This window comes from Chenopodium album, chromosome 5, assembly GCF_948465745.1.
Source record: "Chenopodium album chromosome 5, dcCheAlbu1.1, whole genome shotgun sequence".
In the NCBI taxonomy this organism is placed as follows: domain Eukaryota; kingdom Viridiplantae; phylum Streptophyta; class Magnoliopsida; order Caryophyllales; family Amaranthaceae; genus Chenopodium; species Chenopodium album.
This window is the reverse complement of record NC_137838.1, coordinates 37,287,509-37,359,597: the sequence shown is the minus strand read 5'-3', so window position 1 is coordinate 37,359,597 and position 72,089 is coordinate 37,287,509. Positions and strand designations below refer to the sequence as shown.

The following is a 72,089-nucleotide window of genomic DNA, read 5'->3' as shown; positions in this document are numbered from 1 at the left end:
ACCGTGTCACGGTGAAAAATCTCGTGACACGGTACAAATTCCCGCGCCACGGCAATTCCTTCTTTTTTTTTATTTTTTTTTACGCTCAGGGCTACCGTGCCACGATGAACAGTACCGTGACACGGTGGGATATCCCGTGTCGCGGCAATTTCACCTTTTTTTTTTTTTTAGTGACGCAATGCTGCCGACGCGCATATTTGATCAACAGAGGGAGGATTTTTTTTTTTTAAAGTGGTCGGGCCCCCTTGAGGGGTTGCCTACGTATCCTAAAAAGGAATCAGGCCAAACGTAGCTCTATTGGGTCATGAACCCATGCGACTAGGCATAGAATTTCTTGAGTTGATCCAAGTTGGTTAAGTTATGGAAGCCGTTACCGACCATGTCTACCAATTGTGCTGCTCCACCAGACAGGATGGCTTTAACAATGTACGGGCCTGACCAGTTCGGTCTGAATTTTCCTCTTGGATCTAACACATTTTTTCGAAGTGCCTTAAGCACTAGGTCACCCTCTTTGATATTCCTGGTCTTGACTTTTTTATTAAAATGTCGCGCCATACGCTGTTGGTAGGTTTGGACATGATGCAAAGCTGCCAAGCGTTTTTCATCAAGTAAGACCAGTTCATCGTATCTTACTCTAATCCAGTCGACTTCATCTAGTTGGCTTTCCAATGCGATTCAAAGAGAAAGGATTTCGAGCTCGATTGGTTGTACAGCTTCAACTCCATAGACCAAAGAGAAAGGGGTAGCCCCCGTTGATATACGAACAGAGGTTCGATAACCCCAAAGGGTGAAATATAGCTTATTTGGCCAATCCTTGTAATTTTCTGTCATCTTTTCGATGATAGTTTTCACATTTTACTTGGCTGATTCGACTGCACCATTTGTTTGTGGTCTGTAAGGTGATGATCGGTGATGCTTGATATGATATTTCTGTAATAATTCCGCCCGTTCGTCTTGGAAATGTGTTCAATTGTCACTGATCATCTCATGTGGTATCCCATAACGGCACATGATATTTCTCTCAATGAATTGAGCCACGTGTTTCGCTGTCAGCTTTGCATATGAGGCTGCTTCGACCCATTTGGTGAAATAGTCGATTGCTACTAAAATGAATTCATGCCCCCCTTGTCTTGGTGGTGTTATTTTTCCAATGATGTCAATGCCCCAAGTGGAGAAAGGCCATGGAGAAGTATACGTGTAGAGAAGCGAAGGTGGAACATGATGTAAGTTTGCGTAGACTTGACACTTCATACATTTCTTGACGTATTCGTGACAATCTCTCTCCATAGTAGTCCAATAGTAACCTTGTCGTTGAATCTTTTGGACTAACATCTTTGCATTCATGTGCGTTCCACATATACCGGCATGAAGGTTTTCCATGGTTTTATGTGCTTCTTTCTTGGCTATACATAAGAGATTTCTTCCCATTGCAGTTCTCTTGTGGAGTTCTCCCCTGATGAGCACATACTGTGAGGCCAGGAGCCTCAAAGCACGGCGTGTCCTTTTATCAGTATTATGAGGGTATTCTCCTCTTGTCACATAATTAAGGATGTATGTATACCATGGCTCTTCATCTTCTTGTGGTTCTTGTTCATCGTCCAGTGCGTGAACATAAGCCGGCTCATATCTTCTTTCTATGGTCAGTGGCATTCTGATTGTATCGGTTGGAATGCGCACCATTGATGCTAATTTAGCTAGTGCGTCGGCGAATTGGTTTTCCTCTCTTGGCAAATACGTATATTCCACCTCATCTAGTTGCTCCGTGAGAGTTTCTAAATGAGCTTGATACGTAGCGAGACTTTCACTTCTCACTTTCCATCTCTTGGAGATCTGGTTAATGATTAGTGAAGAATCACCATAGATTCTGAGTTTCTTAATTCCCAAGGCGACAGCTGTTTCTAACCCCAAAATGCATGCTTCATATTCTGCGGCGTTGAAGGTGACATCAAAGTCGAGCTTCATGGAAATTGGGATGTACTCTTCATTGGGTGATACGAGCAAGACTCCTACACCACATCCCTTTTGGTTTGAAGCTCCATCGAAATAGAGCGTCCAGCTATCATCTTCGGTCATGAGTAAATCTTCATTAGGGAAATCTTACTCATCTTCTTCTTTTTCAGCTTCTTTTAGCGGAAAGTCTGCTAAGAGGTCAGAAACTGCAGAACCTTTGATGGCTTTTTGTGGCACAAATCTCAGGTCAAACTGAGCAAGATTGACTATCCACCTTGATAATCTGTCGTTGAGTGTTTCTTTTTCGAACAAGTATTTGAGAGGATCCATCTTGGACACGACATGCACTGTATGAGTGAGCATGTAATGTCTTAGTTTCTGTGCGGCCCATACAAGTGCGAGACACAACTTCTCAAGTGGTGTGTATCGCGTCTCATATCCTTGAAGTTTCTTGCTCAAGTAATAGATTGCATTCTCCTTGCTTTCGATCTCTTGTGCTAGCATTGCCCCCATCGTTTCTCTTGTGACCGTAAGGTAGAGTCGAAGAGGAAAGTCAGGTATTGCTGGCGCTAGCACGGGTGGGTTTTCCAAATACTCTTTGATTTTGTCGAAAGCCTTTTGGCAATCGTCATCCCATGTGACTGGGACATTTTTCTTGAGCTTCTTGAATATAGGTTCACATATCGCTGTGAGCTTTGATATGAACCTACTTATATACTGCAACCTTCCAATGAAACCTCGAATTTCCTTCACATTTTCGGGTGGTGGCATGGCCATGATCGCCTTTACTTTTGTAGGATCTATTTCAATCCCTCGAGAACTGATCACGTATCCAAGTAATTTGCTTGACGTTACTCCGAATGCACATTTTGCTGGATTTAATCTCATGTTGTACATACGGAGTCTTTCAAAGAACTTGCGAAGTGCAATAATATGGCCCGGGCGATCTTTAGACTTAACGATCATATCATCGACATAGACGTCCACCTCTTTGTGCATCATGTCGTGTAACAATGCTGTAGCTGCTCTTTGGTAGGTGGCACCCGCGTTTTTCAACCCGAATGGCATTACCGTATAGCAATATGTACCCCATTGCGTGATGAATGTGGTTTTCAGCATGTCTTCTTCGGCCATCAATACCTGATTATATCCGGCGTAACCATCCATGAATGACAGCAGTGCATGGTTTGCTGTATTATCGACCAGAATGTCAATGTGAGGTAGAGGGAACCCATCTTTTGGGCTTTCTTTATTGAGATCCCTGTAATCAACACACATTCTGACCCTTCCATCCTTCTTTGGAACTGAAACCACATTTGCTATCCATTTCGGACATTTGGATACTCTTATGAAACCTGCGGCCAACTGCTTCCTGATTTCTTCCTTGATTTTGAGAGCCACATCCGGTTTCATACGGCGCAGCTTTTGTTTGACAGGCTTCATACCTGAAATGAGTGGTATCGTATGCTGAGCTATATCCTTGTCAATTCTTGGCATATCTTGGTATGACCAAGCAAATACATCAACAAATTCACTAAGCAAGTTAATTAGCTCTTTGCGTTCATCTTGACTTAGTGTTAATCCAATTTTTACTTCTTTAACAGTCGTATCATTGGAAATGTTAACTGTTTCTGTATCTTCAATAACTGCTGTTTTATTTTTGTGTTCTTCCATTGCTTTAATTATTTCTTTGTCGTTTTTATCATAAGCAAAGAAATATTGATCAGGGCTAGGGGAATGGCACGCATCGTAAGCAAAGGTACTCATTTTATTGAATTCATTGGCTAATACATCAAGAGAGGCAAGGTCGGCTGCGACCTCACCAGAATTATTAGGACTAGAAAGAAAGGACTCAATAAGAGACTCAGGGTTGAACTCTATAGCAGAACTTAGACTCAGACTCGGACTCGGACACAGACGGCTCAGACTCATCAAATATAGGACCCTCGCCAGCGGTTATTTCCAACTTATCTCCACTCGGCGTAGTGATCCTCAATGTTTTGCGCCATCCCCTTGAAATGTTGTCAGCTTGGACGATTAACTCGGAGGGGTCAAAATCCTTGTTCGCTATGACAGCTTGAACGAGCTCGGAGTTATCATTGCGGACCGGCTTGGACTCATTTTTCTCCATTCCAAAAAGAAGGTTGATTCCTAGATCATCAGAGTTCAGGCTAGCTGGCTTCTCGGTTGTGAAGAGCTCTTCATCTTCATCCACAAAGTCACAATCGAGGAACACCTCGAATCCTGGTTCACGGATCCCATCATGGACGAATGGCTCAGGGAATTCATAGCATGGGAAGTCTTCCCCTTATTTGATGTACTGGCCATTGAGGGTGAACGGATATGGATCCATGGCCATTTCTGTCTTCGTGATTCGAGCATTATTGTGAGCCTTCATCTTCAATGAAGCTTGTTTCAGATCTTCTTTTGTTGGCTTGAATCCCAAGCCAAAAGTATCCTTCATGAGTGCACCAGGATGGCCCCAAGATTCAGCCATTTTCTTCTTGAGTACAAGGGTCATTCCAGGGAAATGACCTTGCTTCTTCAGAATGGCATTGATACTGGTGTTTGAATAGTGATCGAAGTCGAGATTGCACTTTTCCTCCTCTTCAATCACGAGAACATCATCTAGTGAAAACCCCCAAAGATCTTCATCTTCTTCGTCATGTTCAACATGGACGATAGGAGTATCAATAACTTGAATGCGCGTAGGAGAAGCATCGATAGTAATCGGAACCCCTCCAACTATGGCTTTCACTTTCTGGTGAAGCGATGATAGAATCGCCTTTAGCTCATGAAGCCAAGGGCGTCCTAACAACAGATTGAAAGAGGCCTTAATGTCCACCACCTGAAATTTGGTGCGACGTTCAATGGCCCTAGTAGTTATATTCAGTATGATAGTACCCACGGCTTGACGACGAGTATTATCATAAGCGCGAATCCCTTGAGTGGAGGGAGTCAATTCTTCATTCTTTATGCCCAACTTCTTTGCAGTACGGAGTGGGCACACATTGATTGCGGAGCCATTATCAACCAGGCTCATAGGAACATTCATTTGCCTACACACCACAGTGAGGTGTAAGGCCTTATTATGTTGGTCCCCTTCCGGGGGCAAATCCTTATCAGAAAACGAAATCAGATTGCTAGTACTTGGCAATTCAGTAGTGAGAAAGTTGACCAGTCCTTGAGGAGTCATGTCATCATCAACTCCTATCTTCACCAGAGCATTCATCACAGCCTTTCGATGCTCGTGGAAAGTGGCCAAAAGCTTCCATACATTCATCTCCACCTTGGTCTTTTGCAGTTGTTTGACCACATCGCTGTTCACAGGGTCGATGGGATCAACTATCGGATGTGATTGTGGTGGAGGTGGAGGTGGATTAGGTTGTTGCAACCATCCACTTCTGGTGAGAACCTTGACCTCAAAGTCCCCCCAAACATCTTCACTGGTGCCAAGAGATGAACATGTTATATCCTTGAGATAGACATCTTCATCATCACTATCCCAGATCCCATTCACTTCTTCAGTACTTGAGATAAATACAACTTCCGGCAGAGGTTCATTCACAGGTTGAATGAGTATTGGCGGATCAAAGGAGACTTCATCTCCCATGATAGCCAAAGCATCAGAAAGAGGACCTGTTTGAATGTTAGGCTTCTTGCCCCCTGGAGGGACAAGAAGTTGATTAGCATCGATCAGGTCTTGGATTGCATCTTTCAGCCTCCAACACTTCTCAGTGTTATTACCCTTGCCTTGATGAAACTTGAAATAAGCATTGGGGTCATAGCTAGCGGTCCTATTCTCAGGTCGAGGTTCTGGAAATGGTCTGATTGGCATAATCAGTCCCTGACCATGCAAACGGTCATAAGTAGCATCATAAGTCATTCCCAAAGGCGTGTAAACCCTCCTTTGCCTTTGGAATCTTTGAGGAGGAGCATTAAGGGCCAGCACATCATTGATATTGATATTGTTGGTAGCATTATTGGGCTTAGAAGACGAAGAAGAAAGAGTGTCGTTCTTCTTGTTTTTCCAAGTATTGTTATTATTGTTGCTACCAACAGACTTCATTAGTTCATCCTCGATATTGATTCCAATATCGTATACAGCTTCAAAGGTACTCAGAGGCAGAAACTTCAAGTGTTTCTTGTACTTATGAGTCAGATTGGCAATGAACAAGCGAACCATTTCTTTCTCCTTGGGGGGATCCACCAAGAGCGCAGCTGTTTCCCTCCACCTGCTTAAGTAAGTGATGAAGCCTTCATTCTCTTTCTGTTTGAGAATGGAGAGTTCACGTTCAGAAGTCTTGGCCTGGATGTTACACTTGTAACGATTCATAAAGATTTCAGCAACATCCTCCCAGGTCGCCACATGTTTGGATTCCAATGAATAAAACCACTGTTGACAGGCATGCTCTAAGGAAAGACGGAACACCGTAGGGAAGAGTGTCACATCTACTCCCTTAAGAGCCATAGTTGCAGAAAAAGCCTTCAAATGGAAAAGTGGATTATCAGTAGGCTTGAATTTGGGAATATCTGCAGTGGAAAACTTCTCAGGGAGCTTGTCTCTTATGGACGAAGAGGTGACAAGCTGTTCCACTTAAGTGAACTCTTCAGAAATCTTGCTCATCTGTTCCTTAATCTTGTCCATTGCAGCAGTAGTGACATTGTTTTGATTGTCTCGTTCTACCGTGCTGACTCTAGTGGTGAGTGTCTGCATCATGTCAGACAATCTTTCGATTGTCCTGTTGAGGTTCTCGATGTCTTCCTTAGTGGTCATTGGTTGAAAGTAGACTGGAGATGGATCTTGTGGAGATTATTGAGGTGGTTTCCTTGTACGCCTCTTTGGTATAAGAGGTTGTTGAGGTATGGACTCGAACCGTAACAATCTACCCCTGCTTCTTGACCAAGTGCTGTGACACTGAAACAAACACACCTTTAATGACCAAACTTAACCTTAACCCATCCGGATTAAAAAGAAAAAAAAATTATTTTTATTAAAAAAAAAATCTATAGTTTTTAAATTCTACTTTATTATTATTTTTTTAAAAAAAAAAAAAACATATGGGAGGATACCATCCGACTTACTCCGAAAACAAAATGACACAAAAACAAGACTTCCCTAAAATACGGTCAAAAAAGGTGGTGCACGACTTAAAGAAAAAAGTGTGTGAACACGATATGTGAGTGATTAAGTGAGGTTATAGACGCGTGTTTTGACCGTATAGCTAGACACGACACAAAACTGGACACAGCATTTGCACAAAAATCGAAAAAAGGACTGATAGGACACTTTCCTGGGCACCGTGTCACGGTGCAGACTCTCGAGTGGTGCGGCAGAAAATGCCGTGACACGGTGCGCAGTTCCAGGTCAGTTTTGTGAATTTTTCCAAATTTTAACCGATTTTAGGTCCGTACTAATTACTATGTGAAAATAAAAACTCTCGGTCATGGTTTAAACAAAAGAGCAAACACATGAAGGTTAGCACCAAACAACCACATGGCATTTAGGCACGATGATGTAAAAAAAAAGTTCGCAACCTAGAGTCAAGATCTATGTTCAACTATTGGTCAAACTTTGGGTGTCAATGGGGTACCATGGTTAAGAGTTTGGACGCGTTAGCAAGGCAGCTGACAGGGTAAAGTCGTATCCCTTAATAAAAAATAATTACCTAAATCACTAACTAAGGTAGATAGGGAAGTAGGGTCGATCTCCACAGGGAAACAAGTCTTTTTATTCCTTATTAATTATTATAATCTAAATTATTTAAGTAACCAATATTTATAATTGAGAAGAAACTAAACTACTAAGGTTGAGAATAGGAATAAAACAATATATAAAAGGATCTAGGGGATAGGTTCACCAATAAATAATACTCCATGGTAAAACATAGTAATCAATCATTGACATGGCATAAATAACATGATTAACAGGCTCTCGCAATTTATTAATCAACATAGATCTAACAGGCTCTCGCAATTTACTAGATCTAAGTTCTTATTGAAAATAGCCTTTAATATCAAATTAACATCTGCTCGATTCATCAATTTAATATTGCTATACTTTTACAAGCCGCAATTGTAAAACATTAAAACAATCCAATAAGAAATTATCATGCAATACCAATAATCAATAATAGTCAATCATCAATGCATCAATTAACCAGATTGTAAAGGGCTCTCGCTACTTATTACAATCACATAATTAATTTATCGGTATTAAATCTCATCTCTCGAATCTTGACTTAACCATTTATAAATTAACTTGCCTATTGAAACTAGACCTAAACATTAATTCTCATCTCTCGATTCTTGAATCAATATTGTCAAACTCATGCATAAAAGATTGGCCTAATCTAGTCATAGAGCATTAAATCAATCAATAGGAAATTAAACTAGCATTGATAATCAACAACAATATTTTACCCCTTCATATTATTTATTAAATCCCCATAAACCCTAGAAATTAAACTACTCACACATATTAAAAACTAAGCTAATCAAAGTAATAAAATAAATCATGATGAAAGGAATAAAATAAATAAGATCAAAGGAAGAGAAATCGTTACCAAAAAAATCTGGAATTAATGAAAGAATTAAGAACAAAAGTTTAGAGAGAGATTAAGAGAGAGAAAACTAAGTAGAGAGAGAAATTCTAAAGGAAAGAGATAAGTCCCATTAATCGTCCTCAAAAACGTACTTAAAAACTAACTAAAACAACTCCTAATTAGAAACTAATTGCTCGTCTAAAGAGCCTTTCCAGAAACACGCGCCCGATCGGGCTAGAGGCCGCCCGATCGGGCGCGCCTTTTTTCTCGCACTGCTCTTCTCACTGCACCGCCCGATCGTGCTAAGCCTCGCACGATCGGGCGCCCCTTGGCTTGTTGCGCATCTTGCCCTTGCATGCATCTGCCCGATCGGGCATATTCTTGCCCGATCGGGCCCGGTCTTCTTCTTCGAGTCTTGGACTTCGATTGGGCTAGATTTCTCGGCCCAATCCGGATCTCCTCTTCGGGTCTTGAATACTCGGTCCAAACCTCAGTATTCCAAATACCGAGCCCTTAATCACCGGCTCGATGGCTCTAGCCGGCCTTGGGCTTCAACGACGGTCGTGCTCCTCCAATGCTCGTAGTTGCTTCATAAAAATCCCGGGAAAAATGCTCCAAAGGTGCAATTCCCTGCAAAACTCAACCAAAACTACGAAAACACTAGAAAACACATATTAGTAATAAAAGTGGCCCTAAAGAGCCAAAAACACTACTAATTATGACCAAGTGACGAGGGTAAAATACTATATAAAATAGACATATCAAACTCTCCCAAGCCAAACCTTTGCTTGTCCCTAAGCAAAGAGCTCATCAATGAACATATAAAACATGCCTCACCCCAATATAAAACCAAGCTCAAACGATTCAAGGTAAATCAAACAAACATGCTTCAACATCAATCAATCTTATTCATCTAATCACCCTTCCTCCCCAACAATTGTCAAATAGAGCAAACCACAAGCGCATATAGAATTCAAGACAAGTGCTCACACACTCGACTCTCATTTATGTGGCGAGTAAAATATGTACTCGATCTCTCTCCAACCAACCCCTTTATGTGAACAATGCCCTCCCAAACTCACACTCTCGTGTGTATAAAAACATTGAACGCTCATCCTACTAGTCGACTCGAAATATGCCAAGTCATAACTTGCATTGATAAACAACACTTTCACAATTACATAACTTCTACGCACAAGGTCGGAAGGTCTTTTAAGCTTGTAATGTAAGGCTAGGGTAAAGATAGGATAAATTTGGGATCATGTGAGAGAAAGCTATGCTAAAAGGGAGCCAAATCCTAATAAACCCATGATAAAAAATAATGATCATACACATCTCCAACATAACCAACTCCAAACAACAATCCACCAAATATAGTCCAAACGATATAAACAATCCCAACACTTACAATTTCACTCATAAAAATATGACAATATGGAACAAGAGTGAATAGCAAACCTTGAACTCATAACTTGAAATATTTACATTGAAACTCAACCTTTTTTTTTTCTTTTCTTTTGATTAACCTTCACTTAGAACATTTGAACATCAAACATTTTATTCTTTTTTTTCTTAGAAGTTCGCTTTTTTTTTTTCAAATTTCTAACTTTTATTTTTCTCAAATATATACAACTTTCGAACTCATAAAAACAAAAATATGATTAAGAACAAATTACTTCTCAAAACCCACCCAAATTGTGCAAATAGTGTGCACACTACAAACTCCCTCACCTCACTCACTAATAGCTCCCCCAAGCCAAGCTTGGGACTAGTAACCAATGGGGCAATTAAGGCATGTAATGTGGCTATAAACAATAAAAGGGCACAAGCAACAACATGGGTAGCAAGAAGGGAACAAATGTATCTAAATACTCTGAAGGCTACCTAAAAGAATGAACGCCTTCGTCCTCCTCATGTGCATAATAAAAAGTAACGAAACACTACTCATAGTTGCAAATCAATACTCAAATTCATTGACATACCAGGAATTATGGAACTATCACACATTTCCTAACCAAATCAACTAGTCAAGCACTATATTCACAAGTAGTTGGACAAAATTGACGCATGTTAAGGAATCCAAACAATCAAACTTCAAATCATGACCAACAAATCATAATATTCATCCTCAAATACCAAGAATCAAAACAAATTTTCTCAAGTATGGGGCACAGGGAAGCATGATTTACAATTCATTGGAACGTATTTTTGAATTTTTTATTTTTTCAAATTTTTTTGTATTTTTGTATATAAAGAAAGCAATAAAAACTACACTAGGAAAGCAAGAAATCTAACTTAGAAAGCAAGAAAATCTATACTATGAAAGCAAATAAAGAGAGAAAAGGAAGTGAATTTTCAAGTGAAAGAACACCCCCCCAAGCCAAATCAAGCAATGCCCTTATTGACTTGGGAGAGGAGCCTACTCCTCATCCTCATCCATCCTGGTATAGCCCCCGCCATGGCTAGAACCGGCTCCTCCATGGCTAGAGCCACCACCACCATACCCCGAACCACCCGCAAAATAGTTAGGGTCTACATTCCCCCCAAGCCCACCAAAAGGAGCATCGGTCCCATATCCGTGGACCGATGAATAGTCCACATAGGTACCGTAGGCACTTGGGTCCGTATATCCCCCTTGGGGGTATTGGAACCAATCGGGGACAAGTGATTCGGGGGGAATAGCCCCCTGACGGGCATAATCATCATACATGGGGTATAAACCCCGCCCTATGTTCCTCTCCACAACCCCAACCCTAGCATCTAGGGCTCCTACCTTAGTGTCCAAATTCCTAACCATACCCTCCATCCTCCGTTGCCCACTCTCTATCCGATCCAATTGGCTTCTAAAAGCCGAAAAGTCATATGGGGCGTTAGGGTCGATGTTGTAGTTGGTTGAGGAAGTGGTAATGTTATGTGTGTAGTGTTGGGGTGATGGTTGGTGGAAATGTTGGGGTGGTGAGAGAGGTGCTTGGGCCTCCCCTTGGTCTCCTAATTCAAAGGTATAAGAGGGAAGACCCTTCGCAAATTTGGTCAAGGCCGGGTTAGGCAAGGTGAAAGCGTTGTCTTTCCTACCCGACTCCCTATGAATCACCCACCAAGTCTCACCCCCTATCACATTTATCCAATTAAGGCCTCCTAAGTAGGGTGCGTCCATTAAGGTTGGTCCGGCTACCTTACCATCATCGCTAGGGGTCCAACTAAGGTATTTGACTGCAATGTGGGTTACTAACCCACCAAAGTAAATTGGGACCCTAGACCTACCCGATTCGGCCGCATTGGCCACCCTCTGAAAGTGTTGGGCCATCCTATGAACTATGTTAAGCTTGTAACTCTTAAGAATCATGTATGATCCTAATAGCTCTAGTTCATCTCTCGTCACATTAGCCGGTTCATGCCTCCCAAAGATGGTAAGGCCAACAAACCGTTGCCAAAGTTTTGGCACGGGATGTTGAATCCAAGTGCCCTTGGCATGTTGGAGGTTCAAGTTAGGATTCCCTGTTAGAGCACGGTAGACAAAAGTAATGTTGTCTTGGGGTGGTTCAATTGGTCTATCGGCTTTCAATTCAAACAATTTTCCAAAATCTTTCAAGGACAATCTAATATCATTATTAAACAATCGAAATTGAACATGAGAGATTAGAGCATTTGATTTTATGACATTAAAACTAGAAATGAATTCTAAAGTCAAATAATCATAAGTATCATAGTGTAAATTGAACAAACCACTCATGCCAATTCCTTTGAATAGTTTTTCAACATGTTTATCAATTCCTAGTCTAGAAAGCGTCGGATGATGAATAAAACGGGTAGGAATTAACTGCCGTGTGATGAGGTTGAGCATCCTTTGCTTTTGCTCTTGGGTGGTGATGACCACCCTCTCCCACCCCGGAATTTGCAACTCCGGGTTAATGCTAGGTGCTTGTTGCCTCGATCCTTCACCCCTAACAATTCTAGACCTCTTGAAAGCCATTTTAATGTGAAAATAGTAGGAATTGAAGCTTTCTCTCTCTTAGGGTTTGAGAAGAAATTGAGAGAAAGTGTTGAAAATTTAGTGTAGATTGTAGAGGAAGATGAGAGGAGTTGGAAAATGTAAGAATTTTTAAGTTTGGATGGAAGAATTGGAGGAGATCTTGGAATGAAGTGTGAGTTGAAGGTTTGAAAATTGAGGTTTTAGAGAGAGAAAGTGAAATGAAGAAGATGAAATAAGGAGAAAGTGGGGAAAGAGAGAAGAGAAAAGAAAATAAAGGGGGGACGGCTGTAGGCGCGCACGATCGGGCGAATGAGAAGATTTCCAGAATACAAGTTGCGCGCCCGATCGGGCGAGCTCCGCCCGATCGGGCGCGAACGCGAAGAGAATTTTTGCCAATTTCTCGCCCGATCGGGCGAGCTTCGCCCGAGAAATCTTTCCTTCTCACTCGATTTGCGCCCGATCAGGCGAAAAGAGAACTCGTTTCCAGGTCTCCTCTCGCGCCCGATCGGGTAGCCTCGCCCGATCGGGCGAAATTAGCCAAGAAATCAGCTCTGCTTGCACGCCCGATCGGGCAGATTCGCCCGATCGGGCGAATTTTTTCCCGATTTTTGCCTCACTTGCGCGCCCGATCGGGCCCGTACCAAGCCCTGGAGTTTCTCCAATTTCATTTCTTCTTCAAATTTTCTAAGTCTTTTTACCTGTCAAATTCATACCTGTACAACAACACTTAAAAATGGTAAAATATCACTCTCCTCACCACTCTAAAATAAAAATAAAAATAAGAGAAAAGGAAAACTAATCTAGAAAGCATGAAATACGGGTTGCCTCCCGCAAAGCGCTGGTTTATCTAGGTCCCGCACGACCTTCTTACCAAGTACAATTCCTAGGACCCTTGACCTAACGCTTGATCGGGTGGTTTCTCACCCGGTCTAGCGATGTTTAGGCTGCGATGCGGCTTCCTGACATAGCCTGTGGGACGCCAAGTCGCCTTATCTAGTGGATCCTCCTTGACTTGGACTGGGGGATCTTCAATGCTACGCACTAAAAACCCTCCTTTGATCGAATGTTTCTTCAAATTGTCATTGTGTTCAACACTTGCAACTCGATCTGGCGGAACACTTACCGTAGGCTCGATTCGCACAACTTGCTCGATCGGTTCCACTTGTTCATCCTCGAAACCAAGACCAACATTGTAGAGTGCTCTTTCTATTGCATCGACTTCCTTCTGCCATTTGTCTATCTCATCTGAAAAGGATGCAACACAAGATACCGCCTCCAAGGGATCTTTTTCAAGAGCTTGGGGCTTGTTAGAATAATTTACAACCACATTAACACTGAAACATTTCTCCTCAATCATGGAGCTTTTGGGGGCATTATTCAGATTAAAAACCACTTTATCGTCCCCTACTAATAGTGTTAGCTAACCACTTCTTACATCTATGACTGCTCCTGCAGTGTTAAGGAATGGTCTACCAAAAATAATTGGGGTTTGCATATCCTCAGCCATATCAAGAACAACAAAATCCACAGGTATATAAAATTTACCTACTCTAACGGGGACATCCTCTAAAACACCTAAGGGGTATTTGAAAGAACAGTCGGGCATTTGTAGAGTTATATTGGTAGCTTTTAATTTACCCATATTCAACTTAGAACACACAGATAATGGCATGACGCTAACACTAGCACCCAAATCACATAATGCATTATCAATCAAGAGATTGCCAATATGACAAGGGATAGAAAAACTACCCGGATCTTTTAATTTAGGTGGAGACTTATTTTGAAGTACGGCACTACACTCTACAGTGAAAGCTACTGTCTCTACCTCACTAATAGACCTTTTTCTCGTCAAAATTTCTTTCATAAATTTTGCATATGAGGGGATTTGTGTGATCAATTCAGTAAAGGGAACTGTTACCTTCAGATCTTTAACCACCTCCAGGAACTTACCAAACTGCTTATCCAAGTTTGTCTTCAATTGACGATTGGGGAAAGGAAGTTTGATGATTGGCTTTTGAGCATTCTTATCTTTGTCTGGAGTAGCCACCTTCTCTGGAGTTTTACCCTGCAATGTAGAATTAGATATGTTAGTATTATCCTCTAGCCCTGCAGGGCTATCAACTACATTGTTTTGTTTAATGGAATCAAGATTAGCATTATTTAATAAAATAGGTTCATCAACTCTGGGCATAGAGGGCCCTTCATAGTTTAAACCACTCTTTAGAGTAATTGCAAATGCTTGATCCGTAGGCCTAGTCGGCTGTGCCGGCAGGGCTCCCTGTTGGCGTGCTTGTAGAGTAGCGGAGAGTTGCGCAATTTGATTATCTACAATTTTATTATGCGCTAGAATTGGATAAATTGTCGCATCCCTGCTCTCCATGTGCTTTTGCATATTGACCAACATTGCTCTAATTTCCCCCAAGGAAGGGTCGGAAGATGAGGGGGGTTGTTGTGGTTGATTCTTCTGGTTAGCGTTGGGATGATAGTATTTATGCTGATGTTGCTGTGGCAGCTGTGGTTCTTGTGGTGGTGGATTTTGAACATTAGTGCTCCGGTAGGAAAGGTATGGATGATTCCGATATCCAGGATTGTAAGTGTTGGAGTATGGGTTATTCTGCCTATAAGCTTGGAAGGCATTAACTTGCTCCACGGAACTCCTGCAATCCTGCTCCCAATGACCTACAATACCACAATTTTCACAGAAAGCCTCATTAGAATTATTATTAATTGCAGCAACATTAGCTACATTAGCAGTGCTCAGATTATCTAGTTTTTGGCAAATAGAGGTCAGTTGAGCTTGCAAAAAGGATACAGAGTCGACACTATGTTTCCCCTTGTTAGCAAATCCTCTGGGATTCCCATATTGGGAATTGTGTATCGCCATATCTTCAATAACCTGACCTGCATCATCAACATTAAGATTCATAAATCTCCCACTAGATGCAGAGTCTAAAATTATTCTCGAAGAATTTCTAATGCCGTTATAAAGGCTTGGATTAACTGCCATTGTGCTAAATTATGGTGAGGGCATTCTCTTTGTAAGTCCTTAAACCTCTCCCAAGCCTCATATAAAGACTCATCGGCTTCTTGGGCAAAGTTCAGAATCGCACTTCGTAGTACTATTGTTCTCTCTGCAGGATAATACTTGTTATAAAAATTCAAAACAAGAGTTTCCCAGTCAGTTATACCAAGTGTAGTTCTATTTAAGCCATTAAACCACAATTTAGCTTTTCCAGTTAAAGAGAAGGGAAAGAGAATCTCCCTGATTTGGTCTTGAGTGACCCCGGCTTGCCTGATGGTGTTGCAATATTGACAATAGTCGGCAATGTGATGATTCGGGTCTTCACCCTTGGCTCCACTGAATTGCTTCCTCTCTATCATCGTTATAAATTGCGGCTTGATCTCAAATTGAACCCCATCAAGAGCCGGAGTAGGGGTGAGATGTGGAAAATCCGTAAGCTTTGGTTGTGAATAATCACTAAGCTTCTTTGGAGCCGCCATCTCTGATTCTGTGTCTGATGATGTCTCTGAATTGCTAGAATCAGTTGGAGGATCGCGGTGATTATTGTTATTATCACCAGAATCCGCCAGGATTTTCTTATAGAAGTTTTTCTGTCTATGGAAGGAACGTTCGATCTCAGGATCGAATGGGATGTAACCTGATCTGGAACACCTAGGCATAAACAAATAACTAGAAGCAAATATGAGATTTGTCTCAGAGAAATAACGCTCTCTTAGACAAAAGAGAAATAATCTAGACTACAAAAACAATCAGAAATAAAAATAAAACCGTTTCCCCGGCAACGGCGCCAAATTTTGACAGGGTAAAGTCGTATCCCTTAATAAAAAATAATTACCTAAATCACTAACTAAGGTAGATAGGGAAGTAGGGTCGATCTCCACAGGGAAACAAGTCTTTTTATTCCTAATTAATTATTATAATCTAAATTATTTAAGTAACCAATATTTATAATTGAGAAGAAACTAAACTACTAAGGTTGAGAATAGGAATAAAACAATATATAAAAGGATCTAGGGGATAGGTTCACCAATAAATAATACTCCAGGGTAAAACATAGTAATCAATCATTGACATGGCATAAATAACATGATTAACAGGCTCTCGCAATTTATTAATCAACAAAGATCTAACAGGCTCTCGCAATTTACTAGATCTAAGTTCTTATTGAAAATAGCCTTTAATATCAAATTAACATCTGCTCGATTCATCAATTTAATATTGCTATACTTTTACAAGCCGCAATTGTAAAACATTAAAACAATCCAATAAGAAATTATCATGCAATAACAATAATCAATAATAGTCAATCATCAATGCATCAATTAACCAGATTGTAAAGGGCTCTCGCTACTTATTACAATCACACAATTAATTTATCGGTATTAAATCTCATCTCTCGAATCTTGACTTAACCATTTATAAATTAACTTGCCTATTGAAACTAGACCTAAACATTAATTCTCATCTCTCGATTCTTGAATCAATATTGTCAAACTCATACATAAAAGATAGGCCTAATCTAGTCACAGAGCATTAAATCAATCAATAGGAAATTAAACTAGCATTGATAATCCACAACAATAATTTACCCCTTCATATTATTTATTAGATCCCCATAACCCTAGAAATTAAACTACTTACACATATTAAAAACTAAACTAATTAAAGTAATAAAATAAATCATGATGAAAGGAATAAAATAAATAAGATCAAAGGAAGAGAAATCGTTACCAAAAAAATCTGGAATTAATGAAAGAATTAAGAACAAAAGTTTAGAGAGAGATTAAGAGAGAGAAAACTAAGTAGAGAGAGAAAGTCTAAAGGAAAGAGATAAGTTCCATTAATCGTCCTCAAAAACGTACTTAAAAACTAACTAAAACAACTCCTAATTAGAAACTAATTGCTCGTCAAAAGAGCCTTTCCAGAAACACGCGCCCGATCGGGCTAGAGGCCGCCCGATCGGGCGCGCCTTTTTTCTCGCACTGCTCTTCTCACTGCACTGCCCGATCGTCCTAAGCCTCGAACGATCGGGCGCACCTTGGCTTGCTGCGCATCTTGCCCTTGCATGCATCTGCCCGATCGGGCATATTCTTGCCCGATCGGGCCCGGTCTTCTTCTTCGAGTCTTGGACTTCGATTGGGCTAGATTTCTCGGCCCAATCCGGATCTCCTCTTCGGGTCTTGAATACTCGGTCCAAACCTCGGTATTCCAAATACCGAGCCCTTAATCGCCGGCTCGATGGCTCTAGCCGGCCTTGGGCTTCAACGACGGTCGTGCTCCTCCAATGCTCGTAGTTGCTTCATAAAAATCCCGGGAAAAATGCTCCAAAGGTGCAATTCCCTGCAAAACTCAACCAAAACTACGAAAACACTAGAAAACACATATTAGTAATAAAAGTGGCCCTAAAGAGCTAAAAACACTACTAATTATGACCAAGGGACGGGGGTAAAATACTATATAAAATAGACATATCAGCAGCCTCCCTTGAGGGTGTATGCCAACGGGCGGCTCCGCGAGTTCGTGATGAAATCGAACTCGACTCCATGGTTTGGGTGGATTTAATAACTCGGATGAACCCTTATTGCCATGAGCTTTTTTGGGTCGATAGAGCTTAAATTCCCCGGGGCTAAGACGCATGTAGAACACATTCGTTTTTTCAGAAAAATCGAAGGAAGTCGACTGTGAGGAAAGAAAATAAGCCACCGGACTGATTTTAGGACTGCCGTGACACGGCAGATTCTGTCGTGGCACGGCAGTCAGAAGATCTGACTGGTGCCCTGTTTTCCTTCGCCTGCAACCAAGTTATCTGTAGACACCCATTTGTGTCTCCCCAAAACCAAACCCAGTGATGAGTACCTTTCACGTCGAATCATAATCGAATGAAACAAAAGTGTGGAAAGGTCTAGTGATGCAGAAAGTTTTAATTTCTTTTCTCTTCTCTCTGTTTTTGAAAACTTTATTTTAAGAAAATAGTCAATCCAGTTTGGTTGGTCCATGGTATGGGTCCAATAGTAGTGTAGTTGGATGGGGCTTGCAAAGACCTTTCCAACGATATATTATAAGCCCAATTCCGGTGAATATTGAGGAAGTTGTAGCCAATTTACCAAACTGGGCCCCGTTTGAGCTTTATGTGCGGCCCAATGATCTAGAGGAGGGCCTAATATGATTTATCATTCCTAATGCAATTAGGAATGGTTTTAGTCTTCTAGAATCTTCTAGAAGGTTCTTTTCATTCCTAATTCAATTAGCATTGATAAGTTGACTTTGTTGACTTTTCAGAGTTTTAATCAAAATCAAATAGCATTTTCGAAGAAATTATATTATTTTATCCTCCAGTACGGTAAACTTATCGGATTTTCGAAAACGCGTTAGAATCAAGACTGGCGTCCAACCCTAGGCCTTGGCGCCTGGAACCAGGCTTGGCGCCTGGAACCAGGCTTGGCGCCAAGCGCTAGCCATTGGCGCCTGGCGCTAGCCACTGGTGCCTGGCGCCAGCTAGCCAGGGTTGGCGCCAACCTTGTTTCCTGAGCGTCAGACTCTGTTTTGTTAAATTATCTTTTTTGGCTGATTTTCTCTATAAATATCGTATCAAAAACTCCGTTTTCATTCACCAATTCATCATCTACATTTACCAATTCTCCTCACTCACAAGTTTTAATTACCATTCTCTCTTTCATTCAATTCTTTCTTACTTGTTTTCATACAAAATTCCGCATTCACAAGATCTAGAAACACCTAGCCATATTCGAAGTTGCCTTCGCCCTAGACGTGAAAGGTTTAATTTATGAGGGTTTGGTCCCAAATCTCTCTTTCAATTATTTAATTTAATTGTTTGATTATTATTTTACTTGAAGTTACTAACGTGTGTATTTTGATATTAGAAAGAGGTACGAGGCATCGAAGTAAGTTCTTTAATGGTTTTAATTGATATTATGATGTAGAAATCATCTTTATATTGTTATTATAATATTCCTAGTATCATGTTTAAGGAAAAGGTTATAATATCAAATATGCTTATTATGATTCCTGCGATGCTTCCTATTTTCTTCCTAATATTAATTCTTGTTAGTATCATGTTAGGGTTAAAGATTTGATTTTTATTGCTTAGTGACATGCTAGGGTTTGTTATTAATCTTGTTAGTATCATGCCTAGGATCTTACTTTTATATTTCTTTAACATGAATATTATTATAATTATGATTATTATGATTATTATTAATTATGATTGCTATGATTATGATATTCGTTATTGTTCATGATTATTTTAATTATGATATTTGTTATAATAATTGTTCATGATTCTTATTTATGATTATTATTGTTGCTTGATATTTATTTTTATTGCTTGATCACACCTTTTATTGCATGTTTAAAGAGAACTTGTACTTGTAATCACGCTTAATAAGATAATTAATAATCTTGTTAGGGTTAATTGATTATAATTCAAGTGTGATCGTCAATAATAGTTTATTTGTGCATTAAATTCAACCAACATAGATAAACAGGTTTACGGTTAATCCTAATGATTGCATGTTAATCAAAAAGCGCACATGAATACGATCAGAATAAAGTAGAGGCCTATTATTAGGGCAGATTCAATCTCTTTTAGGTTGGATTTGTACCATCATCCCCGAACCCTTATTTGGTTCATGACCTTATGGAGTTGACGATCTCTTGGATCGTTAAGGGGTGTAACCTTCACCTCGTGAACGGTTTACAAGTTCCTTAAAAACTTGTTGGCGACTCTTTTGCTCTATCTTCTTCCCTTTTGGACGCCACCGTACTTTAGTGTATGATCACAGTGGGGTTCAAGCTAGTGGGATTTTAAAAGCTTGAAATTATTCCCTACAGTTTTTGGCGACTCCACTGGGGAGGATTTCTATTTTAATTCCTGAATTTGTTTCGGCAATGATTTGGAATGAGTGGATGAGACTCGAAAAGTTCTAAGTATTTCATGTGCGTAATTTTGATTAACATTATTGTCATATTCATAAAAAGGTTCTCATTGGAAAGACCATCCGTAATGAGTCAAAAACATAGGATTTTACACGTAGGAAATTTGAGAAATATCTTTCACAACTAGGACTGGAATAACACCGCGCGAAACTGGAAGATTTTATCGAGCACAGAAAGCTGCTGAGGCATGTGGGAAGTAGCGTCAGGGGCCAGAGCTTGGCGCCAGACTTTTAGCCGTAGCGCCAGACGCCAGGCGCCAGGCGCTACAGTTAAAATCTGGCGCCAGTCTCTGTTTGCTGGCGCCAATTTCCCCCTATACCGAGCCAGAAATATGCGTTCTAATTTCGACCGGTTTTTCGTATTGTTTGCTCGATCCTACTTCCTGATTGAATTTTTTCTCACTTTTCTGAAACCCATATGTGTTCTACATATGGACATAACCCTCTGGGAATTCATGCTCCATCTACCCGAATTGAACGCTCCGTGCAACAAAGGGTACATCCGAGATTGTTGAATTCACCAAACCATGGAAGCGAGTTTTTTCTAAAACTCGCGGTGTCCCATCCACTCGCGCCAACCCTTCACGGTTAGGCTTCCGCGCGGTGCATCCGGAAAATTAACCATGGACCCTCTTTGACTAAACCATATCCCGAACTTTAGAGAACTAGAGCCATGGTTAGGTTGCAAACTCATTGCATCATATTGTGCCCACTTGACTAATTGTGCATTATTTGTTGTGCATATATATTCTATGTTTCTCTTAACCATTTGTTTGACTTGTGTTAAGACTAAATAAACTGATTAATGACTAAAGGACTTTGTTTAATTAATTAATTAATTAATTTGAGCTAATAAATAAATATAAAATCGAGTCATAGTTCCTTTAAGTCAACCCGGATTTTTATTCCCGTATACTGCACAAACGTCAACTTGTTTTGGTCATAGCTGGAGTTCTAAAAAGAACTACAAGTCGTACAATCTATGGATCTGTAGCCCCGAGTTTTTTCTTTAATTTGACGTTGGTTTCAACCCAATAAGAGGCGCAGATCAAAAGTTATGACTAAAATACCACAGTCTGTCCAGTTTAATGCATATACGTGAAGTCTTAACTTAGTCTTTGCTTGAGTCTAGTTACATAGTCTAGCCACATGGTCATGACACGAGTCTTAACATGTCACCTACACTCACTAGTCTTAGCACACACTTTGAGTATACATCACCATGGCCATGTCTTAGGTTCATGCATGAGTCGGTCTTTTCCGTCATTTGAGTTGGGGGGTACATTCTATTCCTAATTCTTCATATCCCTCCATCTAAATCTTCTTTCAAATTCTATTCCAATTTTTCTTCACTTCCTCCATCCATTGCATGTTGAATAAAGTTTGAGTCAAATAATTATCAATAAATATCCCCAATTTCCTTTTCCACAGTACTTCGTCGAGGAGAGAAGGGCGATTAACCAAGGACAACCTCTTTATTCAAGTCTCACTTTTTGATAAACCGATTCGTCAAAAGAGGAAGGCTAAAAAGATAATGGCAACTCAAGAAGAAGTCAATGAGCTTAGGAACCAACTGGTTACCATGACTGAAACACTGAATCTTCTCACACTTAAGGTCGACGATCCCGTGAAGCAACAACAAATGAACCTCGTGCAAGAAAGTTTGAGGAAGCTATCTAGCGACTATAAATTTCAGGGCATGAGTTCACAAGGGGTCTCGCTGGACAAGGAACTTCTTCCGCATAAGTTCAACGCCATTGACATCCCTAAATTCAAGGCAACAGATAACCCTTACTTTCATCTAAGAGCTTTTGAAACCATAATGAGTATTAAGGGTATCGATAAGAAGGTTTTCCCCTCTCTGTTCCCACTATCTCTTGAAACCGTTTGCCAACAGTGGTTCTTCTCCCTTGACAAGGAGAAAACCTCTACCTGGGAATCGATAGTAAACGCTTTCGTTGATAGGTACAAGTGCAATATTCAAGTTGAAACTGACCATAGACAACTTGAGATGCTAAGACAAAAAGAAAATGAAGGCTTTACTTCTTTCTTTAATAAATGGAGGGAAACTTCCGCCAAGATGATTGAGGTCCCCACCGAAAAGGAGTCTGTAAGGATGTTTGTCAAGAATCTCCAAGAAAAGTATTTAAAGCACTTAAAATATCAACACAACTTGAATACTTTCAAGGCCGTTTATGACATCGGAATTGAAATCGAAGACGACCTCGCAAAGCAAAAAGCTACTAACAATAGTAACCACGGTGGCTGGAAAGGAAAGAAGAACGACAATCCTTCTTCTTCATAAAACGCCCACTCTAGTAATAATGTTAGTACCTTTGACCATAATGGTGTCTTAGCCATAGATAATCAAGGATCTAAAAGGAAACCCAGGCGAGAGTTCACATCCATTGGAATGACCTACGATGCTTCTTTCGATCGTCTCTATGATCGAGGATTAATCAAACCTATTGGCCCTACCGAGGATCCAACATCAGAAAATCGATCTTCGAGATGGAATCCAAATTCCTATTGCAAGTACCATCGAGGAAACGGTCATACCACTGATGAATGATACAGGTTTCAAAATCTCATTCAAGACCTCATAGAACCAAACAAGGTCCCATTGCCTCTAGCTAGCGAGAAGACTGGGTGATGATGAAGCGAATGACACAAGACAAGAGGCGAGCTGCAACGACAAGATTTCATGGCCTCTTTTTCTATTTCTTTTTCATCTTTTCTTTCCCCAATAAGTCTAGCATAGGCACCTTTTCCTTTCCTTAGATTAACTTTGTAGATTCTTTATTTTCTTCTAATAAAATGAGCATCTATTTCCTTGCACATGATCATCACATTGCATTTCATCAAAAAAAAAAAAAAAAAAAAAATTAAAAAAAAAATAAAAAAGAAAAAAAATCCATGTCGAGCTAAACACAAGGTATATCAATGATTTGAGGCACCCCTTGTAGCCACATCATATCTCCTTTCACCTTTAAAATATGCAATCCTTTCTTCATAAGCCACTTTGAGCCTCGTCTAACGATAGACCCTTCATTTTTTCAACCTACATCTACCTAACCTTGGGATGGGATGGTGTCTAACTTATGCAATTCTAAAAAGCTTGAGTGATTTCAAAAGATCAAAATAAATAGCAAAAATAAATAAAAGTGTACAAAAGGGCAAGTGTTCCAATGTCTTTGATATGAAAATATCTTCGATAAGAACACGTCTCAGATTGCGTCTCTTATCGAGTGCTCGGTACCGTGCCTGAGAAACATGAATGCCAAGTGAGTGATAGACCGCATGATCGGGATTGCCCACACTTATAAAAATAAAATAGATGCTAAAACAAAAGAAAGGGCTAAAAAAGAATAGAAATTCAAGCATAAAAATATAAAGATTCAAAAGCGAGGTTGCACACCTTGGGGGCTAATCGAGGGTCTTGAGCCTTTTATCCTCTTCTTCTATAACCTTTAGCCTAACCACGTCACAACCCTTAAAAAGACCTTTTTGAGGTATACACACACTTGTGCGAGGTTCGGCTAGAGCTACGTTCGGCCTGATTCCTAACGGATACGTAGGCAACCTCACATCGAGGTGCGGCCGTAATAAACATGCATTCATATTCACATTCACACACTCACACCATGATCATATCAAGGGATTCCCTATGCTCATCCCTATTCATTTAGAGCTAGACTTGGGGGCTTGATCCCTATATCATTAGCTTACCTAGCCTAAGAGTCACCATCATTTGACTCTTCTAAAAATAATATTTTCCCACACACTTAGCTCTTGCGGCCTAACTTTAGTGTCACTTTCACACACATCACAGACACATGACCAAATACTTCCCTTAGGAACCCTTTGTCATGAAATCTTAACGTTGAAGCATGCCTTGTCATATCAACATCACTCATCAATCATAATTGTCATAGCATCGAAGTATGAAGTGCTTAGCCTCCGTGCCTACGTTACCTAAATACTTTCATCATTGAGTTAACCATTGAGATAGCCTAGGATGGATTAATCCTTGCACCTTGAGAGATAGTATCAAATGACATTTGACTAAGCTCATTCAACATGCACCTTCAAAAACTTCAATTCTTTTTTCGCGTCTTTCTTTTTCGGGAGAAAGTCGGTACCCTCCACAAAAATGAAGGAAAATTTTTACTTTTTTGCATTTTTGGGTCGCACAAATCGTAATACAATGCACACACGGGTCACGAGTCACACGTGTCGTTTCACTTTGAGTCGAGTCAACCTCGAGTCGGTCAATCACATCGAGTCAAGTTTATACCTTGAGTTGTGTCAAGTCAATGAGTCAAGCAATGCTAAACCTTAGGTCAACCCTAAGATGATTAAAAATATTGGCAAAGTTCTATAGTAAAAAATAAACACAGGTGCAGCAGAATAGGGAAGACCGTACTCTAGAGATATCTCAGCAACGACAGAGCTCGAAGCCTCTCAGAAAGGTGATTTCGACTTCATACAGCAATTTTAGGTTCCTTCCAATTTTTCCTACGAGACAGACCTGAATGCGACGTTAAAACGTCTATGCAGATGCAAAAAATGCCAAATTAATCACAGGAATATTTTTTCAAGAATCTTTCAAGTCTCATCCACTCATCTTAATTAAATACCGATCACTCAAATCGATAAATAATTAAGAATCCTCCCCAGTGGAGTCGCCAAATTGTAGGCGTCGTTCGAAGTGCGCCTACGTTAAAAGCATGTGTTAATATGCTTGACAATCATAGGAAGTGGGAATTGACATTACGATTAGGGACAAATAAAGTAGGGAGCCGCCAACAAGTTTTTAAGGAACTTGTAAACCGTTCACGGATAGGCAACAACGATTGACCCGTGAAGGTTACACCCCATTCATAATCCATGAGATTACTATCTCCATATGGTTCGGAACCACGAAAGGAGGATCGGGGATGATGGTACGAAGTGAGTCATGGAGTCACATTTGCCCGTATTGGCCTCTACTCGATTCTTATATTGAAAAGCATTCCTGTGATCTCAAAGGCATACAAACATAATATTCGATTCGCTCCAAACTATTATTTAACTAAATTGGTTGAATATTAATGCACACATAATTCTAAAATATTGGTGATCACTTCAATTAATAATAAGATTAAAAGGGATCCTAAACCGGTTGTCCAAATTATCTTATTAGGCGTGATTTTCAATTACATATTCCCTTTAAACATGCAATATGGTGATCAATAAAAATAATAGAATAACATTAATATTAAAACCAATTTAATCACAATTCCAACAACATAAAATCGTTAGAAGAATAATAAAAATAAAAGCAGCATGACTCTTACTTTGATTCTGTTTATTTGCAACTACAAAATAATAAATGATTTAGTAACTTCAAGGAAATAAATAAACAATAATTAAATTAAATTAAATAAAGTAAAGTTGATTTTGGGGCCAAACCCTCAAACAATTCTACCTTTCACGCCTTGGCTTAAGGACAGAACCACGAGTAAAATATGGACTCCTTTAAGTGCTTGAAGAAGGAATTTTGAAGTGAAAAGGGTAGGCTAGTGTTCAGGCTAAAGCATAGAAGAGAGAAAATAAAATAAGAGAATTACTCGGTGCCCCGTTCATCAGAAATGAGGGGGTATTTATAGGGAAAATGTGCTGAGGGAGCACACGGAACCCTAAAATGATAAAAACCCTAAAAAAGTATCCCATGACACGGTCAAACTGTACCGTGACACGGAAAGCTCCACCGTCAAACGGTACACTTTCCCGTGACACGGTACATTTTTGGTGTGATGCGGGAAATTTTCAGAAAACGGGATAAAAAACGCGTTAAGGGTTTACGCGGAAAAGACACGGAAAGTCCTGTGTCACGGCAGACCTCCCATGTCATGTGAAATCCCACCGTCAGACGGGAAGGATTCCCGTGACACGGTAGGTACCTGCCGTGGCGCGGGAAATTTCAGCCTGTTTTTCCGTCTAAATACATTTTTTACCCTAATTTCCTTCGGCATTTTAAGTGCCGATTGATAATTTCGGGCCTTTTCTGACTTTTTATTATTCGGGCTAAAATAAGAAAATAATTAAATAAAAATAAATAAAGGGTTTGGGCCAAAAATAAATAATAAAACAATAAAATAAAAAAGGTTTGGGCTAAAAATTAATTAATAAGTTTGGGCTGAAATTAAAATTATGCTTTTACCAAACATCAAGACTAATCCATGGACTGTTCAAAAATATAAATTTAATAAAATACGATTTTTTAAGCACTCTCGGGATTAAATACTAAACCCGACCAATAGTGGCGGTGAAAGGTCGTTCATCATCGGGTTTGGTTTTGGGGAGACATTTTTAGGTGTCTACAGCTCCCCAAATGCTCGTAGTGTTGTTTCATAAAATCCTAGGAAAATGCTCCAATTGTGCAATTCCCTACAAAACTCAACCAAACTACGAAAACAATAGAAAACACCAATTATTAATAAAAGTTACTCTAAAGAGCCAAAAACATTACCAATTATGACCAAGGGACGGGGGTAAAACATGCCTCACCCTAAATAATAAAATCAAGAACAACCAATTCAAGGCAAATATAACAAGCATGCATCAACATCAACCAATCTCATCCATCCAATCACTCATCCTCCCTAACAATTGTCAAATCGAGCAAACCACAAGAGCATATAGAATTCAAGACTAGTGCTCACACATTCAACTCTTATTTATGTGGCGAGTAAAAGATGTACTCAATCTCTCTCCATCCCAACCCCTTTATGTGAACAATGCCCTCCCAACTCACATTCTCGTGTGTTTAAAAAACAAGCACTCAACCTAATAGTCGACTCATAATATATCAAATCATTCTTTGCATTGATAAACAACTGATTTCACATTCACATAACTCTATGCACAAACGTCGGAAGGTCTTTAAAACATGTAATGTAAGGCTAGGGTAAAAGGTAGGATAAATTTGGGAAAATGTGAAAGTAAAGTCGTGCTTAAGGGAGCCAAATCCTAATAAAACCCAAGGTCAAAAACAAGTAATGACCAACCAACTCTAACATACTCAACTCACCAAAAGTGCACCAAATACAACTCCATTCATAACAATACTTCCCAACACTTACAATTTCACTCCTAAAAATATAACAATGTAAAACATGAGTGAATAACAAATTTTTTCATTTGATCAACCTCCACTTAGAACACTTGAACATACAACATTTTTTTTCTTTTTTGCTCTTTTTATTTCTTTTGAAATTCACTTTTTTTCTTCTATTTTTTTTTTCTTTGAACTTCATTTTTTTTTCATATCATCACACTTTATTTTTTCAAGATCATTAAAAATAAAACACTATCAAGAACAAAAAAAACTCCTCATATCTACCCAAATTGTGCAAATAAAAAGCACACCACAAAACTCCCTCACCTCACTCACTAATATATAGCTCCCCCAAGCCAAGATTGGAAGTAGTAACCAATGGGGAAAATCGTCTTGTAATGTGGCTAATAAACAAAAAAAAGTCAAGGCAACAACATGGGTAGCAAGAAGGGAACAAATGTATCTAATTTCATCTTAAGGCTACGTAAAGAACATATGCCTCCGTCCTCCTCAATGTGCTTAATAGTGAGTCATACAAACATTACTCAAAGTAAAAACCAATACTCAAATTCATTGACATACCAGGAACTAACACACATTCCTTACCAAATCAACTAGTCAAGCACTATATTCAGAAGTAGTTGGACAAAATTGACGCATGTATTGTTAAGTCGTTAAGGCATCCAAGCAATCAAATATCAAATCATGGCTAACCTATCCACAATGCTCATCATCATATACCAAGAATCAAAACAGTTTTTGAGTATGGGGCACAGGGAAGCATTATTTACAATTCATTGGAACGTGTTTTTGTATGTTTTTTTTAAAAAAAATTTGTATTTTTTAAATTTTTTTTCAAAGCAATAACACTACACTAGAAAGCAATAAATCTATACTAAAGCACACCAAATATAAGAGAAAGATAATTAGAAAGATACCAAAATCCAAAAATCTCCCCCAAGCCAAGATCAGGCAATGTCCTCATTGGCTCGGGAACTAGCCCGACATGGCTAATCATCCGCCTCATCATCCATGAAGCCAAATCAACCGCTACCACCTGCACCACCAGAAGAACTACCGCCAAAATAGTTAGGGTTATAAGTTTCCCCCTGAGGCCTCCCAAAAGGAATGTCCTGTCCATATCCGTGGAAGGCCGAGTAATCAGTGTAAATACTATGGGAGGTGGGATCGACGTATCCCTGGGGTGGTGCCTGAAACCATTCAGGGTAGAGAGCATCGTCAGGGATGTCACCCCGACGAGCATAATCATCAAACATAGGGTATAAAGCCCTACCCTGGTTCCTCTCAATGTAGCCCAAAAGTTGGTCTATAGAACCAACCATTTGTGTAATCTCCCCATAGTTCCCCTCAATACGGCCTAAGGCCTGCCCTTTCCTTTGTTGATCCCATACGATCTCTGTGTCTTGCCTAGGAAGAGGTGGAGGCATATGAGGTGGAGAAGGTGCTACCATAGGCTTAGGCTGGGGTGGGGGTGGTGGAGGTGCTCGCCCTTGGGAATGGGAAACTAAAGCAGCATATGTATAAGACTCTTGCCCACGGGGAAAGGCAGTCAAATCGGGGTTAGGAAAAGGAAAAATAGACAATGGTTGCTCTGTTCCTTCCCTAACACACCAATAGGGGATTAATATATCCATCCGTACCCAACCCAAGTCCTCTAGATGCCTATTGGTTATATAGGTATCCCCCCCACATTTAGTGAGACCTTGGGCCCTAGCCTCACTAAAACCGGCCTTCTTAACCGCTATCCTAGTAATTAAGCCTCCTAACCAGATAGGGGTACTAGCTGTGGTACTAGCAGTGGCATGTTTACTCAAATGGTGGATGATGTACCTACCCATGTTCAATTTACCATTACCAAACACATAATGTCCAATAACAGCTAGCTCGTTAGTGTCTCGTACCCGCCTGTAAAAATTCTAAAAAAATCGTTCGTTTTAGGATTAAATGGAATGTAACCTGATCTAGAACCCTTAGGCATAAACACAGAACTAAACAAACAAATATGAGAAAATTGTCTCAAATAACTTGCGTTCTATGAGACGAGAGAAAATAATTTAGACTACAAAAACAACCAGAAATAAAAATAAAACCGTTTCCCTGGCAACGGCGCCAAATTTTGACAAGCTAAAGTCGTATCACCTAATCAAAGATAATTCATAAGTTCCTCTAACTATGCAGATAGGGAAGAAGGGTCGAACCATAGGGAAAAAAATACTTTCTATTTCTAATTAATTAAAATATTCTAAATTATGAGCGGGGCGAAGCTCTTGGGCGGCTCTTGGACACTTGATTAGGCTTTGATTCTTCGACCCAATCCTAATTTCCTCTTTTGGGGATTTAATACTCGGCCTAATGCCTCGGTATCTCATATGTCGAGCCGTTAATCACCAGTTCGAAGACTCTAACCGGCCTTGGGCTACGAAAAGTGGTCGTGCTCCTCCAATGCTTGTAGTTTTGCTTCATGAAATCCCGGGAAAATGCTCCAAATGTGCAATTTCCTACAAAACTCAACCAAAACTAAGAAAACACTAGAAAACACCAATTAGTAATAAAAGTAGCTCTAAAGAGAAAAAAAAACTACCAATTATGACCAAGGGACGGGGGTAAAACACTATATAAAATAGACATATCAGCGGTCAAGAAAGCGGACCGCCTAAAGGGGCAGGTGGATAAACTCAAGGGACGGCTGCAAAACCAAGAGACCCAGTTAGGGTCTATATACAAGTTTCCTACTGAGGAAAAGATAATGGACCTAGTTAAACAAATGATGCATGACTATGACTCCATAATGCGGATGGGTTGGGAATCATTGCAGCTAGACTCTGACTACCTGTAGGCATCGCTCGAAGTGCGCCTACGTTAAAGCATGTGTGAATATGATTGGCACTCATAGGAAGTGGGAATTGACATATACGATTAGGAACAAGGAAAGTAGGGAGCCGCCAACAAGTTTTTAAGGAACTTGTAAACCGATCACGGATCATAAAAAGCAACCACGATAAAGGGACAACGATTGACCCGTGAAGATTACACCCCATTCATAATCCATGAGATTACTAACTCCATATGTTTCGGAACCACGAAAGGAGGATCGGGGATGATGGTACGAAGTGAGTCATGGAGTCACATTCGCCCGTATTGGCCTTTACTCGATTCTTATTGTGAAAAGTGATTCCTGCGATCTCAAAGGCATGCAAACAAAATATTCAATTTGCTTCAAACTATTATTAGGCTAAATTGGTTGAATATTAATGCAACATATATTTCTAAAATATTAGTGATCACTTTAATTAATAACAATATTAAAAAGCAACCTAAACCGGTCGTCCAAATTATCATATTAGGCGTGATTTTCAATTACATATTCCCTTCAAACATGCAATATGGTGATCATAAATAATAAATAGAATAAACATTAATATTAGAAGCAATTAACAGTAAATCCAACAATATAAAATCGTTAGAAAAATAATAGAAATAAAAGGAACATAATTCTTACTTTTATTCTGTTTGCTCGCAACTATAAAATAATAAACGAGTTAGTAACTTCAAGGAAATAATAATAAAACAATAATTAAATTAAATTAAATTAAGTAGTGTTGATTTGGGGCCAAACCCTCAAATAGTTCTACCTTTCACGCCTTGGCTTAAGGACAGAACCACGAGTAAAGAATGGACCTTATAGAGTGCTTGAAGAAGGAATTTTGAAAGAAGAAGGGTAGGCTAGTGTTTAGGCTAGAGCATAGAAGAGAGTAAAATAGAGAATTAATTGATGCCCCGTACATCAGAAATGAGGAGGTATTTATAGAAAAAAAATGTACTGAGGGAACACACGGAACCCTAAAAAGATAAAAACCCTAAAAAAGTATACCGCGACACGGCAATGTGTACCGTGACATGGGAAATCCCACCGTTAGACGGGAAACATTTCCCGTGACATAGTGTACTATTGTGTAACGCGGGAAATATTCAGTGAACGGGGGAGAAAATGCGTTAAGGGTTTATGCGGAAAGGACACGGAAACCACCGTGTCACAGCAGGTGCCCCGTGTCACGGGGAACCCCACCGTCAGACGGGACAGTTTCCCGTGACACAGTGGACTATTACCATGACGCGGGAGTTTTCAGTCTGTTTTTCCGTCTAAATTCATTGTTAACCCTAATTTCGTTCAGCATTTTAAGTGCCGATTGATAATTTCGGACCATTTGTGATTTATTATTATTGTTTGGGCTAAAATAAGAAAATAAGTAAATAAAATAAATAAAAGGTTTGGGCCAAAATAAATAATAAAACAATAAAATAAAAAGGGTTTGGGCTGAAATTAAAAAAACTATGCTTTGACTAAACATCAAGACTGATCCATGGACTATTCAAAAATTAATTATAATTAAATACGATTTTTTAAGCACTCTCGGGATTAAATACTGAACCCGACCAATAGTGGCGGTGAAAGGTTGTTCATCATCGGGTTTGGTTTTGGGGAGACATTTTTAGGTGTCTACAGAAGCCCCCACTTTGACTGAGTTTGTAGAAACATTAGTTTCAAAAACGATAATCAAAGTAGCTGATATGGACGGAGAATGATTTAAGAAGTTCTGCGATCCTAAATCACTCTGTATACGCCGATACCTGCAGAAAAATGTTAATTCCACAGATAAAAGAGTAAAAGGATAGAATACGTATCTGGCACCAGTGTATCGGTGACAAATGAGTTCGGCAGCTTCCTATGCTTGAAGGAATCCACCGGATGACGTTCGTTGAAATGCTTTCCATGCCTGAGGAAAGCCGACTGAGGAATATGGTATCTTTCTAAGCCTAAAGAAACCTACCGGATGATGCTTTCTATGCCTGAGGAAAGTCGACGTATGAATTTGGTGTCATTCTATGTTTGAAGAATTCCACCGATAATGCCTTCCATGCTTGAGGAAAGCCGACTTGGCCGTTTTCTATACTTGAAGAAAAATCCACCGATAACGCTTTCCATGCTTGAGGAAAACCGACAACTAATGTAATCGCTGAAATTTGCAAGTGTATGATGGTTCGATTATCCCTGAACGTGGGCCGCAGATGATTCACGCCTTCAAGTCGACTATCCGACCATATTAGATGTTTAAAACGTCGACAAATTGGCTTTGACACTAGCTAGGGGCATAAGAGTAATTTGATACCCTTTAAATGTCAGTTAGAATTTTCCGAATAATTTTACTATAAAACTAACTGTCCAATTTGTGCGGAAAATCGTGCAATTTTGGTCAAAATGCCCAGAATATTCGCTGACAGCTTCAAGTAGTGTGCAGGACAGCAGACAGAGCTCCGCGCCACGTGGACAAGTCCCGCGACACGGTGCACAACTCCCGTCAGACGTTAAAATTCCCGTGTCGCGAGATTTTACTTTTTTACTCAAAATTCCCACGCGCCACGTGTACCACTCCGTATCACACGCCTAAACACTGTTACTTAGTAACGGACAACGTGGAACGGGAACGGGGTCGTGTAACTGTCACTTTTTGTCTTTACATTCGAGATGTTTTTCACCATTTTCGCCATTTTCTTGCTTTTTCTGCTCTTTCTCTTCTCCATTTTTTTTCATTTTAAGTTTCTCAGATTACCAAGCCACGGCGAGGCTGCACCGGCGTACGGCCGTCTTCACCGTGTCACGATTAGGTTTACCGTGACATGGCGATTTTGCTACTTTTTTTGTTTTTTTTGTTTTTTTTTTCCGCTACTGCTCGTCGCTGCTGTCTGGGTGCTTTCTGCTACTTTCGGAGTGTCGTTGCTGCCGTTGGGGGTCACCGTGACACGGAAGTTGTTACCGTGCCGCGGGATTTAACCACCGTGCCGCGGTGGTTGCGGTGGTCGCACTACACAAAATCCAGCAGTTTTTCGGGCTTTTGGAGCTCAATTCTCCACCAAATTCGCTCCAATTTTGTGTTGTCCTCTTCATTTCCGATTTCTTACAATAATCCATGTAAGTTTCCCTTGCTCTTTGTCTCGAATTTTTCTTCAAGTGAGTAATTTCATGTGAAAACCCTTGAAAAATCAATTTGGAGATTTTTTATTTTGAAGTTTTATGTTGAAATTCTTGCCATGAATTAGCTTGTATATGTATGTATGTGTGTTTGTGAGCGATTTGAGACAAAAAATTGCAGGATTTGGTGAAGAATTGAGCAAATCACCATTTTTTGGGACTACTTATGTGAAATGGTGTTCTTGTTGTTCATGTTGTTCTTTTGCACTTGAAATGATGATATATTAGTTGTAGATCTTGTAAAATATGCCATGATGTGCCGATCTATTGTTTTCGTGCAATTTTAAAACATGTTTTGTTTTGTGCATGTACTACATTGTCATGGAGAACATAGTATCATGCAATTAGGAGAACATAGTATTAGTTCGTCATGGAGAAACTAAATACTAGAAATAATTCCATTATTTTGCTAATATTTAGCCTTGAGGTAAAAGCGTATAATAGAAAATGCAACTTGAAATAACCGTTAAGCTGTTTGGAATAAATAACTAAATAACTTAGGAAATTATTCTAAGCATTTAGATTTTTATTTTTGTAATAGCATGCCTAGACGACAGGATCGCGATCTTTCCACTCATGGCCGGCGTCAGGCTTCTCGGGAGGACACGCCCACGATTCCCGAGGGTATGGATGACGACGTCTTAGAGTCCGAGCCTCGACCCTCTACAGGTAGGGGTAGGTGGGCTCCACCTCCATGGACACCAGACCAGTTGGTTTTTTGTCGTGAGAACCACGTTTCTCATCGTCCACTTGTCGGCATAGTCGATGGCACGCTTCGCCATCACGGTTCTGGAGCCGGAGATTTGATTCCTCGACTTCATGGGGTTATCACGAGGGATCCTGTTACGAACGTCTTGTGGGAATATGCTGGTCTAGTAGACTTTTATTCGGCGATAGTAGGGTTTCGCAACCCCCGAGGTTGTGGCGCGACAGTCGTTCGCGCGTTGTTGGAGTATTTTTGGGTTACTACCAACACATTTCACTTTGCTTTGGGGGAGATGACAGTGACCCCTCTGGATTTTAGCATGATAAGTGGTCTACGCTTCACTAACCGGCCGTAGCACATATGTCTGATCTTTCTAGGGGGCGGCTGAGGCAGCCGATTTGTTAGGTCCGATCGTTCAGCATATCAGGACTCAGCCGGTGTCTCAAGGTGGTCCTAGGAGCGGGCGATCAGAGTTGGCTTCTGTTCTGGCCCGTGGTTTTGACATGGAGGAGACATCACCTGAGTAGCGAGTGCAGATCTTCATTATGATTCTCATTTCCATGACTCTTTCTCCTGATAGGAGTTCACGTGCGCTCGTATGCTACCTTCCTTCTTTGCTTAGGATCAGTGAGATAGGATCCTTTAGCTGGGCCAGCCTTGGATAGGTCGATCTTCTCTTGTCGTTACGTCATGGCTGTAGGCAGCTGAACGACCAATACCCTGTCACTGTCTACGGTTTATGGAGAGTCGTAGAGGTGACGATCTTTTCCTCTTCTTGTTTTGTTTTAATTTGTTCGACTCATGTGCTTAAAGATTACTTTTCATTGTAGCTATGGTTCTATGAGTACTTTCCGGGATTGGCCCCTCGACGGCGTCGTGGAGCGGTTCATGAGTTCCCTGTCGGGGCCAGCTGGTGTGACCGAGGCGAGTGACGAGTGGACTCTGTCTCTGCGCTACGCGGGCTGCTACGCCGAGGCACCTCTTCTGTTGGTGTAAGAATTACTTTTGTAGCCCGTTGTTTTCTACCTTGACGTTATTTTCGTCTTTTCATTGCAACTTTTTGTGATTTTCAGGTTCCTATTGATGTTCAGTATTGGCCTTGGGCTGGGAGTCGATGCTAGACTCACGCTTGCTTAGGGAGTTGATAAACAGGGGAGAGCACTACACTTTTCCTTGGCAGGAGCTTGTGCGTATAGAGAGAGATTATGCGCAGGACTTGATTCTCTCCTTGGCTCCTCCACCCCGTCTTCCTGAGGTATGATTTCTTTTGAGGATTTTGTTGCTAGTCTCTGTTTAAATCGTCGAATAACTTGATTATTCGATCGTACTTTCAGACGACTATTCGGCGTGTGGGGAGGATTGAGATTCCGCTTCAATATGTCCGCTACCCAGGGCCGATTGGTATTCCTGAGGACCATATTGCTGACGCGCCAGAGGGTTTCAGACAGGCGCAGGAGTCTTTGCCTGATGTTTTTGAGCCGGTAAGCTTTTGATACATTATTCATCCTTTTTAATACCGCTTATTACTGATTTTTCTCTCTGCTTTGTTTTCAGCTTACTCACTCGAAGATGATGGGCTTCATGAAGCTGGTTGACGCTTTGAAGTACTGCATCATCAAGCTTCGGCGTGGTGCGAGTTGTTGAGGCGGTTCTGGCGATGTTCTTGAGGTATGTTCACTTGTTTCATTTTTACCATTTGTTCTGTCTTTCGCCACTGACATCTTTTGATTTTGTGTCTTTCAGGAGCGACGGAGGTCCCGCTCGCGCTCGAGGCATAGAGGCTCGGACGAGGGGGAGCCTAGTCATGGCAGACGATCTCCTGAGGTTCATCGGCATTCTCAGTCTCAGCGGGAGCCTCAAATTTCTCAGTCGTTTCAAGAGGCTCAATGACAGTAGCCTTAGTCTTCCCAGCTGTTCCATCACTTTCAGGGTCAGGGTCAGTGGCAGCGACAGTCGTTTTCATAGTCTTCACAGCCCGAGTTCAGGCTAGTTATCACTCCCGTGGATCAGGGCCTATACTCAGCTCCATCGTCTGGGGCGCTTCCTCCCCCGATGACAGGCTTGTTTTCAGTTCCAGTGTATGGGACGATGCCTCCACCAACGCTTCCTATTTCTTGGAGTCAGTCTACACTATTTGCTAGTTGGACGGGTCCTGCTTTAAGTTTGACTGCTACTAGAGTTACAGGGACTAGTAGGGATACTACTCCTTGTACCCGGATGATGGCGGGACTCTTTGGCTCACCGCTCCCGTATTCACGGGCTGGAGATGACACTGATCCTCACTCTTCTAGTTCTACATATTTTTGACCGAGGGTCTTTATTTGTACATACGGTGATGACACTTGACGCTGCTTATTTATTATGACTCATTTTGTACATTATTCACAGTTTATGTATTTATTAGTGTGTATTAGTGTGTGCTTGAGACTCATTGTGTGTGATTGTGTATGACGCGAAAAGAGAAAAAAAACGAAAGTGGATGGTACTGACCTTCCCCAAAAGAAAAAAGAAATAAAAAGAAAAGAAAAAATGAATAAGTTTTACAACTCCTCCAAAATAAATAAGTATGGAAATGGGACAAGGTTTACAACTTCCCCAAAGAAAGAAAAAAAATAATAATAATAATAGAAATAAGTGTAAATAATAAAATAAAATAATAAATAATAAAAATGAATAGAAACAATAATAAAGTAATAAAAAATAAAATAAAATGATAAAAATAAAAATAAAAATATTAATTAAAAAAAGTTGAGAATTTTATTAGGAATGAAACTCTCGAAAAACAGAATTAAAAAAAAATAAATGGTGAAGATAAAACAATAAAAATCCGGATAGATATAGGAAAAGGATAAAAAAAAATAAAAAAAAACGCATGGACATCGCGACACGGCACTGTACACCGTGTCACGGCAAAATCTGTCGTGTTACGGCATAAATTCCCGTGACACAGTGGGGATTCCCGTGTCACGGTGCGCGTATTCTACAACGGTGTGGTAAACGCGTATAGAAAGATAGATTCTGAGTATTTTCGAGCGTTTTTGCTATAAAATAGGACCAGTATATTCGTGATATGCATAATTACGAAACACAAAATAATTAGAATTTCATATTTCAATAATAATGTCTCAGAATTTTGATAATACATTGCGCGACTGGTCTTATTCTTTGACCAATGCTGACAAAAGAGAGTTGGAATTGTTTCATGTCAGGGGTTTATTAGCCCTGAGACATGTAGCGATTGAATATGATTTTCTTAGGGAAGCATTAGACTATTGGAGTCAAGAAACACATTGTTTTAAATTTGATTACGATGAAATATGTCCCCTGCCAACTTTGGGTTTCCTGCCAGAAATCTTATTGCCATGCCTACTGTAGGGAATAATTTCAAGCTTTAATCTCACTAGCTTGAACCCCACTGTGATCATACACTAAAGTACGGTGGCGTCCAAAAGGGAAGAAGATAGAGCAAAAAGAGTCGCCTACAAGTTTTTTAGGAACTTGTAAACCGTTCATAGGATGAAGGTTACACCCCTTAACGATCCAAGAGATCGTCAACTCCATAAGGTCATGAACCAAATAAGGGTTCGGGGATGATGGTACAAATTCAACCTAAAAGAGATTGAACCTGCCCTAATAATAGGCCTCTACTTTATTCTGCTCGTATTCATGTGCGCTTTCTGATTAACATGCAATCAATAGGATTAACCCTAAACCTGTTTATCTATGTTGATTGAATATTAATGCACAAATAAATCTATTATTGGCGATCACTTGAGTTTTTAATAATAATTAACCCTAACAAGATTATTAATTATCTTATTAAGCGTGATTACGAGTACCAAATTCCCTTTAAACATGCATAAAAGGTCTGATCAAGCAATAAATAACGCATCAAGCAACATAATAATCATAATAATAATAATAATCATAAATAAAATAATCATCATTAAAATAATAATATTCATAATCATAGCAATCATAAATTAATAATAATTATAATAATCATAATTATAATATAATATTCATGTTAAAGCATAATAAAAATAGCAAGATCCTAGGCATGATACTAACAAGATTAATAATAAACCCTAGCATGTCACTAAGCAATAAAAATCAAATCTTTAGCCCTAACATGATACTAACATGAATAAATATTAGGAAGAACATAGGAAACATCACAAGAATCATATTTAATATTAAAAATACCCTAGACATGATACTAGGAATATCAATGTAACAATATAAACATGAATTCTACATCATAATATCAATAAATCAATTAAAGCACTTACTTTGATGCCTCGTACCTCTTTCTAATAACAAAATACACACGTTAGTTACTTCAAGGAAAATAATAATAAAAAAAATTAAATTAACTAATTGAAAGAGAGATTTGGGACCAAACCCTCAGAAATTAAAACCTTTCACGTCTAGGGCGAAGGCAACTTCGAATATGGCTAGGTGTTTCTAGATCTTGCGAATGCGGAATTTTGTATTAAAACAAAGTAAGAAAGAATGAAAGAAAGAGATGAATGAATTAGAGAATGCTAAAGAATTAATGATTGTTGATGATAACTTGCGAATGAGGAGAATTGGTGAATGAAAACGGAGTTTTTAATACGATATTTATAGAGAAAATTAGCCAAAAAAGATAAATTAACAAAACAGAGTCTGACGCTAAGAAAACAGAGCTGGCGCGAACCCTGGCTAGCTGGCGCCAGGCACCAACACTAGCGCCAGGCGCCAATGGCTAGCGCCAGGCGCCAGGCCTGGTTCCAGGCGCCAAGGCCTGGGGTTAGGCGCCAAGCCTGATACCAACCCGTTTTCGAAAATCCGATAAGTTTACCGTACTGGAGGATAAAATAATATAATTTCTTCGAAAATGCTATTTGATTTTGATTAAAACTCTGAAAAGTCAACAAAAGTCAATTTATCAATGCTAATTGAATTAGGAATGAAAAGAACCTTCTAGAAGAATCTAGAAGACTAAAACCATTGCTAATTGCATTAGGAATGATAAATCATATTAGGCCCTCCCCTAGATCATTGGGCCGCATATAAAGCTTAAACCGGGCCCAGTTTGGTAAATTGGCCATAACTTCCTCAATATTCATCGGAATTGGGCTTATAATATATCGTTGGAAAGGTCTTTGCAAGCCCCATCCAACTACACTACTATTAGACCCATATCATGGACCAACCAAACTGGATTGGTTGTTTTCTCAAAAATAAGTTTTCAAAAACAGAGAGAAGAGAAAAGAAATAAAAACTTTCCACAACACTAGACTTTCCACACTTTCTCTTCATTCGATTATGATTCGACGTGAAAGGTACTCATCACTAGGTTTAGTTTTGGGGAGACACAAATGGGTGTCTACACCTACCCTACGTGAGTATTATTACCAAGACTTTGAACGTCATCTGAATCTGACAGATCCAGATTTAAATAGAATTGTGTGTGGTAATGAGGTAGACTTAGAAAAACTTGCAAATTTATATTTCAATCGCCCTGTCTCTGAGTCTTATCATGTATACCGTAGAAGGGATTATATTTTTTTCATGTTTAGCAAGCTTTTCTTTGCAAACGGTAGGGTAGGACATGCTTGTCTAGCATCTGTGCTTGAACATGTCGAATCTGGGAGATCTCCTATGCCCACGTGCCTTGGAGAAACTTTACGCGGCCTTGACGAAGCAAAAGCTGACCGGAAAGCCGTCAGGAAGGGCTCTCTGGTACTGATGTAGGTAAAAACGCGCTCTGAGTATCCCCCGTGACACAAAACAAGTATCGTGTCACGGTGCACTTCTGCCGTGACACGGTGCATTCTACCGTGTCACGGTGAAATCTGCAATTTTTTTTTTTATTTTTTTTTCGACTGATTTTTTGTTTTGCAGATTTGGTTAATGGAGCATTTAGAAGTTTTTGAATCCCCCGACGATATTGAAAAATATAGTCCCAACGATCTAGTCCGCAGGAAGAAGAATTACTCTGTGAACATGTCGTATGAAGATTGGAAGAATTTCTTTGCAAAGAGAGAATTTTCCATTCGTTGGGTGGTGCCTTGGTGGAGGCTTACTAGGATGGTTGGTACGAATGATACTCCGTATTGCCGTGTTCTTAGTATCTCAAGGCTGACTTTTTATTGTCCTTCTCGATTGACGCGACAGTATGGACTTGAACAAGTAGTTCCACGCTATAACGATAGTCCTCATGAAGTATCGTTGCATGAAAGTAACGTTTACAAGTACGAGACTTATTGGATTGGAAGACCTTTGTGGACCGTTTCTGCAAGTAACCAAGCTCCTCCTCCCTTATCTAGTGCATACAAGGCATGGTTAAATCCTAGAAGTAGAAGGGATCGAGTCGGATCACGCAACTTTGTTGTGAAGAGCCGTCTTGGAAGTAAGAAAGCGCCCCCTAAAGATCGTCTATGTCCGAGAACACAAGGGATTGAGTTTAAGACTACTATAATGCCTAAAAGGAAGAATTATGTGAAAGGGAAGGGTAAGGAGAAGATGGTTTGTAGAGAGAAGCAACCAAAGAATTTTAAGAAAGTTGAAAGGGGTGAAAGTTCGACTAGGGGTGTGATGGTTCGGGCTATAAAAGACAAATTAATGGTGAAGGCCAACCTAGTTGAAAAAGAGAAGGAGGTTCCTAAAGTGAAGAGGGATTAGATCAGTATTGCTTTGCTTATATGATTTACAATTTTTAAAATAAGGCGCACGATGCTAATAATTGTAGTCACCTTTATTTCAATAATAACAGCATATTCATTTTCGCCTTATATAAAAATTACAATGACTTTTTTTTAAATCCGAGTCAAGAAGTCGGATGCAATAGAAGAATGAAGATAAAAAATATCGAACAAATAACTGAATTTGCAAAGACTGCGTCACTAAAAAAAATCGGAAAATATGAGATTCCACCGTGCCACGGTGGAGACTGCCGTGACATGGTGGAAATTCCCGTGGCGCGGCAAACATTTTTTTAATTTTTTTTTTGCTGCAGTTCCACCGTGCCACGGTGGAGGTTCCCGTGGCGCGGCAAATATATATATACATACATATATATATATATATATATATATATATACATATATATATATATATATACATATATATATATATGAGTGTTGTTGTTCCACCGTGCCACGGTGGTAGCAGCCGTGACACGGTGGAAATTCTCGTGCTACGGTGGACTCCAGATGCTGATCGAGCAATTTTTTTTTATTTTTTTATTTTAGCTCCATTTTGTCATGACGCAATGCTGAACTGGCGCGTATACCTGATCGACGGAGGAAGGATTTCATTTTTTTAAAGTGGTCAGGCCCCCTTGAGGGGTTGCATACGTATCCTTATAAAGGAATCAGGCCAAACGTAGCTCTATTGGGTCATGAACCCATGCAACTAGGCATAGAATTTCTTGAGTTGATCCAAGTTGGTTAAATTGTGGAAACCGTTACCGTCCATGTCTACCAATGGTGCTGCTACGCCAGACAAGATGGCTTTAACAATGTACGGGTCTGACCAATTTGGTCTGAATTTTCCTCTTGGATCCAACACATTTTTGCGAAGTGCCTTAAGCACACCAGGTCACCTTCTTTGATGTTCCTAGTCTTGACTTTTTTATTGAAATGTCGCGTCATACGCTGTTGGTAGGTTTGGACATGATGCAAAGCTGCCAAGCGTTTTTCGTCAAGTAAGACTAATTCATCATATCTTGCTCTAAACCAGTCGACTTCATCTAGTTGGCTTTCCAACGCGATTCTGAGAGAAGGGATTTCGAGCTCTATTGGTTGTACAGCTTCAACTCCATAGACCAAAGAGAAAGGGGTAGCCCCCGTTGATGTACGAACAGAGGTTCGATAACCCCAAACGGCAAAATGTAGCTTACTTGGCCAATCTTTGTAATTTTCCGTCATCTTTTCAATAATAGTTTTCACATTTTTGTTGGCTGATTCGACCGCACCATTTGTTTGTGGTCTGTAGGGTGATGATATGTGATGCTTGATATGATATTTCTGTAATAATTCCGCGCATTCAGCTTGGAAATGTGTTCCATTATCACTGATCATCTCATGAGGTACCCCATAGCGGCATATGATATTTTTCTCAATGAATTGAGCTACGTGTTTTGCTGTTAACTTAGCATATGAGGCAGCTTCGACCCATTTGGTGAAATAGTCGATTGCTACGAGGATGAATTCATGCCCCCCTTGTCCTGGTGGCATTATCTTTCCAATGATGTCGATACCCTAAGTAGAGAAAGCCATGGAGAGGTATATGTGTAGAGAAGCGAAGGTAGAACGTGCTGTAAATTTGCATAGAATTGACATTTCATACATTTCTTGACGTATTCGTGACAATCTCTCTCCATGGTAGTCCAATAATAACCTTGTCGTTGAATCTTCTGGACTAACATCTTAGCATTAATATGCGTTCCACATATACCAGCATGAAGATTTTCCATGGTTTTGTGTGCTTCTTTCTTAGCTATGCATAAGAGATTTCTCCCTAGTGCAGTCCTTTTGTGGAGTTCTCCCCTGATGAGCACATACTGTGAGGCCAGGAGCCTCAAAGCACGGCGTGCCCTTTTATCAGTATTAGGAGGGTATTCTCCTTTTGTCACGTAGTTAAGGATATCTGTATACCATGGCTCTTCATCTTCTTCTTGTGATTCTTGTTCATCATCAAGTGCGTGAACATAAGCCGGCTCATATATTCTTTCTATGGTCAATGGCATTCTGATTGTATCTGTTGGTATTCGCACCATTGATGCTAATTTAGCCAGTGCGTTGGCAAACTGGTTTTCTTCTCTAGGAAAGTACGTATATTCCACTTCATCTAGTTGCTCCGTGAGAGTTTCCAGATGAGCTTGATACGTAGCAAGACTTTCACTTCTCACCTTCCATCTCTTGGAGATTTTGTTAATGATTAGTAATGAATCACCGTAGATTCTGAGCTTCTTAATTCCCAAGGTCACAGGTGTTTCTAATCCCAAAATGCATGCCACATACTCTGCGGCATTGTTGGTGACATCAAAGTCGAGCTTCATGGAAATTGGGATATGCTCTTCATTGGGTGATACGAGCAAGACTCCTACACCACATCCTTTTTGGTTTGAAGCTCCGTCAAAATAGAGCATCCAACTATCAGCTTCGGTCATGAGTAGATTTTCATCAGGGAAATCGTATTTGTCTTCTTCCTTCTCTACTTCTTCTAGCGGAAAATCTACTAAGAAGTCAGAAACCGCAGAACCTTTGATGGCTTTTTATTGTACAAAGTTCAAGTCAAACTGAGCAAGGTTGACTATCCATCTTGATAATCTTCCATTGGGTGTTTCTTTTTTGAACAAGTATTTGAGAGGATCCATCTTGGACACGACATGCACTGTATGAGTGAGCATGTAATGTCTAAGTTTCTGTGCGACCCACACAAGTGCGAGACACAACTTTTCAAGCGGTGTGTATCGTGTCTCATATCCTTGAAGCTTCTTGCTCAAATAGTAAATTGCATTCTCCTTGCTTTCGATCTCTTGTGCTAGCATCGCCCCCATTGTTTCTCTTGTGACCGTAAGGTAGAGTCGAAGAGGAAAGTCAGGTATTGTTGGCGCTAGCATGGGTGGGTTTGCCAGGTATTCTTTGATTTTGTCGAAAGCTTTTTAGCAATCGTCATCCCATGTGACTGGGACATTTTTCTTAAGCTTCTTGAATATAGGTTCACATATCGCCGTGAGTTTTGATATGAACCTACTTATATACTGCAGCCTTCCAATGAAGCCTCGAATTTCTTTCTCATTCTTGGGCGGTGGCATGGCCATGATTTCTTTGACTTTTATGGAACCAATTTAAATCCCTCGAGAACTGATCACATAACCAAGTAGTTTGCCTGACGTGACCCCAAATGCACACTTTGCCGGATTTAATCTCATGTTGTATTTGCGGAGTCTTTCAAAGAACTTGCGAAGTGCAATGATGTGGCCTGGGCGATTTTTTGACTTGACGATCATATCGTCAACATAGACCTCCACCTCTTTGTGCATCATATCATGTAACAATGTCGTGGCTGCTCTTTGGTAGGTGGAACCCGCGTTTTTCAACCCAAATGGCATTATCGTATAGAAATATGTACCCCATTATGTGATGAATGTGGTTTTCTCCATATCTTCTTCGGCTATTAATACTTGATTATATCCAGCGTAGCCGTCCATGAACAATAGGAGTGCATGGTTCGCTGTGTTATTGACCAGAATGTCAATGTGAGGTAGAGGGAACTCATTTTTTGGGCTTGCCTTATTGAGGTGCCTATAATCAACACACATTCTAACCCGTCCATCCTTCTTCGAAACTGGAACCATATTTTCTATCCACTCTGGATACTTGGATACTTTGATGAAACCTGCAGCCAATTGCTTTCTAATTTCTTCTTTGATTTTGAGAGCGACATCAGGTTTCATTCGGCGTAGCTTTTGTTTGACAGGCTTCATTCCTAGAATGAGTGGTATTGTATGCTAAGCTATATCCCTGTCAATACCTGGCATATCTTGGTATGACCAAGCAAATACATCAACAAATTCACTAAGCAAGTTAATCAGCTCTTTGCGTTCATCTTGACTTAGTGTTAATCCAATTTTTACTTCTTTAATAGTCGTATCATTGAAATATTAACTATTTATGTATCTTCAATAATGCTGTTTTATTTTCGTGTTATTCCATTGCTTTTATTATTTCTTTGTCATTTTTATCATTAGCAAAGCAACATTGATCAGGGTTAGGGGAATGGCACGCATTGTAAGAAAAGGTATTCATTTTATTGAATTCATCAGTCAATACATCAAGAGGGGCAAGGTCAGCTGCGACCTCGCCGGAATTATTTGGGATAAAAAGAGAAGACTTAACAAGAGACTCCGGATTTGACTCTATAGCAGAAAGAGGATCGGCCTCAGATCCTAAAGACTCGTCTACAGACTTAGACTCAGACTCGAACTCGGACCCAGACGACTCAGACTCATCAAACATAGGACCTTTGCCAGCGGTTATTTCCAACTTCTCTCCGCTTGGCGTAGTGATCTTCACTGTCTTGCGTCATCCCATTGAAATATCATCAGCCTGGACGATAAACTCGGAGGGGTCAAAATCCTTGCTTGATATAACAGCTTGAATGAGCTTGGAATCATCATTGCAGACATGCTTGGATTCATTCTTTTCTAGTCCAAAAAGAAGGTTAATGTTTAGATCATCAGAGCTTGGACTAGCTGGTTTCTCAGTTGTGAAGAGTTCTTCGCCTTCATCGACGAAGTCACAATCGAGGAACATCTCGAATCCTGGTTCACGCTTCCCATCGTGGGCGAAAGGCTCAGGGAATTCATAGCATGGGAAGTCTTCCCCTTCTTTGATATATTGGCCATTGAGGGTGAATGGATATAGATCCATGGCCATTTCCGTCTTCATGATTCAAGCATTATTGCGAGCCTTCATTTTCAATAGGGCTTGTTTCACATCTCCTTTTGTTGGCTTGAATCCCAAGCCAAAGGTATCTTTCTTGAGTGCACCACGATGCCCCCAAAGTTCAGCCATTTTCTTTTTGATTCCGAGGGTCATTCCTGGGAAATTCCCTTGCTTCTTCATAATGGCATTAACATTGGTGTTTTAATATGGATCGAAGTCGAGATGACACTTCTCCTCTTCTTCGATCATGAGAACATCATCGAGCGAAAAACCCCAGAGATCTTCATCTTCTTCGTCATGTTCAACATGGATGATGGGAGTATCGATAACTCGAATGCGCATGAGGGAGGCATCAATGGTAATTGGAACCCCTCCAACTATGGCTTTCACTTTCTGGTGCAACGACGATGGGATCGCCTTTAGCTCATGAAGCCAAGGGCGTCCTTACAACAGATTAAAAGAAGCCTTAATGTCCACCACCTGAAACTTGGTGCGACATTCAATGGCTCCAGTAGTTATGTTTAGTATGATAGTACCCACGGCTTGACGACGAGTATTATCATAAGCGCAAATCCCTTTAGTAGAGGGAGTCAGTTCTTCATTCTTTATGCCCAACTTCTTTGTAGTGCGGAGTGGGCATACATTGATTGCAGAGCCATTATCAATCAGGCTAATAGGAACATTCATCTGCCTACACACCACAGTGAGGTGTAAGGCCTTGTTATGTTGCTCCCCTTCTGGGGGCAGATCCTTGTCAGAAAAAGAAATCAAATTGCTAGTACTTGGCAATTCAGTAGTGAGAAAGTTGATCAGTCCTTGAGGAGACATATCATCATCAACTCCTATTTTCACCAGAGCATTCATCACAGCCTTTTGATGCTCGTGAGAGGTGGCCAAAAGCTTCCATACATTCATTTCCACCTTGGTCTTTTGTAATTGTTTGACCACATCGTTGTTAACAGGGTCGATGGGATCAACTTTTGGTTGTGATTACGGTAGAGGTGGAGGTGGACTAGGCTGTTGCAACCGTCCACTTCTGGTGAGAACCTTGACCTCAAGGTCTCCCCAAACATCTTCACTTGTGCCAAGAGATGAACAGGCTATATCCTTGAGATAGACGTCTTCATGGTCACTATCCCAAATTCCATTCACTTCTTCATAGCTCGAGACAAATACAACTTCCGAAAGAGGTTCATTTACATGTTGAATGAGTATTGACGGATCAAAGGAGACTTCATCTCCCATGATAGCCAAAACATCAGAAAGAGGACCTGTTTGAATGTTAGTCTTCTTGCCCCCTAGAGGGACAGGAAGTTGATTAGCATCAATCAGGTCTTGGATCGCATTTTTCAACCTCCAACACTTCTCAGTATTATGACCCTTGCCTTGATGAATGGAGTTTTTCTTGTTGCCCCTTTTGTTGTTATTCTGATGGCCCATAGGACGTCTGGTAGTTCATCCGCCCATAGACCGCCAGCTCTTTCAATCTTCTTTTTTATGTCGTTTGAGATTAACTTGTTGAAGGTTACAACCTGTCCCTTTGCTTGGGGTCGGCTGACTGATGCAAAGCAATGTGAGATCCCTTGATCTCCCAACCAAGTCTGAGGTGAGGCGTCTCAAATTGAGGACTATTATAAAAAACCATAGACGTAGGCACCTCGAACCTGGTGATGATATTCTTCTAGATTAAGGAGATGACGTCCTTAGTTCTTGGGACAAGCAGCAGAGCTTTCTTCCCAACGAGGAGAGGAGGATTCCGGTTCCACAAGTTGTATCTCTTGTTGCACAGGTGGTTGGGGAGGAGACTATGTAACATTTCTTCCTCCAGTCCTTCTATTTGGACTCCTTCCTCACCACCATCATGTAATCTTTATGGCTAGTTAGGGTGAACCATCCGGCTCCGCTTGATTGAGGGGTCTTGCTTAGATAATGCATGTGGGCGAATGCCTTAGGGATCCACCTTCAGCATTTCACAAGAGAAAATGTAGCCCATGATTTTGACCCAACAGTTGGGGGCTAGTTGCCAAATACCCAGTTGGTATCCATCTAGAATCCTCTCCACGGCCAGATGGAGAGGGAAGCGAAGACCAGCTTGAATGGCTGCCTCATAATAGTCGAACCATTGGTCATCATAGCTGGCATTCTCTGGCCAGACGACTGTCTCCACAGCGTCCGACACAGAGAGAATAAATCCATGTCCCATGACATGTTTATAAATGAATGAACTTCCCAAAGTTCTCCGCCACCTTCTCCCGCCCACTTTTGGGAACATGTAAATAATAAGGAGCACGTTCAGGAGGCATGAAGCAGACAGCTCTGCCCATCCGTCTTCCCTGTTCACTGACAGGGACTCTCTAGAAAAATTTAATTTTAAACGTGCCTCTTTCAAGTCAATGGAGGCGCTGTTAGAAAATGATGAATTAGAGTCATAATCAGAGCTATCGTCTAAGTTGGGAGCCTGTTGGCTAGTGCCAGAAGTGTCCTCTCCCATTTCCTCAACTGGCACCGATTCATTCATCCCAAGAATTTGTCGTTCATTATCAGACTCCTCCAAAATCGAGGAGCCTAAAGTGCTAGTAGCACTAGGCGGATGATCATAGACTTCGGCAACAGGCGCCCTAATGGAGCCTTCTGAGTATACGGTCGAGCTTTCCGAATGGTACATGATAAGTGACTTTTATGTCACTTTTAGGGTACTTTTATGCTTATTTTCCGGTTTAGTTTCTAATAATATCCCTAGTTTTACACTTCATTTCTCTCTTTTTCTTATTTTCCTCATTTGATCTTTATTTTATTTATTTCAGTAGTTTTTTAGCTTATTTTCTTAATTTATTTAAATTCTCTTATTTTCTATGTTTATGTTTATAGTTTTTAGTTCTTTTTATATAATAGTAAAACAAAATATAATGAGTGACATTTATGTCACTCATAGGAAGTAGTTGATGAGTGACATTTATGTCACGCTTAGGGTAGTGTTTATGCTTTGTTTTAGCTTGTTTGGAGGTGTTTTGTAGTTGTTTTGTTCAAATAATGCGTTCATTCATGTCTCGATGTGTTTTGGATGAAATCGCGTATATGCTTAAATGCTTCCCTTTATTGCGTGTTTTCACTGTTGCCTTTACCTTATTGTTTCCCCTTGTGCTTGTGCTTAGGTATTTAAAGTCTTGGATTGCAAAGAAGAGGACAAGTAAGCACGAGAGTAGAATCGAAGAAGCAAGGTACGAGGGAGCGTAAAATGTGCGCGAGAGCGCGGCCATAGTGCGCCGGCGCGCAGCCATGTCAAAACCCGCGCAGAAGGATGTAAATTTCATAATCGAGGCAAAGAGATTTGCGAGGGTTGTGTGCGGCCTATGCGCGAGCGTACACTCCCTTGTGCGGGTGCACACCCAAGGCGCGCGGGCGTACAACTCAGCCAGCAAGCCCCAACCCACAAAGGCGCGGGCGCAAACATCGTTACGCGGGCACACAGATACCTTGCGTGGGTGCACAGATATTGTGCGCAGGCGCACAACTACCATGCGCGGGTGCACAGCGAGCCCTTTGCAGCGTTTTTGCGCGTATCTATTTATATTCTAGGCTTATTTTTGTACGAGAACTCTGGAGATTATTAGATCTTTTTCTCTAGTTTTAGGAGAGCTTCTCTCTCTAGGTTTTAGCTTAGATTAGATAATTTTAGAGAGAGAAAGTAGATTGTTACTCAAGTTTCCTTATTGTATTTCACTTTGCTCAAGTTTAATCTTCAATGAAGCAAGACTTCAAGTTTTCATCTTTCATTAATCCTTTCTTTAGTAATCTCTAATCCTTTCCTTTAGCTTTATTTATTTGCTTTATTGTTGCTTATTTTTGTTAATCTTATTAGTTCATCTAGTTATTTTTTATTTCATTATTCTTAATCATGTTTTGTTTTGTGTTTCTTGAGTGTATTTCTAGTTTTGATATTAAGTTTAATCTCCCTTCTCTAGGCTAATTTCTTAGCTAGGGGAAGGGGGTGGAAAATAAGTGTTGATATTGGATGAATTATGATGGTTAGATTGAACTCTTGCCATAAATTGATGAAAGACATGATGTTTGATAGCTTAATATTATTGTTACACTCTATTTTAATTGATTGCATGAGAATGAGTTATTAAAGTGGAGTTTTATGGATTGTGCTTCTTTATTCTCTTGATTTGATTGTAACTAATAGGATGCATGAGAATGATCCTTATTAGTATAGACCTTTTTCATTGATTTGCCTAGACTATTGCATGAGAATGAACTGTTTAGGTAGAATCTTGTGTTCTTTGGCGTTTTCTTCATGATAATCATTATTATTCCCCTCTTTCTAATCATATTTGACACCCCCGTATCCCTAGCATCATTCTCTCTTGATTTTAATCATCATCTTCTTTGCTTATTTGTAGTTTTAGTGCTCTTTATTCAAAAACCAACAAAAACGATCCCCTTTTACTCTTGCATTAATGAAAATTGATGTTGAATTAGTGATCTTCCTTAGTGGTTCGACCCTTTACTTGCCACTAACTAGTTTGGTGTAAGTTTAGGTATTATAAATGATTAATTTGATTAGGGTAGTAGTTTAACGGCCTATTTAACCCTCGATCAAATTTTGGCGCCGTTGCCGAGGAAGCGGCTTGTTTAACATTTATTTTTGCTATTGTTAGAGTCATTTTATTTGCTTTCCTTTATTTTATTATGCTTGTTTAATCCTACTTGTCATTGTTAATCGTGTGCTTAGCTTTGTTGTATTCAAAGAGAGATATGGCAAGACAAGAGGATGACCTTCTTTTTAGGGAGTTTGGAAACCCGAAAATCTATGAGCTCACGAGTGGTATACTTCTCCCGACCACCGAGACTAACTTCACAATCCATCCATAATATGCTAGGATGGTGCAAATTGAGCAAATTTTCGGAGATGCAAGTGAAGACCCCATTGAGCATTTGGACCGATTCCTTGAGTTATGTGCAATGATGCAAACAAATGAAGTGATCCAAGATTACATTTGTTTGCATCTCTTTCGGCAATCTCTCACCGGAAGAGCAAAGAAAGGGCTCAAGCTTTTGAAGCCCAACTCTCTCACCACATGGAAGGAAGTTGCGAAGGCCTTTCTCAAGAGGTTCATTTCCGATGAGCAAACCGCAAAAATGAGGAGGAAGATAGTTTCCTTTGAGCAAGAACCGGATGAAACTCTTGGGGAAGCTTGGGAAAGGTTTAAGGATTTGATTAGATCATGTCCTCATCATGAATTCAACCATAATTTTCTCATGAGATTATTCTATAATGGCTTGGAGCCAATGTCAAGGACCAATCTAGATGCGGGTGCCGGTGGCCAATTGATTAAGATCCCCCAAAGCCAAGTTGAAGCTACAATCGAAGAAGTGGCTACTAGCTATTCTTGGGGAGGCCAAAGAAGGTCCCAAGGGAAGCAAGGAGATCTTTATGAGTTGGAGAAAGTCGGCCAACTTAAGCACATAGTTGAGCTCTTGAATGAAGGTCTTTCCAAGTTGAACTCAAGTGTTGGTTTGCGTTCAAAACTTTCACAAATCATTGATTTCTCATGTGCTCGTTGTGGTGGAACGGATCATGATGCATCCTATTGTATAGAGTTCAATCTCAAGCATGGTGAAGTTTTGACTTTGAGGGAAAAAGAGTTTGTAACCCAAGCTCAATCCCAACAACTTCAACAACCTCCAAGACAAGAAAACTCCTACCCCCAAGATGGACCTCTCTTCAATCCACCAACCCAAAACTTTTCCTACCTTTCCAACCAAGTAGAGAACTCTCAAGATCAAAATCATGACCTATGTCTTCAAGCGTATGAAGAAAAATCCCCACCCGACCACACACAAACCCAAATTCTTCAACAATGTCAAATTATCACTCAACAATTCCAAGAGATCAAATCTCACAATGAAGTTGTTGATTCCCAACTAGCCAAAATTTCTTCTCTCCATTTAACCACAAAACTCCCCTTAAAATCATGTACTAACCCTTCACATACTTATCAACCCAAAACTTGCAAGGACGACAAGGTTGTAGATGATGTGGTTGAGAAGAAGGTTCAAGAACAAAATGAGGAGCCATTTGATTTTAGTGAACCAAACAAGTTTTAAGGCCCGGATCCCTTTCTTGTAGGCTAGTTGAGAATGTTGTTTTGAATAGCCCTATGGCGGTGAGCGTATTTAGTGTTGATGTGGTCGATGGTGTGATGGCTAATGAGAGCTTACCTCCATGTGATGATAAGATGACAATGAGGTATGATGACTTACTTGAAGTTCCCGCTTAGTTTGAAGGCTCTCTTGAGTAAAGTGAGGTTTCCCTTCATAATATTGAGGATTCCAAGCTTAATCACCCATTTAGAAGGAAAATAAAGAAGAGTGAAAAAAGAAGAAGAATCAACAAGAAGAAGAGAAAGAGAAAAGATGAACCACCTTTGGCTCTTATTGATTCATCCCCTCCTTTTCCTTGTGGTGATGTGATACCTCAAGGAGTGCTAGTTCTCAAGCTTTGGGGCATCTATAATTCAATCCTCAAGTTGATGAGGGTGATGTTCTTAAATCCACCTTGAATGAGGTGAAGGGTCAAGCTAGAGACCATAAACAAGCGCTTCCCGGGAGGCAACCCGGAGGATTTCTAACCCTTTTTCTCCCCTTCCGTTCTTTTTCTTTTTGTTTTATTTTAATGTTTTCTTTTATGTCTTGCCTTTCCTTGTAGGTTGCTTTTTGGAAGTTTTGAGCGGAGTGACATTCGGTGAACTCTATTTTATGCTCCTTTATTCTTTTAAGCCAACCTTCCGGTGAGACTTTTCTTATTTTTACTCTTTTACTTTTTCTTTGAGTGCTTAGCTTAGGATTAGTTTAGTAATAATTTGAATGGTTTGGGGTTGTTTTCATTGGTTCTATAGAACCTGGGATCGTTGATGTTGTTATTGAACGACCAATTGTTTGACGATTGGGACTTATTTGGATTATATGCCTCGTTTGTGAACCTTTTATATTTCTTCCTCTTTCTTTTGTTTTGTTTTCCTTTTTTTTTTTTTGTGGCAAACATGACTATGGAAAGATGAAATGAATTTGTTTTGGGATTCGCTCATGCATTTGGAATTGATTGCTTTGATAATGTGTCAAAGAATGATTTTCTTCCTAATTAATGATGGCCTACACGGTTTGAGAGTCCTTGTGGTTGAGATAGACAAATTTTAAGCTAAGGTAGCAAGGTTAAGAACTATTGAGGACGTTTGAACCCTTAGTTCACGGGATAGTGGTAAGACGGTGTTGCTCTCTATAGTGGATATGAAGCTCTTTAGTTAGTATTTGCTTACTTCCCATCCCTAGTGAGGTTTAAATTGTTCAAGCCTTCATCAATTTTGTTGAGCGGCGTTTAGGATCCTTGACTATGCATATCTTAATCCTTGTGTTGTCCTCTAACTCCTAAGGTCGTGACCAAGCATCTCTAGGGGAGGAAAAGGGCACCCTTTTCTCATTTTTCTTTATCTTCTTTTAGTTTTGTTACATATTTTGTTTTTGTTTTGCATTTGCTCCTCTTTCCAACCCTTTGAGCCTATTCCCTTTCTTTATTATGAGCCACATTACAAGCCTTATGACCTTTTGTTTCCCTAACCCTTAGTTTGTGTAGCATTTCGGTTTGAGAGTTTGTTTTGTGTTGTAATGAAAATGAGAAAGTATTATGCTCTTTGTACCAAGCAAGAAAGTAAATTGTATATATTGTGTGTAATAAAGAAAATGCATCCCAGAAAAAGTCGTCCTTAGTTAAAAAAGGCAAGGACATCAAATAAGAGTTTAAAAAAAAGAAAAAGAAAAGAAAAAAAAAAGAAAAAGTAGGTTTCGTTTTCTTCCCTAAGTTAAGCATTGAGGACAATGCTTCGTTCAAGCTTGGGGGGGGGGAGCGTTACTTCGTTTTCGTTTTTACGGAATGTTGGTGTTGAGTAAGCTTGGAGGAGATGGAATTATTGGTATTTTTGTTTGATGTTTGGTGATTTCTTGAGTTTGTTTTTGAGGTTTGATCACCCTTTTGCTTCACTTAGGAAATGTCACCAAAATTTTCAAATTTTTACCCCGCCTTAACCCTTTGCCTTACTTTACAACCCTACTTAAGACCCTTAGACTTTAGAGGGGTGAGGTCAAATTCCGGTAGAGGGAGATAGATTTCAACCCTATGGAGAGAGTATGCATAGTTGAGATGTCGGGATGACCCACTAATTTCACAAATTGAATCTTTTTTTCCGGTTCCTTCGTGGAATCATGAGGAGCTAACTAGGGGGTGATTTGAAGCTAGTGGAAAGAACGTGAACCATCTTGGATGTGGCTAGGGCGGAGAATGAATTTTCTAGTTCTCTATGCTTAGCTTAGGTTTGTCTCTTTCAACCATGAGCATCTTAGAACGTGTTTTCCCTCATTAAATTGAGAAAGGTGAGTATTCTTTGGTGCATGTCTCTTCTTTTTTAGTCCAAATGGAGTATTTTCCGCCTTTGAGCTTGATTGGTTTTCCTAAACCTTGCCATGTTATGTTGGTCATGGTTGTGTTTTTTTTTGTGTTTTCTTTTCTTTTCATTTTGTTTTGCCATGGTTTTTGTCTAGAGTTGTGTGTTAAGCTCTTAGGAAACCCTCACGAGAGCACACTCGTCCTCTAGGGCGATCTAGGGGTTTAAAGGGCTTGTCTTTAGTTGCTAAAACTGACCGTGATTCCTACGAAAGGGAGTTAGTGTACATTCTTTCTCTTTTTAGTTTTTCTTGCTTGAATAAATCATTCTCCCTTTCTCTCATGTTTCGTGTTAATTTGATCGAGGACGAGCAAAAGTTTAGCTTGGGGGAGTTTGATAAGTGACTTTTATGTCACTTTTAGGGTACTTTTATGCTTATTTTCCGGTTTAGTTTCTAATAATTTCCCTAGCTTTACGCTTCATTTCTCTCTTTTTCTTATTTTCCTTATTTGATCTTTATTTTATGTATTTCAGTAGTTTTTAATAGTTTTTACCTTATTTTCTTAATTTATTAAATTCTCTTATTTTCTATATTTATATTTTAAGTTTTCAGTTCTTGTTATATAATAGTAAAACAAAATATGATGAGTGACATTTATGTCATTCTTAGGAAGTAGTTGATGAGTGACATTTAAGTCATGCTTAGGGTAGTGTTTATGCTTTGTTTTAGCTTGTCTTGAGGTGTTTTGTAGTTTTTTTGTTCAAATAATGCGTTCATACATGTCTCGATGTGTTTTGGATGAAATCGCGTATATGCTTAAATGCTTCCCTTTATTGCGTTTTTCCACCGTTGCCTTTACCTTATTGCTTCCCTTGGTGCTTGTGCTTAGGTATTTGAAGTCTTGGATTGCAAAGAAGAGGACAAGTAAGCACGAGAGTAGAATCGAAGAAGCAAGGTGCGAGGGAGCGCAAAATATGCGCGAGAGCGCGGCCATAGTGCGCGGGCGCGTAGCCCTATCAGAACCCGCGCAGAAGGATGTAAATTTCATAATCGAGGTAGAGAGATTTGCGCGGGTTGTGTGCAACCTGAGCGCGGGCGTACACTTGAAAGGAATGGTTTCCTTCGAACAAGTGTATTATTCTGATGGCGGGTTAAGAATTATTAGAAAGCTAATATATTCAGTAAGGTCAAGTGATCGGAATGCCTGGGTGGAGGCCGCTTCCGATCAGTAATATTAATATAATTAATATTACAGCTTAATCTTGACTGAACCCTTCGGGTCACACCCAAGAAAAATATACGAACCGACTCGACGAATTAATTCGGAAGAAATTAATTCGTCGCCCGAGTGTTAAATATTTAGACGTCGGAAATTCGAGCTTAGAGCGTCGAAACCGAGCGTCGGAAGTCGAGTCAAAAATAATAAAAAGACGAGACGGCAAATTAGTAATAAATCAACAATGACCAAAATACCCCTAGCATCGGAATCCCGAGTGCTAGGGGATTAGCCGAGCTAGCAGCCCACACCATGTGCGAGACATGCTAGCAAGGCGTGGATAGCAGCCCGCACCATGTGCGAGGCATGCTAGCACAGCACGGCCAGCAGCCCGCAAACAGTGCGTGGCGTGCTGGCGTGCGCTGCTACTAGCAGCCCGCACATGTGCGTGTCTAGCTAGTAGCGCCCTCGGCATCAGCAGCCCGCACTGATGTGCGTAGGCGTGCTGGGCCGAGCTGGCAGCAGCTAGCAGCCCGCACAGTGCGAGGCTAGCTGGGCCGTGGGCCTAGGTCGGGTAGAAAGGGGAAGCTAGTAAGTATGCTTGCTTTTTGGTGTGGACAAGTGTCACAAGGAGAGGAAGGAGTGGGGAGCAAGTATGGTCCCCTCCTCTCCAAGTGGTCCATACTTCTCTTTACATATGACTAGGACACTTGTTGATTTATTACTTGCTTATATATTTAATTTAATTTAGCTTTAAATTAATTTGTGGAATTTCATGAATCCCACATTGATGGGATAGAAATACCCACTCATACTTTCCCCTATAAATACCAACCTTGGGATTTGGAGTAAAGTGCTTGAGTGGGAGTTAGAAAGAGCATTCCATATTTTGGAAAAACTCTTAAACTCCATTAACACTTGGGTTTTGGTCGGACCTTGCTAACTCCAAGGTAACGGACCTAAAAAGTCGTGTTCGTCCTTTGTGGGTGGATACCGTTGGAGGCACGGCATTTGCGGTGCTCAAGGCTTTCAAGTAAGAGCCCGTTTTGAGAGGGCGAAGCTCGCTTCAAGGGTATGATTCGTTCTTCTTTTTCTTGTGTTTACTTATTTATGCTTTATGGTTTTATTAATTACGAGTGGTTCCTTGGGTCGGGGTTGTTTCCGTGGTGAGTCGGACTCGCCAAACTCCAACAGCGGTATCGGAGCCCTGCTCGTTTATTTTTATAATCATGTTTTTCAAGGTTTATTTTGGCTTATTTTTCTGGTTTAAGTTACTAATTAGATTAGTAGCTCGGTTTTATTAATTTTAATCCCGTTTTTAATGTCGAATTTGGCCCAGAACCCAGATTTTCGCCCAAAAATAGTGAATTTTGGGTGGAAAAGGCGTTCTGGAAAGGTTTTTACCCCTTTGGAACTGTGATTTTAGCCAAATTCCGACCAGAAATGCCTTTTTTGAGGGATTCTTCGTTTTTGACGAAAAATTTTAAGTCTTTTCTAACCTTGAAATTAATGGCATAACTTGTTGATTATGTGGTTGATAATTTGCATTATTTTCTGCAATTTTTAGTCCCCTTAAAGCACACTTACTTGGTAGTATTTGATGCTTAAAGGTTGATTTATTTTCATATAATTGCAAACTAATTGCTTTTTAGTGTGAAAATTTTTGTTTTGAGGCTTCCTAAGTGTTAAAGATTCAATCTTTATTTGTGATAAGTGATTGAAACTTTAAAAACCACTAAATAATTCCATGTTATTTTGTGTTAAACTTTGTTGTTTTAATCATTTAGAGTTGATTGGAAACATAAAGTTTCAATTTTTGTGATAGAAATTTGGTTATCTTCGTGTTGGAAGATATAATTTTCAAGGATTCACAAAATTTAGATGTTGGAATTTTCATTTGAACATTAAAGTTCATATTTTTCCAACTTCCCCTTACTTTGTCAAATTCTCAAGTTTAATTTAAATTGATTAAATTAAAAGTGAGAAATTGCCTCAACTTTGTTATTGCACCAAGCTAAACCAATTTAATTAAGAATGGTTCTTGGAATTATTTTAGTTATTTGCACTTTGAAATTTTATTAAGTTAGACTTGTTTAAAATTTTTATTTTTTGCTCATTAAGTTAGTTCTAAAATTAATTTAGAATTAATTAATTATGTCTCGCAAAATGAGATCAAATCCCGAGGCCATGGCATGCAAAACGAGGCAAAGAACCACCCTTGGCTAGCCGGGCTGCATAGCAGCCCGCATGTGGCTGCCAAGGTGGCTGCCCCGCCTTGCGTGCGGCCACACGCACGGCAGCAGCACACGGCCGCAGCCGCCACGCACCAGCAGCCATGGCTGTGCGTGCGCGTGCGTGCGGCAGTGGCAGCAGCCCATGGCTACTTGCCGCGGGCCGTGTGTGCGGAGGTTTTTGTGTGTGCATATGCTTGGTGCGGTGAGGTGAATAGCCGTAGTATGCTTGGTTTGCATGAGTCGCGATTATTCGAGTTTCCTCGGAAAAACGCTTAAAACGAAAGCCACTTGAAATGCGGTTGGCTTAATATTGCTTATTTTGCCGTTTTATTTATTTTAATTAATTTTGTTTATTTTAATTAAAATTTTGGGAGGCTAGGCCTCGATTTTGAGCGACATTGGCAAAATTTTATTTTGACAAGTTTGGGTGCTACCGACTTAATTAATTTGATTAATTAAGGGAAATGCGGAATTTAGTGGGAGCTTCAATTAATTAATGACGTCAAATTACATAATCGGTTAAACAACTTTGCCTAGTTTTAATTAGGCGTGTTAATCAGATTAACCACCTAGATTAGTTACTAGTGCGCGCGTTGTTTAAATGCATTTTACTTGTTTGATATTGTAAATTGCATGGGCCATTCACAAATAATGAATGGATGAATGGAATATATATTCTCTCTCACAGGTTTTATGAAATGGCAACTAGTGGAACCCGATTAGGATAGAAAATACGGACTACGTGCCGTTATGTATTTTTGTAAATCTAAATACGGTCTACGCACCGTTAAGTATTTTTGTACCTTAATATTTAGATTATTCCTAGTCGTAGACACTAGTATTTGCATAGTTTGGTTAAGTCTTGAAGACGGCGTATCTTGGAAGACAAAGCCTTGAATTGCAAATGAAGACCTTTTGAAGACTTGAAGAATTCAGGGGGTCATGCTAGTTGCCAATATGCATCTATTATTTCGCTTTATATTTTATGCTTATATACATGTGAATTATTCGTTAGATGCATGTTTAGGTTTTCTTTATGTTGCGATGATTAGTTAAGTTCACTTAAATCAACCAACATAGAAATCCTAGGTCCCTAATAATATTGAGTCAAATTTGCCTTTCCAAAACAACACTTACCAACCGAACGAGGGTGATGGTAGGCTACGCCAAAGCGAGGTGCCATCACTACTCCAAGGCTCATAAGGCACACCGGGTGTGCATGTTGGTTTGGTTGAACTCATCGGTATGAGTGAGGAGTCCTCACATACCGTGGCAAAAGAGATACATCGTCAAAGATGCATTAGATGCGACGATTATCTAACCAAGAGTGGCTTAGAGCCATTAGAAAGACAATGCTTACCTTAGAAGATTGAGTGTTAAGACAAGCCAAAGCATGCTTAACCACTCTTTGTTTCTTCGGATCTTGGAATCGCCTTATTTTCGCCAAATAGGGACAATTTTTATGCGTAAATAAGACGTTTAATAAGATTGAAGTTTGCATGAATGCTATTAAATTTCAAACTTATTATGTTCTTGATAAATGGTTATACTTTGCACTTATATTTATAGTATTCTAAATCAAATAATATTGTTTCCATTATTGGTAAAGGAAATCCTTGAGAATAGTTCTCAAAGACAGGAAAAGCATTTCTAAAATAAATTTCTCATAAATGACTTTTATAACTAAGTCCGAAAGGACGGTTGGACATCATGTATTCAAAATACTAGGTAGTTTTGATAAAACATGAGGTATTGAGTTGCAAACTCAAGATTGTCAATGTTTGACAACCAATGTATCTTTTCGCATCATACATAATTGAGTAGGACTCATTGATGTAGTAATTCGAGTAAGAATTAATGGAAAAGATGGAACTTTGTTTTACAGCGCACTAGGTGCTTGATTATGCCTAACAAAGTATAAGAGTCAAGGTACTTAAAGAAATAACTCTTAAAGTAAGATTATGAGATATTGTATGATAAGAAATATAGGAAAGAAGGAGCAAAGAAAAGGAATTAGATTCCATTTCAACTCATGGGTTCATGTTATTGTAGTTAACTTAGCAATTCGTTATCTTCACAAGTATCGGATACTGCTTGAGTGTTCCACTATGATAGTGACCTCAAACTATTGAAGTTAAGCTAAGTTATCGACTTACAAGCTTAGAATGAATCAAGAAGAGCTACGTCAGTTGCAAGGTCGTATGTTTTGTTTAAAGACCTTTTAAGCCAAAGGCTGGAACAAATAATGGTTATTATGTTCCATAATCAGCAATTGATCCGTTTACACACGGAAAGACTCACATTCAAAGTAATGAGCAATAGTTGCGAGATTTATTTGAATGGCATGGTTATCCAAGCGTTGAGTCAAGAATGCTTGATTATAAACAAACATTTCCCTAACATGATTAACTTACTAAGTTCAAGTCATGGGCTTGATTTGCGTTCCAAACATCTTTAGCAATGTCATATCGACAAGAACGTACTCAAGATTCTATTAGATAGGCTCTTGATAGTTGCTCGATTTGGAATCATTCTAAGACAAGCAAGTCTTAGTTGTTGAAACCGACAAAGCAGAGAGCTATTATTCTTGGTATAGACAATTGACTCCGAAGGCTAAAAAGGAATCAATTACTTCAACGTTTCACAAAGAATTTGAAAGGATATGGCTATATTCATCAAATGTGAACAAACTTGACCTGAGTAGCTCAAGAGTCCAGTGAAGTACAGAATCAACTTGGCAAGATATCAAAACTTCTAGATTAGATCGAGCAATGTTTGCTTGAGCCAAGCGTGACCATCTCAAAGTTATGAATGGAAATTTTCATAAAGAACTCCACAAAGAACATAGTGTGTCCTCACGGAGACCTCGATGTTATTGGAAAATGACTCAAACGATGATGGTTCACAACCCTTCCTACAAAGTTCTTAAAGATTTGCACAAATGACTAATGTTACACTAAACAATATGTCGAAGCTAAGAAAGGACGCCATATTCAATTATGGATAGAAATAACTTCTAAAAGTCTTTTCAAGTATATGTCTAAGGCTCTTAGTCTCAGTGGGAGTTCACTAGCTCAGTGGGAGCTAGGTTGCTCAGTGGGAGCTGAATGGCTCAATAAATACTAAAGATAGCTCAAGTGGGAGCTAACTGTTTGTTTCACAACGAACTTTTACCCAAAGACAATATACATGTCTCTTTGTAAGCATTCAAGTGAGACTACGGGCATTACCTCCACATCCTAATTGAGAACATAATGTTTGTTGCTCTAAGTGGTGTCTTTCTGGAAAGTAACACGTTTCCAAAACGACAAGTAGGAGGAAAATGAACTCGATGACCATCGAGCTTAGCAACAAACTAGAACTGAGAATCTCGGAAGACCTTAAAGGACTTCATGAGAATGCTTGATCAAGAATACTCAAAAGGACTTTACAAGTACCTTAAAAGAGAATTCATTACTCACAAAACATTAAAAATGTTGGGGTAAGATCAACATGATAAAAGGGCTTTGAAAGCGCCTTAAAACTCAGTGTTTGATGCAATTACCCCGTATAGGTATAGAATTCACCAAAGGCTTGGATTGAATCCTATAAATTGTCTATTAAGTTAGAAATAAACCTAAGACTTACAAGCAAAGGAATAATGTCTTGTAAGATAGCTACGACAAATCCAAATCCCGAATGATGGTTAGAGGCCATGAAAATCCGAAATAGACTCCATGTTTTAAAATCATGTTCGAAACTTGATTAATTTGCATGAAGGATGAAAGATCCATCAATTGCAAATTAAATAAGTTTTCAAGGAGAAAACTAACAAATGTGGAAATGTATATGCATACATAGCTAGATTGGTTGAAAAAGGATATAATTAATTTCAAGGAGTTGATTTTTCACCAATCGGAATGCTTAAGTCTTTTCGTGATTGATCTAGCAAAATTGCACAAATGAAATATGGCAAAATAGATAAAACCGCCTTCCCAAAATAGGATCTTTGAAGTGACTATGGAATAGTCTAAGGGTTTTGAAAATCTAAATAATGCTAGATTTGAAAGCAAGCACATGGAATCCGTCATGGGATTAAAGGAAGCATTGCATGAAGGAATTGGAACGTGTTTTCTCATAAAGTTAATAAGAGGATTGACTTATGGAGAAACATAGAGATTCTGATGAACAAGAAGTTTAGTGGGAGCAAAAGTAAAGGTCCAACGAGAAGTTTACGAACTCTATTGTGAAACAACTATCAAATGCTAAATGCTTAGATTTGAAAGTATTTTCGACAATGGACCAAGCTAAAGACGATACTTAGTACATGTTGGGAATTAAGTTCTATGGTATAGACTTAATTAAATGTTTAAATGAGTAAAGGAATTTACCATGTTAAACATGAAGGACTTTGAAAGGCTTTCGACCCATATATGTATGAAGCTAAGTAAATGTTTGAACTAAGTATAAGCTGGGCTAAATACTAAGTCAACCAAGAAAGACTCTAGTAAGATACTTTCAACCATATCACATTGCGAACATTTTGGCAAGACTCAGTGTAACTGAATGAGCTAAATGTCACATGGATGGAATAGAATTGAGAATCATTCTAGAATTAAATCCATCATGTAAAGCTATGATATGGAATCGTCAGATGCCTTACTTGCTTAGAGCATGTGAAGTACGTATATAATACCAGTCGACATTAATCTAAGTATTAGATCATTAGATTATAGTCAAGAACATCCATAGCACTTAAATAAGTAGTTGGATGAGTTCTTGACGCATGGAAACAAATACAACTTGAGTTTTGATGTTGCAAGCACAAACCTTAACAAGGATTAGATCCTTAGCAAGGAATCCATTTATAAGCACGAGGCAAGAAGTGTCGTGGCTTGAGAATGGTAACATGGATATGCATCCATGTATAATGTGCGGAAATTTAAGATAAATTTCCATGATCGTAAGTGATTTGAGTATTCCAAATCATTGTGAGTCGTTAGGAGGGAAATCCATGCAAGGCATCATCAGAGAGTCTACTAAAACATATGTTGAGAATATTTTTGCCTTAAAGGAAATAATAAGATAGATGTTAAATGGAAAAGTTTGTTGTTGAACATTGATGATTGTAGGTTGTCAAGTAGAAGGTCTCAAATCATGAAAATGAGTGGGAGCCATTGCTTGGACAATAAATCCTGAATCACATATAATTCATTAACACTCTCAAAATTTTATCATCTTATTATGGAAATGGTGGATAATGAAGATGCTAAGGTTTGCAAAGTAATTATAACTAAACCTATACAATAAGTGAACGACAACATTCATAATTGCATGAAAGAAATCAAGCATATCAAATATGAGTGTGATTTCTATGAATGTTTTATGAAGAGTACTACTCTTAAAACATTTGGGAAAACCCATTTATCATAAGATGAAACATTGTGAAGTTTCATAGTGGAATAAAATATTTCTAAATATTCCTCAAAACTATTTAATTGTGGTTTAGAATTAAATAATGAGTCCATTCGATTTTAATAAATATTCAAAATAGGGTATCAAGTCAATGGCTTGGATAAAGAAACAACTATTAAGTGAACATTGAATATTTTAATCGAAAATTATCCCTAATCAAAGTCATATATTTGTGGACGATTAATGACCGTTAGAGATTAGTGTGTAGTATGATTTATAGCACCGTTTCTTGTGCTATGAGGATATAAATCATTTGCACATGTATTGGTTTAGCACCATACTGGATCGACCTATGAGAATACTTTAAGAGATTTAAAATCGTCATAAGTATTTTTCTCATTATTATTATCGGAACTCTTTTCCTTTACCATGAGTAGTGGGAGGTCTCTTGTTTGAGTACTAGCCCGCTTTGGTATCCGCCAAACGTCTGCCGTAACTGGGGATTATAACGACAGATATCGGGCGGCTAGGTCCTCTTAGTAAGAGAAGCTACATTACAAGACTGGAAATTTCCCCCTACTAACAATAGGGAACATGTCTTGTTGTTTACAAGGCCTCTCGAAGAGCGAGACTATGAAAATGCATGGCCGTGCTCAGATGGATTTTAGAAATCATCTGCTTATTGACAGTCAAACTCGGATTTTGAAAAACACTTCTGGACGTAACAGAGATGACGAGTAATCTTACTCTGTAGTTCATGAAGAGACATGAAGAGACATAGGAAAGGGGCTATACACTAAATGCACACTTGTCCGGAAGGACAAGTGGGAGATTGAAAGGAATGGTGTCCTTCGAACAAGTGTATTATTCTGATGGCGGGTTCAGAATTATTAGAAAGCTAATATATTCAGTTAGGTCAAGTGATCGGAATGCCTGGGTGGAGGCCGCTTCCGATTAGTAATACTAATATAATTAATATTACAGCTTAAACTTGACTGAACCCTTCGGGTCACACCCAAGCAAAATATACGAACCGACTCGACGAATTAATTCGGAAGAAATTAATTCGTCGCCCGAGAGTTAAATATTTAGATGTCGGAAATTAGAGCTTAGAGCGTCAAAACCGAGCGTCGGAAGTCGAGTCAAAAATAATAAAAAGACGAGACGACAAATTAGTAATAAATCAACAATGACCAAAATACCCCTAGCATCGGAATCCCGAGTGCTAGGGGATAAGCCGAGCTAGCAGCCCGCACCATGTGCGAGACATGCTAGCAAGGCGTGGCTAGCAGCCCGCACCATGTGCGAGGCATGCTAGCACAGCACGGCCAGCAGCCCGCAAGCAGTGCGTGGCGTGCTGGCGTGCGCTTCTGCTAGCAGCCCGCACATGTGCGTGGCTAGCTAGCAGCGCCCTCGGCATCAGCAGCCCGCACTGATGTGCGTGGGCGTGCTGGGCCGAGCTGGCAGCAGCTAGCAGCCCGTACGGTGCAAGGCTAGCTGGGCCGTGGGCCTAGGTCGAGTAGAAAGGGGAAGCTAGTAAGTATGCTTGCTTTTTGGTGTGGACAAGTGTCACAAGGAGAGGAAGGAGTGGGGAGCAAGTATGGTCCCCTACTCTCCAAGTGGTCCATACTCCTCTTTACATATGACTAGGACACTTGTTGATTTATTACTTGCTTATATATTTAATTTAATTTAGCTTTATATTAATTTGTGGAATTTCATGAATCCCACATTGATGGGATAGAAATTTCCACTCATACTTTCCTCTATAAATACCAACCTTTGGATTTGGAGTAAAGTGCTTGAGTGGGAGTTAGAAAGAGCATTCCATATTTTGGAAAAACTCTTAAACTCCATTAACACTTGGGTTTTGGTCAGACCTTGCTAACTCCAAGGTAACGGACTTAAAAAGTCGTGTTCGTCCTTTGTGGGTGGATACCGTTGGAGGCACGGCATTTGCGGTGCTCAAGGCTTTCAAGTAAGAGTCCGTTTTGAGAGGGCGAAGCTCGCTTCAAGGGTATGATTCGTTCTTCCTTTTCTTGTGTTTACTTATTTATGCTTTATGGTTTTATTAATTACGAGTGGTTCCTTGGGTCGGGGTTGTTTCTGCGGTGAGTCGGACTCACCAAACCCCAACAACACACTCTTGCGCGGGTGCACACCCAAGGCGCGCGGGCGCACAACTCAGCCAGCAAGCCCCAACCCACAAAGGCGGGGGCGCGCAGCCGCCTTGCGCGGGCGCACACTCCGTTACGCGGGCGCATATATACCTTGCGCAAGCGCACAGCTATTGTGCGCGGGCGCACAACTACCATGTGTAGGCGCACAGCGAGCCCTGTTCAGCGTTTTTAAGCGTATCTATTTATATTCGAGGATTGTTTTTGTACGGGACCTCTGGAGATTATTAGATCTTTTTCTCTAGTTTTAGGAGAGCTTCTCTCTCTAGGTTTTAGCTTAGATTAGATAATTTTAGAGAGAGAAAGTAGATTGTAACTCTAGTTTCCTTATTGTATTTCACTTTGCAAAAGTTTAATCTTTAATGAAGCAAGACTTCAAGTTTTCATCTTTCATTAATCCTTTCTTTAGTAATCTCTAATCCTTTCCTTTAGCTTTATTTATTTGCTTTATTGTTGCATATTTTTGTTAATCTTATTAGTTCATCTAGTTATTTTTTATTTCATTATTCTTAATCATGTTTTGTTTTGTGTTTCTTGAGTGTATTTCTAGTTTTGATATTAAGTTTAATCTCCCTTCTCTAGGCTAATTTCTTAGCTAGGGGAAGGGGGTGGAAAATATGTGTTGATATTGGATGAATAATGATGGTTGGATTGAACTCATGTCATAAATTGATGAAAGACATGATTTTTGATAGCTTGAGATTATTGTTGCACTTTATTTGATGTTTTCTAGTTTAAATTCATGAAAGAGATTTGAAATAGATTAAGATCATCTCTATTTTAATGATTGCATGAGAATGAGTTATTAAAGTGGAGTTTTATGGATTGTGCTTCTTTATTCTCTTGATTTGATTGTAACTAATAGGATGTATGAGAATGATCCTTATTAGTATAGACCTTTTTCATTGATTTGCCTAGACTATTGCATGAGAATGAATTGTTTAGGTAGAATCTTGTGTTCTTTGGCATGTTCTTCATGATAATCATTATTATTCCCCTCTTTCTAATCATATTTGACACCCCCGTATCCCTAGCATCGTTATCTCTTGATTTTAATCATCATCTTCTTTGCTTATTTGTAGTTTTAGTGCTCTTTATTCAAAAACCAACAAAACGATCCCCTTTTACTCTTGCATTAGTGAAAATTGATGTTGAATTAGTGAGCTTCCTTAGTGGTTCGACCCTTTACTTGCCACTAACTAGTTTGGTGTAAGTTTAGGTATTATAAATGATTAATTTGATTAGGGTAGTATTTTAACAGCCTATTTAATCCTCGATCAGTACCAGGGACCATCCGTCCTATATGTCCTACAAGTTTGCTTCGTTCTGGTCATGGTGTCCTGCACATGCACAAACACGGTCGGATTTGGAGAAGTTCTCAAAGGGGAGTCCTCGAATGAGCATTCGACCCCTCCTAGTTCTAGATTTAACCGTCCCTAGTGACCGGCTGATCGCTAACCTAGGTCGTGTCGGGTGCATTGGGGAAACCATTTTCGAAATAAGAAAAGAAACAAAGCTTAAAAAAGAAGAGCAGATAATTATTACCTTACTAAGTGAAGGTACGATGAGCCGCTTGGAAGATATGGTCGTCTGCTTATAGGCGGACTGGTGGCTGAGCGTCGGACGCTTTCACAGAAGAGGACAAAGTTCTCAAATTCAAAGATTCAAAGGTTCTCTCTAAAATTCACGCAAACGTGTGAATGCGAAGGAAGGGTCAACCCCTATTTATAGAAAGGGTGAAAAGTCTAGGGTAAAACCCTAGATTCTACCAATAGTAAACGGTAAAAGGTCGAACAATAAATGATTGAGCGACACCTGTCATAGGCACCACGTGGCATGCCACGTGACCCCTATGAGGGGAAAATAATTTGGGCATTTCTTCCCCGCCACTTGGCACAATATGATCTTGCCACGTGTCACCTGAGAAGGCCTCTAAATGGACCTCCCAGGGGTGACACGCGTCAAGCAGATATCCCTTCAGGAATTGGCGGCCTTCAAGGCCTAATTCCCGAAGTAGCCGCAAAACGACGCAGCCCAAATCCCTAGGTCATCAAACCCTAGGGTAGGGCACACTAGTCTAGATTGCTCTCGAAAACAGAGAACACATTATCTCGGAATCCGAGAAGATATTTACTTTCCGCACGTTTTACTCCAAATCCGTACTAACTTAACCTCTGGAGGCGAACCTCCGAACATCCGGTGCTCCGTTGTTTTGCAGGTACAAGTGGCTTCGTTGGACCCAGTCTTCGAGTTGTAACTCTCCCAAGGGATACAAAAACACCCGAAACAACAAGAAAGAGCAAATGAGAGCTAGAAAAGGGGAAGGTAATGTGTTAGGAAAGAGATAAAGAGCAAAGATGGTGATGATGTGTAGTTGGCTAGTTTTTCAGACAAAGTAAAGTAATATAGGTAAAAAGAATGAGAGAACATGAGAAAATTTACTTACACTTTGTTTGGATTTAAGGAAATTGAGGGAAAAGAAGGGAAGGAAAATAGAGAGATTAATTATCTTTCATTTAGATAACAAATGAGGAAGAAAAGGGATTGAAGGAGAGAGAAATAAAAGGATAAAAATATAAAAAGTTAATCTCTCCAACAATGGAGAGATTTAGAAATAAAACTCATCTTTCTTCCTTCTTTCAAAAAAAAAAAAAAAACTCACCTTTCTTCCTTACCCTCCCTTCACCTCCCTCCCCTTCTTTACTTTCCCAATTTTTTTTATTTATTTTATTTATTATTTTATTTTTATTTTTTTTATCCAAACACACCATTAGTTTGAGTGAGAGGGTAGGAGTGACTGAGAAATGGTAGGTGTGTGTAGGAGTCGAATGATGTTGCCAATGAAATGACGGTTGGAAGATATAACACTTAATAACGATGTAAAGCAGTTGTTCCAGAACTCATCAAAATCAGTAATAAAATGCTTGTTGTCAAGGAAAGCAGCAGAAGATGCGATTTGTACAGACCTTTTAAAATACTCACACGTTAATCAGTGCTATTATATTTTTTGTATAAATATAAATAAGTACTTATACACAATAAAAAATGCCACATTTTGCAAATTTTATGAATTTTATTCGAGTTCGAAAAATTTTCTGATCCATCGTCAAGATTGGATGCAAATGAGAGTATAAGCATTTGGCTTTTTCAGAATTGCAGTGCAAGATAACTTTAGAAGCTACAATATGAAAAGATTGGTAAATGAACATTAAGCCAAACCTTAAATGGACACCTACATCAGCAGAAAGGAATACAGAACTATTGCTAAAAGTGCTACGTTCATAGATAAGCCCCTTATGAAATCTCACATAACACCTTGATTATTGAACAAGGATAATAATTCTCTCAGAAATAACTTCAAACAATGACCATCATCTCTTTAAGATTGAAGAGCAACCGGCATTCTAATAGTTAGTAGACATGCAATGCCTGCACGTGTTAATTTATTGCTCGGTCCACCTATAATTATAAAGATCCAGTGTACAGACCAGGGATTCAGTATACTAATATCCTGATGCTGCGTGCAAATACCATACCATACCAATTACAAGATATAGCCATATAGGTGTGACATCCCATAGAATTGGGTTAATAAAGAGACGAAACGAGTAAAAATAGGGTATTTCCTAGCATAAAGTAGGTGCCAAAATCATTCCCTTGCCATCATCAGGAAGCAGTGAAGCACCATCAGATACGAATGCAGGGCAATAAGCAAATTAGGTAAACAATCAACATTGCCACCTCAGTCAACCAAGCCCTTAGGTGCAGTATACAACGCAAAGATCTGATTCCAGCCCTCGTATCATGAGCTGCTGTCTATACTACTTTACCATGTTGGTCCAAGGTTGGCCTGCAAAGATAAAGACTGCATTATAAAAACGATACCAATAAATGCAGCTACATGAGGTTAAATTAAAAATTCGATGTTGTCACATATCTGAAAAACCTGTAGAGCAGGTAAAGCTCCGATGGACAAATTCTAACATTTAGAAATGAGAATTTGAATCCCATTGCATTACCCCGTTCACTGGATTCACTTTCACCACACAAGTACACAGTGCATGATTGGAGTAAACCTCCAAAGAGATGCTTCCCTTACTAATTCTTACATATAAATGCTAAGATCTGAAGCACGGCAATCTGAACATTTAAGCATCATCTATTACTTGATGGCACTATTGCTATATTATCATATCTCCCACAAAAATACACATACATTAATTCAGAACTAGGGTTAAAGTTTTAGTTTCTTCCATGTTGCTGAGAGGTCAGGGATCAACAAAGTAATTGTACCTACTCACATAAGTCAAACCTGCAAAGTTTTTAACTCTAGTGGTAGGACTTTTTCAGGTCGGAGAGGGGGAGGGGGAGGGGGAGGATGAAGGGATCAGCCGTTCATCACATAAGAAAACACGCAAGGCAAAGATATCAGTCATTTCATGTAGAAACAAAAAGTACAGCAACAGACAACTTGTTATATAAAGAGATGATGTTAACACTACACAAGCAAAGAAATATGAAGAGAAGAGTTAGCCTGACAGGCAGCAAGGTTGTTGCTGAGGTATAATCAGCAAAGGGTCTCAACTTTGATCAATGCAGCAATCACAAAGGCATCTACTTTTGTTTAAGAAGAAGTTTTAACTATTATTTGTAGCAATATTATTGATGCAAATCAACATAAGAGTAAATTCTCAAACCACCAAATTACAGGCATTGCCTTCTAGAGAGATTTCCTAAACATCTGCAACTAAAAAGACAATAATTTCTATTCAGTCTTTCACATTTCTGCTATCGTTCTTTCACGAGTAGGAGTATTGAAGGTCAACAAACAAGCAATACTCAAACAGATTTAACAATGATCCACAGATCCACATATGAGAATCTCGTCATACAAGCACTTCAGAACTCTTATTCTTAATAGCAAACTATTAAAACAAATTCTAACTGCTTTGAAAACCACATTACACACACCAAAGAATAGGCTGACACTTTCAAAAATAAATGATGAGTACCCAATTACCCATTCAAGAAGTAACAACTTTCTATTGAATTGAACCAACAAATCTGGAAAACATAGCTGCATAAGACATCATCAGGAAAATATATAAACAAGAAAAATGAAATAGAACGTCTAAAAAATTCCGAGTTTCTGACAAAGTAACATTTGAAAAACCTGTAAGCTGATTGCTAATATGTCAAAACAATTTTAGCAACAAAGTACACTAAGTCTATGTTAAGCAAGACCACCTATTCTAAATTACCTCCCGCTCATTCATCAGTCATGCTACTACACCTGTGCTGCATCAGGGCTACCACACAATAGCAATACTGACCATGGATTCACGGATGACATAAAATTGACACATGCAGTCATCATAAGCTCTCTCAAACTCTTAATAAAATATACAAGACTTGAAGCAACAAACACACTTTTTAGCTATTATGTAAGCACTAACTGCCACTAATAAGCTTTCAACATTGATTACATGCCACAGCAATACAGCATTGCAGTAGCGACTCACCAATTGAGAAATGCTGTCAGCAAAAAATATAAGTTCTTAATTAATTTTCCAGTAAAGAAACATGCAACCAATAATGAAAAGGCAATCAGCATACAAAACACACAATGCAACTATTTAATACACAGCTCTTACAAGCATTTCCATGTGGTGAGATATAGTCTTGATGCTACATCACAGAATCGAGATATAAAAATACATCATAGAAGCAATATAAGGAAAAAAAAAAAAAGCAAAATACTTAACTAAAATTCACAAGAATTCATTCACAGAAATAATGGTCCGCTTACTAAAGCATTAATGTGACAAGAAGCATAATATACTTCAAAATACACAAATCTATCTAACTTCTAGTGTATCTTTCTCATTAATTATTCTTAATGTGATAAGTCTTGTAGAGAAACAATAGCATATACTATTACATGTTCTTAACTCTTAAGGAGGTCGGGGAACTAGCTGTAGCCATACACATCACTTTCAGGTTACAATTAAATTTTCTAGAATTAAGTAATGTCATTATGACTCCAAAGACCCAATGATATTAACAGAATACATCATTTAATCTTTATACAATATATATACAAGTGCCCACTTAATTACTTATGAAATAAGCACACAGTATTCAGCACCAAAGAATTAGCAAAGGAAATTTCCCTCCTGATAAAAACTTTAAACACAACAACCTTCACAGTTCACATGGATGATTGTCATGTGTTACACATTCTTATTCAAACCCAAAAAGAATTACAAAAACAAGCAGCAATTACAAGGAAAAAAGAAAAAAAATAAAGAGCAATAAACCTCATTCTAACCTTATGCCGCTCCAAAACTCTGGAGCTTTTCACAATGTGGAGTTGGCAGATTACGACTCCACTGACGGCGTTGCAGTTCAATGTGGCAATAGCGTCCCAGCAAGTTCTTGTAGTCCTGTATAACATTTTCCTCAATATTTTCTCTAGCAGCACTTCCTAAAGGATAGCTTCGATCAAAGTCTGGTGACTTCACAAAGAATTCAACTCCATATTTCTCAGTCACTCTAGGAAATTGATAAGAATAGTTTCTTTGGAGAGAGTATTCAGGCTCTGAGAATGGCAGATACGCAAGCAACAAGATCAACAAGAATGGCACCAATTGTAAGAACACCATGAGATTAGGCCCTCCACCATTACCCTCTGCCCTTTGCGGAGTGCCCATTCCCCTAGTCCTATAGACATGAGATGTATGGAACATGTTTGTCTGACCAAAAAAGGCCCTAAATATTTCATCAGGGTCAAACTCATCATCAAAAAAGTCATTATTAGTCCTTCGTCTACGCCTTCGAACATTATGCTGTTCATTATACTCAAAATCATCAACCAAACCAG

The 72,089-nt window shown here is 39.5% G+C and overlaps 1 protein-coding gene and 2 non-coding genes across 4 annotated transcripts in view; 1 reads left to right on the top strand and 2 right to left on the bottom strand.

Moving 5' to 3' along the window:
- The first annotated feature begins 15,481 nt into the window (after window positions 1-15,481).
- On the top strand, window positions 15,482-15,588 carry LOC145633350 (small nucleolar RNA R71). Its single transcript, XR_014112681.1, has one exon. It is a non-coding gene; the product is annotated as a small nucleolar RNA R71 (small nucleolar RNA).
- Window positions 15,589-50,885: 35,297 nt separating this feature from the next.
- Window positions 50,886-50,992, bottom strand: LOC145633321 (small nucleolar RNA R71). The gene has a single exon (XR_014112654.1). It is a non-coding gene; the product is annotated as a small nucleolar RNA R71 (small nucleolar RNA).
- A 17,498-nt stretch (window positions 50,993-68,490) lies between these two features.
- Window positions 68,491-72,089, bottom strand: part of LOC145632071 (chaperone protein dnaJ 49-like) — a 4,585-nt gene continuing 986 nt past the window's right edge. Inside the window, exons 2-3 of one of the 2 annotated variants that reach the window (XM_081684343.1) lie at window positions 71,527-72,089; window positions 68,491-69,056 (exon numbers count right to left, since the gene is read on the bottom strand). The exon at window positions 71,527-72,089 is cut by the window's right edge and continues 694 nt beyond it. In XM_081684343.1, coding sequence (XP_081540469.1) covers window positions 71,539-72,089 — 551 coding nt within the window. In that variant the 3' untranslated portion in view covers window positions 68,491-69,056; window positions 71,527-71,538. The remainder of the gene's footprint in view (window positions 69,057-71,526) is intronic. The other variant, XM_081684344.1, reaches the window with a different exon arrangement.